The sequence below is a fragment of the Eublepharis macularius genome, chromosome 3 (assembly GCF_028583425.1).
Source record: "Eublepharis macularius isolate TG4126 chromosome 3, MPM_Emac_v1.0, whole genome shotgun sequence".
NCBI classification, from domain to species: Eukaryota; Metazoa; Chordata; class Lepidosauria; order Squamata; family Eublepharidae; genus Eublepharis; species Eublepharis macularius.
In genome coordinates, this window is record NC_072792.1 from 21,918,933 (window position 1) to 21,991,021 (window position 72,089).

A 72,089-nucleotide genomic window follows, 5' to 3' on the forward strand; every position below is an offset into this window, starting at 1 on the left:
GTGAGAAAGGCAGACTATAAATAACCTAAATATAACTGAATGTTGAGTTAATAACTATCAAGACATTACAAGACCTTTGAGGTCTGCTTCACTCTTTGCTCATGCTATCGCAGTGGGGAATTATGCTGGGGATATGAGGTCCCATTATTTTCCATGTGTGTTACCTGCCCTCAAGTCGCTTCTGACTTAGGGTGACCCTGAGCACGAAAGATCTGTAAAACGTCCTCTCCTTAACAGCCGATCTTGCAAACTGGTGCATGGGATTGTCAGCCCGATCCTAAGGAGAGTTAACTCCTGTCTACTGGTAATGGGCTTACAGTGCAATCCTAGAAAAGAGCAAGAGTTCAGCAGTGCCTATAAGACTAACAACATTTGTGGTAGGGTATGAACTTTGGCGGGTCACAGGCAGCTCGCTTCGGCTACAGATTGAATGTGAGTCCATCTGCCCTTATATCTTGGAGAGTGGAGTGATTTCAAATGGACTCACATTCTAGCTGTATCTGAAGAAGAGAGCTGTGACTCACGGAAGCTCAACTCCTACCACAAATTTTGTTCAACTTATAGGTACTACTGGACTCTTGCTCTTTTCTTCAAAGACTGAAGAAGTAGGCTGTGCTCCCGAAAGCTCATTCCCTACCACAAATTTTGTCCGTCTTACAGGTGCTACTGGGCTCTTGCTCTTTTCTTCTGCTAAAACGGCTGCCCATCTTAATCTATTTTAGGGCAATCCTAAAAAGAGTTCCTTCAGTCTAATCCCACTGAGTAACTCTTCTCAGCACCGTATGGAACAGCTCCCGCACAGCCCGGCGGAACTCTCCTCTCTGCCGGCGGTCCTGAAGGCCAGGCGGCAGCGCTGCTCTGCCCCGGGGGCTGCAGGGAGGGCGGCGCGGCGCGGCGCGGCGCGGCGCGGCGCGGCTCTTTCATCGCCGGGGCCGTTCGGGCCAGCTGTCGCCCCAGCAGGCGAGGCAGGGGCCGGCGCGGCTCTGGCGCGGGCGTTGCAGGCGGCGTCCGAAGGGGGCGCGCGCGGGCGGGGCAGCGGCTCCCGGGCAGCGCCGCGAGGGCGAACCGTGCCGCGCGCTTCTGCGCCCCTCGCAGCCCGCGAGCGCAGGGCGGGCGCGGGCGGGGCGTCGGAGGCGGGGCGGGGCGTCGGGCGGCGCCTCCCCCTGGCGCGGGCGGAGGCGGTGAAATAGGGGCGGGCGCGCGGGCGGGCGGCAGCGCCAGGCGGGGCGTCCGGGGCCAGGTAGAGGCGAGCCGGAGCCGCACGCGCGCGGGTGCCAGCGGCGGTGCGTCCCTTGGCGGTCATGGCCACCCGGGTGCTGAGCCTAAGCGCCCGCCTGGGGCCCGAGGAGCCCGTCTTCGCCCAGCTCAAGCCCGTGCTGGGGGCGCGGGAGGCGGCGGGCTTCCCCGAGGAGCTGAAGGCGCAGCCGGCGGGGGCAGGAGCGCGGCTGCCCGCCGAGGAGATGGTGCAGGTAAGCCTCGGGCTCGGGCGTGGCGCGGCTGGCCTGGAAGCGCGCCGGGCGGGGGGAGCTTGCCAGCCTCCAGGTGGGGGCTGGAGATCTCCCGGAATGGCGGCGGGTCTCCAGGCCGCAGCGCTCGGGGCCCCGGGAGGAGAGCCCCGCTTCGGCGCCTGCCCCAGCTCTCCGGGGATTCCCCATTTGGTGGCTGGCAGCCCTGGCAGGCCTGCGGGCACGGAGCGCTGGGCGAGCCCCTGGGTGGGGCCCCGATCCTGGCTCTCCGGGCTGCCTTGGGCGGGGCCGGGAATCCCATGCGCTGGGGCTGGGCCGTTCGCGCGCGGGGAGACTCCCGGAGCAGCCGGGCGGGGCGCGGCTGCGGGTCGTGCGAACGGGCGCCTCTGCGGAGTTTCGCTGCCTCTCTCTGGGGCCCGCAACTTTGGGGGCCGGCGGCGGCGGCGCGCCTTCCCCGGGTGCTGCCCGCGCCACGCGCCTCCGAAGCGGGCGGCTCCGCCTTGGCGCTGCCTCCGGCACTCCCGGACTTCACAGTTGCCCCATGCCATTCCTTCCTGCATCCCCGGGCCGGTGTGTCGGCCAGCCCGAGCCAGCTCCCCGCTCTTGACCAGCCCCGGGCCCTGCCGAGCCGCCCCGCTCCGCTCCTGCCCTCCCCAGGGCGAGCCGCGCGCCCCGGGCCGGAGCCCCCGAGCGCGACCCGCAGGCTCGCCTTGGCCGGAGCCGCTTCCCGGCAGCGAGCGGGTAAAGGGGTGGGCGGCCGGGCGGGCGTGTTGAAAGCTCCAGCTGCCGCCTGGTGCACTTGCTCAGCGGCCGAATTAGAGCCGCTGCCTGCCCTTCTCGCCCACGCGCCGTCATTTTAGACGGGCAGCGGGGAGAGGGCCGCCGGGGCTGTGGCTGCCCGGCCCAGCGAGCGGCCTCTGCAAGCGGATCCGCACGCAAACAGCTGGAAGGGCTCAAATCGGGACGCGCAAAACCGCAGCGCGAGTTCTGGGGTGGGCGCGACGGTTTTCCTGGGAAGCCTTTCCCGGAGCTGGGCTGTCCCCCGGGTGGGTCGTCGTCTTGTTGTTTTCCTAGCGAGCCCTTTCAATCTATATATAACTTTTAGGCAGCACCGGTGGCCTGGGCAGAGATGAAGGGGGCAAAAATCCCCTGGAGTGGACCTGAGCCGAGCAGTCTCCCCAAGCCAGGCAGGCGGCGCCATCCTAAACAGAGTTAGGCTTAGCCTGTTTAGGATTGCACCGAGAGACCTGCTTGAAGTGATCTTTTTAGGACCCCGCAAATCTTGCAGAGGAAAAAGGGGGAGATCACCTGGTAATGAAGGCGGTCTGGTTTCAGCGATACTCTCCCCCCCTCCCCAAGTGTAAGCGTTTCTGTCATCAAAGCCAGCTACGTTGGGGTTGTAAACAAGAGCTGGAAAAGTCGCCTGGCGTGTTGGGGCAGATTGAGATCAAAGACAGTGAGGGCTGCTTTTTCTTTTTTTGCCTTTCTGGTTGGCAATTGTGGCTTCAGAGACGCTCTGAAAATAAAACTATTCCCCCAAGGTTCTGGTTGTCAGCAGACCCACGGCTTGACAGGACTGGGAAGGCCTCTGGCCTGAATGGGCGCCTTACAGGGCAGGGGGGAACGTCCCGTTTGCTGCCCACTGGAGGGTGCATGAGAAATTTTTTACTGATGACTCTGCTTGTAATGGAGCGGGCCGCATCCACCCACTGATTCCTTTGCACCGCTAAAACTGGGCAAGCAATTCCCCTCCCTTCCAAACACACCATAGGTAATTAAAAATCTCTTCTAGGATAGGAATATATACAAAGGGACGTGTTCAGAGGCTGTGCGGGGTTGGAAAAACCCTCACTCCGGTTCAGGAGAGGTTCTGTCTTGCAGAACACCAAAGGGGCTGGGCAGCTCTAGAAAGGCTCCGGTGGGCAGAGGACAGTTGCTGTATAGATTTCAAGCGAGTGGTATGGTGATGGCAAATACCAGGGAGCTGCTGATTGGATATATTGCCCTTTTCCTGCCTGTTCTTATTCGTCAGTTGTTGTTTGAATGTCTTCGGATTTATTCAGGAGTTTAGGATTGCAGCTTTCCATCTCAATCACGAACACAATCCAGCAAAAGTTAGTTGTGTTTAACTGTGGCATGGGAACTGACTTAGTTTGTGGCCAGCTGGTAAACCTGTATCTGGCCTTCTAATGGCCGTGTGTTTCTCTGTGTGCATCTGTTTTCTGATTTCTGCTTTTCCGCGTGAATGGTATCGGGTTTTGTATGGAGGAACATTCAGTCATTTAAGCCCCCACTTACAGTGTGAGTAAGGCTTTGTTGGTTTTAGGATTGGATGCAAGCTTTAATAATCTCACATTAGACATGCACACAATAGGTTGTGGAAGGTGTGCGTGTGAATGTAATGGTTGACGCATGCCTTCCACTGCAGGTGCTGTAGAATTTTCCCCAGTGGAATCTGTTCCCTCTTGAAATTTCTCAAGCTCTGACAACTATATTGTTTAATGTACTAATTTTAATTAAGCAAATGAGCACAAGGTTTGTGGGCGTGAAAGATCTTGTTTTACTCCTGCCTTGCTAAACTTTTAATTGCAGTGATAATGACTTGATTTGGGAGATTGGATCTAAGCACTTTTATGTATAGCTGTGTTATTACAGTTGGTAGGCACAGGTTATTAAATATTTTAGTTTGACCTTAGGATGCATCTGCCAAAACCTTCTCTTGCCTGTTGATATTGATTTATAATGGAGGACTTTTCTTTTGACATAATTTAAATCTGTTCTTTTAAAAAAAGCAACCAGCAGTGATTGAAAAGACAACAGGTATGATCCAGCAAAGACTTTGATCCCACTGATTTCAGTGAGTGTTAAGCAGAAACTTAATTCTCCCTCTTTGAAATCAGTACAATAGAAGGACAAGACTGTGCCACAGTTTTCTTGCTACTATAAAAACCCAGTCCTAAGTAAACATGAAAAATGTCCACGTGATATTTTTGTCTTTCTTTTTTAATAAACATATTTAGGGGCAGAGCTGAGCCCCACTATGGGCTTTTCCACACGTCTTTACCTAGCGCAAAACTCACAGAACGAGGGCGTCTTCCTGGTGCAATTTCTGACATCATTGTGCCACAATTCTGGAATCGTGGCGTGATGATGTCTGAAATCACGCTAGGAAGACACCCTCGGTCCGTGAGTTTTGTGCTGGGTAAAGACATGTGGAAACAGCCTAAGCAATTGCAGAGGTTAATCCTGGAACAATAGATGGGAGGGCCTCTGAATAGTTTCAGAGAGCTTTTCTCCCACCGTTGACTGAATAGCTCCCCAAACATCAGAGGCTGGGAAGAAGGACTTCCAGAGGTTTTTAGATGATAGTTTAGGTGGGTAGCTGTGTTAATCTAGTAGAAGGGCAAGATCTGAGTCCAGTAACACCTTAAAGACCAACACGATTTCCCAGGGTGTAAGTTCTCAAGAGTCAATCTCCTAAATTTATACCCTAAAAAATCTTGTTGGCCTTTAGGGTGCTACTGGAGTCAAATCTTGCAGAACTTATTTTTCTCTTTGAATTCACTGATGGGGGTGGTAGGTTTATACTCTCTATAATGTTAGGATTTATAACATTTTTTCTTATAGATAAACTTGACTCACTTTTTTTTTTGCAAACTTTGTTTTTATTCAGACCCGATGTGAAATGGAGAAATATCTGACACCCCAACTTCCCCCGGTTCTCACCATCCCAGAACATAAAAAGTACCGACGGGATAGCGCCTCGGTGGTCGACCAGTTCTTCACTGACAGCGATGGGTTACCTTACAGCATCAACATGAATGTCTTCCTTCCCGACATCACTAACCTGAGAACGGGCCTGTACAAATCGCAGAGGCCGCCTGTCACCCACATCAAGACAGAGCCCGTCACTGCCTTCAGCCACCAGAGCGAAACTGTCCCTCCGGCCCCTAACCCTACACAGGCGCTTCCTGAGTTCACGAGCATCTTCAGCTCCCACCAGACACCCGATGTGAACAACATCTTCATCAAGCAGGAGATGCCCACTCCGGATCTTCACCTTTCTGTCTCCGCACCCCAGCAGGGCCAGCTGTATCAGCTCCTCAGTTCTCCGGATTTAGACATGCCAAACCCTACCACCCAAGCTGCGGTGATGGACTCCCTCAGCAATGTTTCCATGTCCTCCACCATGGCAGGCCTTAACACTCTGTCGTCGGCAATGCCCCAGACAACGATGAAGCCATTTCAAGGGATCCCTCAGTGCACGTACGCAATGCCAAACCAGTTCCTCCAGCAGCCAACCCCTTACTTCCCTCCTTCTCCCCCCAGCTCGGAGCCTGGCAGTCCAGACAGACAAGCCGAAATGCTACAGAATTTAACCCCTCCTCCGTCCTATGCTGCCACCATTGCCTCCAAGTTGGCAATTCACAATCCCAGCTTGCCTGCAAACCTCCCGATGAATTCGCCAGCCGTCCCGACAGTTAGATACAACAGGAGGAGTAATCCGGACTTGGAGAAGAGACGCATTCATTACTGTGATTATCCTGGTAAGTCGTAAAAAATACTCCCAAGCTGTCGCTCAGCCATACATGCCGCTTCCCTCCTTCAAACAGATTAAATATCAAATCTTGCTAATGATAGTAAAACTTTAAACACACACACACACACACACACACCTGTGGACGCTTTTAAAACTGGCATTTCTCTGCTAAAGACTATTTAGACCTCATCTCCAAACAATTGATACAGCGTAAGGTAGAGATCCGTGCAATCCTAAAGAAGTTTACCCGGAAGTAAGTACTGTTTTATTCAACAAGGCTTACTCCCGGAAGGATTGCAGCCTCAGTTACCAACATCAGACCAGGTCTGACTTTTCCGTCAGGGAAGGGCCACCACGGAGAGAGCCCTGTTTCTAGCCAACACATATGGGATTTTGAATGGCTCCGTGGACCAGCCTCAGAGGATCACACTGAGTGAGACGGTCCAGTAGACATGTGTGACCCAGACTGTAAAGGTCTTTATAGGTAAGAACCAGCACCTTGAACTTAATTTGGCAACTAATCAGCAACCGGTGAAGTGCTTGTAGCACTGGTGTTGTACGTGTATTGTGGCCGAGTGGTGACATCAGTGGGCAGCCACGTTGTGTACCAGTTGAAGCTTACAGGTTGTCTTCAAGGGCTGCTCTCTATGTAGAGTGTGCTGCCATAGCTGGGGTGCTTCTTTCTGAAAACTCTTTACCAAGGATCCCTAACTTTTTCTTTAGAAAAGTAGTTCCAAGACACTGCTTACAAAATGCCTCAAAACAGAACTCTGGACCACTGTGGATATGCGCTCTTGGTCGATTCATTTTGCCCTGCCTTAGAAGAAGCAGCAGATTAAAACCGTTCCACTTTAAGACTTCTGGTAGGAAATGGCACTGTTTGGATGTTCTCCCTGAGATGGAGGAATCCCTCAGTTCTTCAGTCTAACGTGTGACAGTTGTGGCATGCGGTTTGCTGTTCGTGTAAACCAGGCTTTTCACACGGTTTGATTCCAAGCATAACTCCCAACAGAGAAGTACTCGTGGTGACATAGCCGAGTGCTGGTGGTGGTGAACTTCTGCATGGGGAACGTTCTGACCCTTCTCCTTCTTTGCACCCTGGACCAAATATGTCTGTCTGAACATGGTACTGGTCTTCCGTAATGGTTTAATGAGCCTGCCTTTTCCTGCTCATGACAGTTAAATTGGTATTGCTCATCATGAGAGGAGGAGCTTGTGTCAGGGGCCCCGCCTTCTTTGTGCTGTCATGCTGTAGGTGGAGCGATTTGTCTGAAATCTTGGCCAAGGGCTTCTCTAGGCTGCACGGAATGTAGTCATTCTGATGTGGTGGTGGATAACTCCTGCTGTGGCTTCTGAAATTTACTTACTTGTACCCCACCTTTCTCCTTCATGGGAACCCAAAGTTGCTTGCAACAGCTGTTCTCTATTTTATCCTCACCACAACCCTGGGAAATAGGTTAAGCAGAGAGGGTAAGCTTTCATAGCACAGTTGGGATTCGAACCTGGGTCTCCCAGATCTGAGTCCAGTAGACCTGGACCTGAATCTTGCTCTTCTGCTACAGGCCAACATGGCTACCCACCTGAAAAGATCTTAGTTAGACACACTACCCCATGCTCCATACAAATTTAGCCTGCCTGTCACTTTGAGAGCCTCCCGAAACCCCAGGATTGCCGTTTGTCAGCTAGAAGCTGATCTGTTTACAATGCTATCCTAAGTAGAGTTACACGCTTCCAAATTCATTGAAGTCAGTAGGCTTAAAAGGTTATAACTCTGCTTAGGATGACACTATTAGGGAGCGAGTTGGTAAAGTCAGTTCTTGCCGCATGCTTTTTGTGTGTAGTTCCTTACTGAAATACATCTCTCCTTATATAACACTGTGCTACCTGGTCTATAAATTGCTGCTTGTTGAGTCGGTAAATAGAATACAGGTGTAGCTCAATTGCGGAAAAATCTGCAAAACGTGAAATGTTGAAACGGGAGGGGGAGCATACTGTTGTAAACCAATCATAGAAATATGTTCTAATTTTTTTTTTTTAGCTCTTGAATGGAAGTTCTTTTGTATGTGTGCAATGCTGTATATGGACATATGCAATATACCAGTCGTGGGAGTTGTCCTTTTGCTGTTAATTGGGAATAGAATTCTAATTTCACATACCAGAGTTTTGAGTAAACTTTCTTAAAATAAAGTGATGCTGTCAGTTAGAGCTACCGGCAAATATTTTAGTGGATTGTGTACAATCATACCTTAATGTTTCTGGACGTGAACACTCCCAGCTGATGTGCCTGTTCTCTATTTATGTCTTAGGTTGCACTAAAGTATATACGAAGTCTTCCCACTTAAAAGCACACCTGCGGACTCATACTGGTATGTGTTTACCATGTTTAATTTTGCAAGTTGCACATTCTCTAAATATAAACCATCCCTCTTTCTTTTTGCTGCTTTGCTTGGAAAGGTTTCACTTGGTTTGCTTCAAGCTGAGAGGTATAAATCAGCCAAACGGAGCAGTTAATAAAATGAAAACTGACACTTTTGAACTTCTTAAAATAAAGAAGTTTAATCTGAGCAGTAAATAAATACCGTCTTTGAAGGAGCAACCCTCCCTCTGCTTTTTAAAAAACACTTTATAACAGAATTGTGCTATTTGGTGGAGGGTGACCCTCCTTGGTCGGTTGGTTTCATGTACATAAAATGAAGCATGTTCTGGAATTTGGCTTAGCTAAATTTAAGACTTGGCTGTCATTGTCCCAGCAGTTTCGGGGTTTTTTCCAGAATAGTCCCTAAATTGCTGCTTCTTCAGCACTGAACATTAACCTAACATTAAATAGAAGGGAAGTCATTTTATTTAATGATGAGTTGTACTTTTAAAAAAAGTTTTCACGATCGCATTAGGGTGTGATCGTGTGCTTGAGCACCTCTGAACATGCACTTGCGAGATTGACCGGCATGTTTTGGGGCACATGTAGAGCAAGTCAGTCTTCTATGACAACATCAACTGTTGCTCTTACGCCGGGGGAGTAGATTTGCAAAGGAGTAGCTGTATTAGTCTGCCATAGCAAAAATCCAGTGGCACCTTAAATGACTAAAAACATTTATTTCACTATGAGCGTCTGTGGGGAAAACCCTATCTGATTGAAGTGGGTTCTGACTAACGAAAGCTCATAATAAAATTAATGTGATTAGACTTTGAGGTGCCACGGGAGAGTACACACACATGACCATTGGTCCATCAAGGTCAGTGTTGTTTACTTAGACTGGCGGAAGTTCTCCAGGGTTTCAGGTAGAGGTCCTTCACCTGGAGATCATCTACTGCTTGGTCCTTTAACTTGTGATTGAGCCTGGGACCTTCTGCATGCAAAGCAGAGGTTGTTTCATTGAGCCAGAATCCCTCTCAGCCTCAGTACATTCTTCCTTTGAACTGAAGCTTTAGCTCGGGTGGCTATCTGAATCTTTTGCACCACTGTTGGTCACATCCACGTGATAAAAATAGTTGCATAAGATACTTGGTTAAATAGTTCATTTTGTAAATTTAGATTAATGCTCCTCATTGAAATGCAGGATGTTTTAAAAGCCTGCTTGTTGCGGAAGAACTGCCGTGGAGCTTTAAAATCTTCCTGTTAAAAGAAGGATTTTGAATATGCCGAGTAAACTCTTTAAGCGCTGCTTATACATGCTGATCCTCCTATCAGAGCTCTTCTGGGTTTTATAACAGCGCTGGTGCTTACTTTTCTGTAATTTTTATACACAGCGGAACTGGGCTGTGCTGCTGAAAGGGCTTTTTAAAAATACAGTTTTTAATTGAGAAAAGATCTGAGATGCATTTCATCTGCAGAACAAGGCCTTGTATTCAGCACTTGCTCGTTGTTGAACGGCTGAGTATCTCCAGGCGAAAATGTAACTATGGAAATGCTGCTTTGATACATAAAGCCGTTATCTATAAAAGAGATGATGATGAAATTCTGAAAAGCAATTGTTAGGCTCTTAAATGTATGCAGTGAAAGCACAAAATATCCACCCAGACAAGCAGGCTGCCTGCTGCATCTCTGAATGATTCACTGCTCTGGTTTTGTCTCCTGCTACTTGAACTCTGCAGGATTTGGGTAATTGTGTTGTGTCTTTACATTAGGTTCATTTACAGTGCAATCCTAAGGAGAGTTACTCCAGTCTAAGCTCATTGAAGTCAATGGGCTTAGACTGGAGTAACTCTCCTTAGGATTGCACTGTTAGTGATTCCTGACAGAGAGAGAACCCAGCCGTAGAGGAAGGTGCCTGTTGCATCCTCGCTTGAGTTATTGCTCTGGGATTGAGTCTTTCCAGTTGGGAAGAAAGCCCAATATTATGACTCATGCAGAAACAATAGGGCAGACTCCTCTGAAGGCAAAACAGTTTTACTCTTAGGCGCTGGCAAAGCAACATAATTTGTGGCATTGGAGGGAAATGCACTGCCAATTTGAATTCTGAGAAAAAAGTGCCCCTATCGTTTGAATGTAAGGAACACGCCACAGTCTACTTACTAGAATGCTATATGCTACTAGTTCAAAAACTGCCAAGGAGATAACAAGAACGTATCTGACATTTTGTAAGTCATTGCTGTAGTAGCTGGAAACTCAAGGTTAAGTCTTGGGATTCTAACATTTTTTAAAAATTGTTTCTCGTCCGCATTTCCTTAACATTTAAATATCTTGTCACATACAGACAAGTAAGCTTGTCCTGAGATAGAGAGCGCACTGCTTTTAGTATGCTTTCTCTCTCGTGTGTCTTTTTTCCTAGTAAGGTGCTTTAAAAAACGCAGTGGGCCTATGAAAGTTGGTTTTGTTCCCAAAAACTAAACTCCACGTCAGATAAAATGTGGTAGTCTTTGTCCCAATGTACAGGTCACTTGTCCTGAAGAATTGTGCAGTTTTGTGTAGGATATGTTATGCTGTGGCATGCCTCCGTTTCTGAGAGTCTTTAGTTTTTGCACTGAGGCTGAGGTAACTTTGCATTTCAGTGATTTTGGATGGAAGTAAAAAAATGGGATGGAATATCGGTTCTTGGCTCCAGAGGGTTGTGGTGTGCAAACGTTCGTACAATTTTTTCAAAAGTGCCTATGTAGATTGTAAATGTTTTAATAACTGATCTGTCAGTCCACTGCTAATGACAAGCTCATGTTGATTGTTACCTGTCTTTAGGGTTCTTAAAATCTTCCCAGTGTTTTTTAATGTTCTTTTAATTCGTCTGCCTTCTGCTTTTGCTGGTTTTTATTTTCTTGCTTTATTTTCTTGATTTTACCATTTCTGTATTCCTTATAATTTATTGCCTTTGGCCGCTTCACAGATATTAAAATGGGGGGTCAGATAGAAATATTTGAAGTACATTAAAACCCATTTTGGTTTTATCCCACCATTCTGCTCAGCTTCCTCTGTCCCGTAGGTGAAATGGTAGGATACAATCCAGTGAATATCTGAGGCACATAAAGACTTTCAGTTCATTATAGACAGGAGTGACATGGGGGGCTGTGCTGAAAAGCAGGTTGAATTGAGAGGCTTAATTTGGTGCACTCCTTTTATTCTGTGTACCCATTTGACTTGTGGAACTTTTTTTTTTAAAAGGAAAACTGTAGTTTGAAAGCTTTAATAAACGCAGGTCGTGAAATGCAGGTTATTAAAGTTTTGTGTGATACTCTTTCCAATCCCCCTGGGGGCTTAGCAGGCCTGTTTATCAGGCTCAACCAGTTCTGTAGTATCTGTGGAGGACCACTGGTTGTTTTCTCTCTTCCTAACAATCCATCTTAAACTGGCTGAAATAATTTCTCTTATCCACCCTTCTCAGCAATCTGTCACTTTTAAAATAAAAAAGAGCCTGCAGCCTCAATCTGTCTGCTTTTTTAGAAGTCAAAACAGACCTTCTACCTCTCTTCCCTTTTGTATTAGAAGCACCCTGTGTGCCTTTCATAGTATTTATTTAGCAACCTGTCTCCACCTGAATGGCTTTCAGTGAGTTTAATGACATTCTTTTCAGAGCAAACTTTAAAGGCAGCAGCAGTGGTGAGAGATGGAATGTAGGCATCGGCCTGTTTCTACATTTGGATAGGAATGAGAATTTATCAACTGCAAGAAATAAAGATGTGGGCAAGGGACCAAAAACACTTTACAGCTTGCTTTGGAGGGGATGGCGAGAACGGTCTGAGTGAAAGTCCCATTAAGGGGCAAACAGTTAACTGTCTGGTACATTTTTACCAGATACTGCAAGGCACGCAGAGTGGCTGACATGGTTCGTCATCACCCATTTTTCCCCTTCACAAATAGCCTTCGAGGTGGGTCAGAGCTACAGGGCCAAGCTACAAGTGACGAGTGATACTTGAACGGCAAGTGTATTCCTCCCTGTTCACTTGCGCTCCACTCAATCCACTTGCCGTTCAAGTGTCATTTGTCACTTGTAGCTTGGCCCTCAGAGAGAGTGACTAGCCCAGTCTGATACACAAGCCCTGCTGGCTCATTGTCACGAAGGTGCCAACTCCTCCGTTTGGTTTCCGTAGCTATGCTTTTGACAACAGGTAGATCTGCTATTTCGTCCCCATGTCACGATAAGTTTCCCTTGATGATTTTCTGCAGATAGGACAAGGACAGGAGCAGGCAGGTTGTCGTTCCCACATTAGTTGGCAACCTGGGTTGGGAAAGATGAGCGAGGAGCAAGACAATGAGTCTGGTTACGCCATGAATGCCCTCAACCTGGATAGATGCTTCTCATGATGAGGCATCCATACAGGACAGATTTTCGTTTTATAACTCTCGTTACGCAATCCTCCTCCCTGGTGACAAAAATACCTATTGTGGGATACTGTGCCATAAACCTTCAGCAACTGACATTGCTGGCTGAACGCCCGACCTGAACTGGCTCATCAGAAACCAATAAAAGGAAGTTAATTGTGTTCTTTTATAAATAGTTAACTTTTCTGTCATGGTGTATGCCTAGAAGAAGTTTTAATACAACTTGAAGTCAAGGCTGCACCCATAGTAGTTTTTACAGGGTTTAGGCCAATGCCTAATTTTTGAAAAGAAAACGTCTGTCATGCTGTCCCAACTTGTGACACACCAAGCCAAAGCCTGCCAACTAAACCACCACCCAGTCCGCCCCTCCCTGTTTGCTGTAGTCCCTGTGAAGGAACAGAAAAGTTTTATTGAGTCTGTTGCGGGCAAGATACATAGCTGGCTTGCTCTATTTTGCTTAGTGGATCGCAAGCATGTGCAGGCCCGAAAGCCTTTCCCCTCAGATTTATGGCTCCAACGACACTGACAAGTATGACAGGGCAGCCTGCACATATTCAGATTTCCCCCCCCCCTCTTTTTATGTGTTGTGAGCTTACAGGTTTGAACCTAAACAGATTTAGCCCCATCTCAGGACACGGCTTTGCCTCTCCGCCCCCGCCCCCCCCCCACAAAAACACAAAAAGCTCAGTTCCAGTAAATAACATCTGTGTGATTCAAAAATTCAGGTCCGACAAAAGTTACTAACTGATGTGAAATGTAGTTCAGGCCTCCCTAAAAGAACCCCAATCAAGCATACCCCCCCTTTTTTTTGCCTCCCTCTTGCCAAAGACACAAACACAATGGTTGATCCTTACAGAGTGTTCATTTGCCCATGTTCAAAAAATGAAGGGAATCATTGTAGAACTGGAGGTTGGGGAGGTTTTCCCGACAACGTTGTGTAAAGTTGTGACTGTTATGATAGGTGTGGTGATGTACGTATAAGGGAAATGCTCAGATGTGTTGCAGTGGCGCATGCCATGTATGTGAATTAAAATCACGTTCCACTTGTCCAGTTCTGAATTTTCTCCCAGAGAGGCCCTGTTTGAAGACTTGCTTTCAGATTTAAAGTTGTAAGGATTGGGGTGTCGGTTTGGCAGTCTCTTTGGTTGTACGGCCTGTTCTCATGGCACACTAAGACCAGGAGATGGGGAAACACCCTTTAATAAAATGGTTCACTGCACAAGTTGAGGTTTTATGGTCCCTTTTATCAGGGAGTTAAATTCTCGACCGTCTCCCATGCCTCGTTGTCTCTTCTCTTGTTGGAAGTTCTAGACCAGCTTGTTGATTTTCTTTACAGAGAGCCTGAGTGGAGACATGTTCTTACGATCACATGCCTCTTTGCCATTAATAGGTCTGTAGTTAATGCTAGAAAGTATTTCATCTATCTATAGATATAGGCTTGTATTTGCTGTTGGGAATTGGGAGCCTTTTCAAGAGAAGAGGCACCGCTGTAACAAGATGCTTTCATTCTTCCTTGCTTCCCTTTGTTTTTATTTGGGCTGGGCAACTGATCTGAAACACGTTCATTGCCCTTCCTTCCCCCCGTTTAATATTTAGATTCTTTTATACCCAGTCATCTTTTAATTAAAAGTAAGAGAAATTGTATTCAAGAGCCAATGTTGGCTGGAAAAATTTGGACAGCCTGTAAAATCCCCATGGCTGTATTAATGTGTTTTTATTTATTCGGCTCTGCCTGGCTGAGATCACACGGGCAGCATGAGTGCATTGTATTGTGCTATCATCGCTCCGTAGCATTCATTTACAACTGGATCGGTTTGTCTGCACAGGATAATCTAGCTGTGGATGAATGCTGCCGCACACCAATCAGTTGGAATTGGAAAAGTAAATTTCTAAATATTGTTGCAGTAGAAAAGAGCGAGAGTCCAGTAGCACCTATAAGACCAACAAAATTTGTGGTAGGATACGAGCTTTCGTAAGTCACAGCTCACTTCTTTGGAATCTGAAGAAGTGAGCTGTGACTCACAAAAGTTCATTCCCTACCACACATGTTGTTAGTCTTATAGCTGCTACTGGACTCTTGCTCTTTTCTACTGCTACAGACAGACTAACACGACTACCCATCTTGATCTAAATATTGTTGAACGCCAACATGCTAGTTAAGTGTCTTCCTTGTTTTGCTTTGATTATCTCTACCCACTGTTGTTCAGTATTCTCCCCACCAACCCATTAAAGACTCTCTTCATTTTACTGTCCAGTGTAACTTTTGCTTTCTTTTATTCTTTTCCCTTTTATATTTCTGCACTGCTGGCTGGCTTTCTTATTGGCATGCTCTCTATCTTTCTGGGGTCCCCCCCCCGGTATGGTCCAAAGGCAGGAGATGGTCACCATATCCTTGCTTCTCCCTTCCCCAGATCATTTTAACATTTTCCGCAATCTAAACATGATTTTGACAACAAGGCACCTGCCAGGTGCACTGCAAGAAAGTTTGTGGTGTCTTTTTCTGTACCAAGCTCCTAGGGGTCTTTTCCAGGGTTGTGCACGCAAGCCCTGTTGACAAGTATCACACCTGTCTTTTGTAAATGTCTGAAAGGCAACAACGTCCTTGGAGTGCTGAAACAGTTCAGTGAAGAGGCTGATCTTGTGTTAAAATTCTTCAGTCAAGTTCACAGGAGTAGGAGTTGCCTCTGGCCTGTAGGAGAAGACAGCTCTCTCGTTTCAAGGCGAAGTCATAGTGTGCTTGTAAACTTCTCACTCATAAATCTGAGGGGTGGAATATCCACTTTTTAATCCAAGACATCCTCAGTCCCTTTTGAGAAGAATAACCACTGGCTGATGTTAAAACAGTATTAATCGTGTGAACACGGGTTTCTCTCTGTGTGTCTCTGTTATGAAGAAGTAATACCCCTTCACTATGAACACTCTAGTAGACACTAGAGATAGGCACGAACCAAAATTTATAACGAACCAGCAGTTCGTCAGATCCCATTTCTGACGCACCACCACGAACTTGAGGCTGGTTCATTTGGTTCGTTTTTTGGTTCGTCACTGCAGACAGCTTGGTGCCGATCAATCAGTTTCCTAGGCAATGGGATGGACTTCCTGCAGACCGTCTGCTGACCTGGAAGTGACCTTCTGCTGACCCGGAAGTGACAATTTTCTGACCTGGATGTGACTTTTCATGAACCAAACAAGCCGGTTTGCGAACTAGGGGCAGGTTCGTGAAAGTTCGTGGTTCGTGAAATTTGACGAACCACATGGTTTGTTTTTTTCCCCAGTTTGTGCCCATCTCTAGTAGACACTCCATCTACCAGACTACGTAGAGACTTGTTTTCTGTGAGAATATCCGTTCATTTCACAGACCTGCATTTGGACAACCTAATCTCAAACAGCAATAGAACATTTTATTCCTTGTTTTCTTTAGATGGAAAAAAATTCTAGCTTTCTGTTAGTTGGATTGTTAGCCATACTGATCTTATTGTTCAGGTGGGATTTCTGTTAAGTTGTTATTCCTCAGGGGTATTAAAAAAGTATTTCTTTCCTTGATATGTGAGAATGGAAAGTTCGCAGGTATACCACCACACAGAGAAAGGATTCAAAATACATCAAAAATTAAAATACCGTCACTGGCCCATAACCGAACAGACCTGGATTCAAAACAATGTTGAAAAGCTTCCTAGATGGCAATGCCAAATGGGTTTGTTGCCCTTTTCAATTACCTGTGTAAATCCATATCTTGCTTGGCAGGGAAATGGGAAACACAAGCCTTGTGCAACAGTTTTAGTTGTAATGTGCCTGGTTTTTTTTTTTTTTTTAGTTTTCCTTGAATTACTGCAAGCAAGTTAGATTGGAGATGGCCAAATGGTCATGCTTGGTCCGTAAGACATTTTTTAATCTGGCCTCCGGTCCCACAAAATTTTAATCAAGGTGAGTGGCACAGTTCCACTCTTAAGGAAAATAAAACGTTGTAAAGAGCTCTCCCACTGAAATGTTTTATCTATTTCATTTCATATGAAACCTTGTTTTTAAAAAAACACCATGTGCCCAGGAATAGTATTGCACATTGCTGCTTCAAAAACTTGGAAGTTTTTACCATTTGCAGCATTCTCTGTATGCCTCTAAGTTCTCACAAAGGGGGTGAGATGGATCAGTTGGTGTAGCCAGCTTGCACCACAGGTCCTTGGCCTGCAGTCTGGGGAGTAGAGCAGACCCCAAGAATTCAGCAGTGGACCCTGTGTGTTCTTCCACCCCATTTATATCCAGTGACTTATCTTAGAAACCAGTCTTGTTGATTTTGGAAAGGGAGTGCGATAGAAGGCTTATCAAGAACTGTTCATGTATATCATTCTCTCTTATTTGCCAACATTAATTCAACGCTGCCAGCTTCTGCTGAGGCCCTTTTAGTTTGTACAGCCCAACAACATTTTGTTTTTAATTAAATGCCTAATATGTCTCCTGAAAAGCTGTCACTTGCTCTCAGAGAGGGATTAAGCAAGCTTCACTTTCAGGATATTTGATGCCTGATAAGGAACACTGTTTGGAGCTGTAAACACAGTTCACTCTGAACGCATCTTTTACAAACAACAAATGTCTCCTTTGATTCACAGGAATTGCCAGAAATTAACACTTTCCATTATTTGCTTAGAGGATTCTTAACTGTGACTAATTTTAAAGCTTTTCTTGAACAACTGGGATCTTGTCCCGCTGGCTGAGTTATATTTTGAAGCAAACTATCCTTGGTTGTTTACTTGCACCTTCCGTCAAGGAGAGAGTTGAAACTTCTGAAGCAGAAAGCCCCAAATGTTGGGTAGCAGAAACACACTCTTTTCTTGACTAAAACCGAAGGTACCCATCGAGTCTCACAGCTGGAAAGATTTACTTTTGGAATAAACATCATGCCTCTATATTTCTGCACAAGCCACTCATTTGGGCACGCCCCCTGGTTGCAAGCCAGCCAGCCCAGCTCATGAACTCAGACAGAGATGCAACAAGAAGCATCTTCCAGGAGCAACTGTTTCTGCCTCGTTGCTGTTTCAGCATCAGTTGAATTATCCGCAAACACCTGATGCCCACAAATTAGCCACTACAACCCCCCCCCCCACCAAGCAAGGCCACATCAGCTGTATCTTGCACAGATGTGGTCCTTGGCCGTCTCTGTGGTTGGGTGCATTGGAATCACTAGAGTCTTGACTGTATTTATTTCTCACAGCATGTAGTTTTGGAAATGCTTATTTAGATAATACTGGATCTTAGTCTTATGTATTTTAGCGGCAATATTCTTGTCCTGTTAGACTCCATTACATTGGTGGTTCTCAAACTTTTAAATGTACTGTACTTTTGAGGGCCAGCTTGCACAGAACCACCATGCTATTCCCTCCTTCCCAGCATAAAATACAAGAATTTCACATCACCTTAACACTAAACCAGCATGTATTTTATTTTCCCGTTGTAACTGTGGCTGTGATTGTATTTATAACTATGTAGCGTTCGGGAACAGCCTGGCTGCAATTTCATGGCCGTTTCGCACATTCTGCAGAGGCAAACCCTCATTTGCCGTGGAACCTCCCAAAGCCTCTTCTCCCAACTCACCCTGTTCCTCTTGCCTCCTGCCCACATCTCTGAGAGGCCACTGATCCGCTTCTGGGTTCGTTTGAGGAGCGCTATGTTAAATGTATTCATAGTTCTCTGCAGGGCTTTTTTTCTGGGAGAAGAGGTGGTAGAACTCAGCGGGTTGCCCTCAGAGAAAGTGGTCACATGGCTGGTGGCCCCGCCCCTGATCTCCAGACAGAGGGGAGTTTAGATTGCCCTCTGTGCAGAGATCAGGGGGCGGGGCCACCAGCCATGTGACCATTATCAAGAGGTTCCGGAACTCTGTTCCACTGCGTTCCAGCTGAAAAAAAGCCCTGGTACTCTGATCAATAGTCTTCAAAAAGCATTCATTTTTGTTGAATGGTATTTTGATTCCACCTAGGGTTACCCTCTCCAGGGATGCAGCCTGGAGAGGGCAGGGTTTGGGGAGGGGAGGGATCAGCCATTTTCTCCAGGGAAACTGATCTCTGTTGCCTGGAGATCAGTTGTAATTCTGGGAGATCTCCAGCCACCACCTGGAGGCTGGCAAGACTTAAATCCACCCCCACCCCGGATTTAATCAAAGCAGCTCTTTAAGTTACTAGTGTGCCAGACATACTCCCAACATATAAACATGGTTGTGTGTGTGTTGGGGGGGGGGGGTAGCTTTAGCCTCCAAGTGCCATCATCGAAGCTTGAATTGTGAGAATGGCACAGCACAGCTGAGCAGCTGTGGAACCCATACTGTACACAAGGAAACCCTCTCCCTCGGTCCAGGACATATAAATATACATGCCAGATGGTGTGGATTTATTATAGAGCCTCTTTTAAAAATTTGACAGTCTCTTTTGTTTGCATGTCTGGGGAGGGGGGGAGAGGACTGTTTCTACTCTTTGGTTACACAGGGAAGAATTTGCACGCCAGTTAGGATTCTCCTGTAATCTGGGGCTTTCACTGTTCAATTCTTAATGGAATAGGGGTGGGGGACAGCATAAAATCCTTGAGGACTCTTGTGTTTGGGACGAGTATTTTTCTGAGGTAAACAGAGCAATAGTAGAGAGACTTGTAGAAGTAAAGACCTTCAAGTTTAGTCTGTGTAATGTTTTGACCGGTGTTACTTCACATGAAATGTTCATATGAAAAATGGGGAGGATAACGAACTACCCCAATGTGCAGTTGAGGAGGTGAAGAGTATGTAAAACTATTCATTGGTAAATGTAATAAAGCAGTTGATTCCAATACCGATCATGAGCAAAATGAGGTTACTCATATGTTGATCTTTTCAGGCTAATTTTTCTTCTGTTGTCACTAAGCACTGCTTTGCCAAACAGTCCTGATCTTAAATGTATTTGGCTCATTTTCTGTGTCCTGCAGATTGTAGTAACGTCTCCAGTATTTATGAGATTACTGTGGTGGGACAACATCATACTCAAGTCCTTCTGTTTTATAATCCAGTGAGGTAGTTTACGCAGAGAAATAACTTCTCTTCAGAAGGGCGAGATTTAGAGCAAGGATATGAATCCAGGGCTCCTCAGTCAGTGCTCTGTCTGCTATAAGATATGGCTTCTATGATAGCAAAATAAATGAGGTGGCCACATCAGCTTACAGGCAATACCTTGTGTAACTTCCTTATTTTAATAACAAGCTGTTTGTTTTCTTATGGTCTGATCCGCAAAAATTCCCTTGAAATTATTCCCATTGAACTCGGTGAGAGATATTCCTAGTACTTTTGATGAAGATGGCAACCTTTGTGATATGCTGGTTCATGGGCATGAACAAGGGCCTAAAAACAAGGGTTGCTGTCTTTTAAAGTAAATGGGTGTCCTTCTTTACTGCTGAATTAAGCAACGTCCTGTGGATATTGTTAGGAGGTTACTATGGGCCAAGCTATAAGTGACGAATTACTCTTGAATGGCAAGTGAACAGACTCAAGTGTATTCCTCCCTGTTCACTTGCGCTCCACTTGCACTCCACTTGATCATGTAGTGGAGCACAAGTGAACAGGGAGGAATACATGGGAGTCTGTTCACTTGCCATTCAAGTGCAATTTGTCACTTCTGGCTTGGCCCTGAGCATCCATTTATTTATTTGGAAGACTTATCTCCTGCCTTTCAGCTACCAGGGTGGCTGACAGCTTAAAACAGAGCTGTATAGAAGCACATTCTAAAATGATGAAGGGTGGTTGATAATATATTGTGTGTTAAAACAAAAATCTAAGCAAGGTAGTCAAAAGCAAGGAAGGACATGCAAAATTCTTCAGCAAGGTTTTGCTCCTGAACGTGGCTTGGATCTGCTGAAGATAATTTTCTCTGGAGAAAACAGCTGCTTCAGAGGGGGGGCACTGTGGCATCCCGACACTGCTAAGCTCCTCCCCAAACTTCACCCTTCCCAGATGCTGCCCCAAATATTCAGAAGTTTCCCATTGTACTTGGCACCCCTAAAGGGGAACCCATGAACAACATGGAGGGGGGTGCTTTGGGGGCTGTAATGGAAGAGGGGATGTGAGAAAGGCAATATCTCTGGACTGAAATCTGCCTGGGGAAATGCTTCAGTGGATCCAAGCCCATAACTATGGGGATTTCCTTAATAACTTAGTTGGCTGATTTTATTGTTTATTGTACAGACAGAGCTGTTCCGCCAGGCGTTTGGTGATTGAAGGGGGCGGTGCCATGTCGGCCTCCCACCTTTGGGGTGGGGAAGGTTCTCCCCACCACTGCACCTTGTTAATTTGTTTTATTATTTGTATATTGATTTTAGTTTTGTTTTTATTAATTTTAACTGTTCACCGCCCAGAGCCCCTGGGATGGGCGGTATATAAATTGAATAAATAAATAAATAAATAAAATTTATTTGCACCATTTATGTACTGCCTTCTATCCAGTCAGGGCCACAAAGGCGAGCAACAGTTAAAACAAGACATAATAGAAACATATCTTAAAACCAAAACCAAAACTAAGAGACATATATAAAAATGCATAAAACAATAAAAGCATATGGCAGGAAGGAAAGATTGTTGAGGGAATGCTCAGTGAAACAAAAAAAAGCTCTCGTCCACTTGTGAAAGACAGTGGCAGGAGGGGACCTCACCAATTTGGGCTCTGTATGAGACAGAGTGAGTGGGATAGGAGGAGGACTGTTGTTATTTGTCTTTTTATAATAGGGTTGCCAGATCCAGGTTGGGAAATTCCTGGAGATTTGGGGGGGGGGTGGAGCCTAGAAAGGGTGGGGTTTGGGGAGGGGAGGGGCCTCTGTGGGGTATAATGCCATAGAGTTCACTCTTCCGAGCAGCCATTTTCTCCAGAGGAACTGATCTCTTTGGCCTGGAGATCAGTTGCAATTCTGGGAGATCTCCAGCTACCACCTGGAGGCTGGCAACCCTATTTTGTAATGATGTGAGGAAGGAATGCCTTCTGCATCTCCAGATCCCTGATCCGGATGGTCGAGGCTAGGCCAATCTGCTCAGCCGGAGTCGGAACTAAGCAGGGTTGGCCGTGATTGGTACTTGGCTGGGAGGTCACCAGGGAACTTCAGGGTGGCTATGCAGAGGCCAGCACCACCTCTGAAACGTCTTGTCTTGAAAACCCTACAGGGCTGCCATAAATTTCTTGCAGCTTGATGTCCTTGCAGAGCTACATGTAAGTCAACATCCAGATTGATCCCCGACATAGTTTTGTAAACTATCCACTGTTTGCAAGCCGTTCTTGAATGTCGCCACAGTAGGGAAGCTGAGCTTGGTTGCGTGACTGCAGAGGGAGTTATTATTTTGGACGGCTTAGTAAACCCAGCCTGTGCATAAGAGCACCGTAATAATGTCTATTTGATCAAAAGCGGGTGGCTTTTTATTTTATTTTTTGGTTGTAGAACACACCCAAAAATAGACAGATCCTGCTCAGTGGGTTTGTAATCCTTAATTTAGACTGAAATAAAATGAAAAGCTAAAAACAGAAGGGCCCCAAAGCAATTAGGCACAGGGCAGCTGAAATAAGTCTTAAGGCGTTTTTTGAAAGAAGAGAATCAAGTGAATATTGTCTAATAAAGATATGAAGTAAAGAGAGAAAAATGGTGAAATAGAGGAAGAGAAGAAGGTTTTGAGGAGCAGCAAAGAATGCAAAGCCTAAAGAGACAGGGAGTTTGTAAAAGTGACTCGGTGCTTCTGGTCTTTTTCTCACCCTGGAGAATCATGTTCATACAACTTTGAAAACAGAAGTGGAGGAACGCTTCATCAAGTTCTGTCTTTATCTGAACACCCTAAAACATAATTTCGTCAGTCTGTTTGCGCAACTGTGTCTGTGCACAATTTTTAAAATTGCTTTAATGACTTGAATCTTCCTTTCTCATTCCCCTAGAAAACCAAACCCCACCCTATGAATTAAAATGTTGTCTCCTCCACTTTTTTAAAGGGGAGGGTTCCGAACCTGAGGAATCAGAAAAGCAATATTGAAAGTGGGCTCAGAGATGCATATGAGGTCTCTCAGGCAGGTGGAGTGAGCCTTTTGCTATTGCAGAGCTAGGGAAAACATCACACCACTATTTCGTTCTGTCTTATCCAAGCTATAAGACAGAGGACCCCAGTGTTTCTGAGACCCTGCATGGATACAAGAATCTAGTGCTGTGCTGTCAAGTACACCTCCAAAGGCCAATCATCATACTTTGCTATACAAAACCTGTTTTTGAAAGCGGAGAGAAAACAACAATTCGGATATTTATACAGAGTTCTTGTCCTAAGCACCCATTGTGCGCTCCATCCTTACAGCACCCCTATTAGGCAGACCAGGGGCTCTGGTGGCCCATATTCAAGATGTCAGAATGGTGTTGAAACTACAGTTACAGCGATTTGTCTGACACTGCCCAGCAACCTCTTGGCCAAGGTGAGAGTTCAGTCAAAAGCTTCAGGGTTTCATCTCCGTGACTAAGGATACTTTTGAGTTGTATTGATTAAAGATTTGGCTTCCCTTCTGCAAAACCTGCTTTTTCTCTTTCAGATTTATAGGTTTGTGGCTCTCCTCTCAGGAATTACCTACTGTAACTGTTGTTCACTGTATCCATTCCTTTTTACCGTTGCCATTCCATCCCCTTTAAAAATCAGATAGAAGTATCCTCAGAGCAGAGGGCCAGTTGTTTGGCTTACATTCCTCTTTAAAGCATTATTACATTGATGGCAACATATGGGGGGACACACTAACAGCAACATGGAGTTGCTGTGGAATCATACAATCTGGACTCATTTCGAAAAGGTCAAACTTCTAGTCTTCATGTTTTGGAAAAGAACATAAATGTGTGGTAACATTTTCATAAATGTTGCCAGTTTGCTGTAATGGTTAAGAGTGGCAGGACTCTACTCTGGATAGCCAGGTTTGATTCCCCACTCCTCTACTTGAAGCCAGCTGGGTGACCTTGGGTCAGTCACAGCTTCTGGGAGTTCTCTCAGCCCCACCCACCTCACAGGGTGATTGTCGTAAGGATAATAATAACATACTTTGTAAACCGTTCTGATTGTGGCTTTAAGTTGTCCTGAAGGGCAGTATATAAATCGAATGTTGTTGTTGTTACTATTAACTGGGGAAGGGAATTTCACTGAGGATTTTTGGAAGTGGGGGACTCCTTTTCCTACTGTTGTATATATGTCTACCTTCAAGTCCCTTCCCTGTATCGAATGCTTGAGTTCCAGCTTATCTCTTTGATTTGACGAAATGCAAAGAAACAACTACTACTCTTACCGCCCCACCCAAGTTGTTTCCCCAGAATAAAATACAGGGATGAAAAGTAGGTGGATGGCTTCCAACGTGGATCCTGAAGCCGGATATTCTGGTTGCCTTTTCTTTTCTTTTTTCTAATTGTAGACCTCTATCACCCATGACAACATTCATTGTTGATAAAACAACATCCAAAGCAGAAATTATGATATCATTTACAGGGCAAAGTATGTAACGTATTTTTAGTCTATCTCAGCATGGTTCAAGAGCTGAAACCGAGGACAGGCGGTGCCATGGCACCGGGGAGATATTTATGGACTAATGTTGGATATGGTGTAATGATGGAATACCTGGATGTGGGGCACCCTACTCGGTAGCATTTGTCTTAACATAACTCCTTTTGATGTCTCCTTATCTGTAGCACCTGTAGTTGCTTAATAAATAGATTTTCCCCTCAGCCCCCTTCCCTAAGTTCCTTTTTCTTATCTTACACAGTGCTGTCTTGTTCTAAAGTGATTCCAAACTAAATGTTGGTGTTCAACCAACAATTTTACATAAACGTATTCCTCGTGCTGTCCAAACGCTATCTCTGTCTTTTCTTTTCCTTCTCCCCCCTTTTTGCTTTGGAAAAATAAATCTACTTGCAAGAAGCGATGCAGATGAGCAGTTTCAAGAACTCAGAAATACATTTTGTGATCTCCTGAAGCCTAACAAAATATTTGAAATCTGTGAGATTGGAAGAAGATGATGCAGAAATCCAATTAAAGTTATAAAGCGCCTCCACCCCCGCCCTGTTGAAATATAACTTAAAAGGAAAGCGGTTCTGTTTTCCCAGAAGTGCTGTGTATAATATTTCTGGCTTTGGAAGAAAGGGCCGGAGTGTTCTTCTTTGGCCAGAGTTTGGTACCAGCTTCCTCCATGCTGTTTTAGCTGAACAGTGTTGACATTTTAACAAATCCTGTGGAAGCTGTTCTGAAGTGGAGGAGGTGTGCTGGTTTCTTTTTTTTCTTTCTTTGAAAAATCCTTTTACAGTGAAATATCTGTTTTAATACAGAAACAGTGTTCCAGAAGCAGAGTTCCAGTACAGTTGCATTTGATGACCGATGGCATTCTTGGGTTTCATGGTCTCTGTGTTCATTCTTAATTTCTGGAGTAGAATCAACTATTTTTTCTGAAACTTTGCAGCTTCTGTATTTTGCACAATCCTTAAGTAATGCAAGAGTCATTTAGCTGTGAAGCTCGTGCAAGTAGCGAAGAAAGGGTTCAGTGTCCCTTAGCTTTTTAAGCAAATAAATCTTGTTAACCTCGGATTCCTCTGCTGCTTAAAACTCAGCATAGCAAAGAAACTGAATAAGTTTTAAAATAACTTGAAACAGTTCCCACTTTGGAACTTGGGCCTTCCCCCCCCCTTTCAGCTAAAAGACAGAGAAATATGTAGAAATGTATGAGAGGTACTCCCTGAGTGTGGAGTTCTGCAACTAGAGTGTAGTCCTTCTAAGCATACTGATACCCTTCTAAGCCCATTGAAGTAAAGAGGTTTAGAAGGGTCTAATTCTGTTTACAATTACACGGATAAGATTTTTTTAAACTTTTTCCTTCTTCCCTCTACTCTACAGTCTTCCTCCGTGGTCTGTTTGCTTCCAAGAAATCACCTAAGTTGATCTGTGTTAAGTAGTCCCTTCCCCCCGCCCCAAAGATCTTCCTTACTAAATGGAAAAGTAATAATACAGGGATATTTAAAAGCAAAGAAACCACAGTTATGGATCTAAAACATTCTCTTTCCAAAATTCAGCTACGAGGAAGGAAGTGAGTGCGTGAACGTAATAAGGCAAGTGTTTCCTAGCCTTTTCCCATGGAGGAACCTCTAAATTAACGTTTCAAATCCTAAGGAACTCTTACCTATGAAAATGTTTTGCAGACCAGAAAAAGTTGACAGTGGGGAGCACAATTCAACTACTGCAAAGTTATTGTCAGGAACATGGATCGGTATATATACAAATGTATTTGTATATGTAGGTCCGCTTACATCGTAAGAAAAAAGTGAAGCATTTTTCCTGCCTATTTTGTATTATCTAATTTTTTACCCCAAATAACAAAGTATCAAATCAAAATAAAGTTTACAAATAAAGTTCACATCCGAAGTCAAAATAAAGCTGAAATCTTGTACAGTGACCATTAAAACAACACTGGTTCTTAGTAAACTTGAACAGGACCACCTTGTATACATCTATCACCAGTTATCTTCGTTGTCTCCCTTTCTTGTCTCTCATTACTGTGGAAATATAACATGTAAGCTTTGGAGGGCAAGGATTTATTTGTGTTTATTTATTTATTATTCTTATTGTTATTATTGTCTTTATTATTGTTATTCGGCAAAGCACCTTGTGTGCCATCTTGCATCTGTTCTTTCCCAAACATGCTTTCTTCTTGCACAGCTGCGTAAATGGCCATACACTATGGTTGTTTTGGACTCTTTGGGTGATGCTCCTTGTGGGTTAAGAGAAGCCAGGGGTCTGGAAGGGAATGGTTTGTAAGGCCAGTGGCTAACGAGGGCAGAGAATGAGATCTTGTCTTGATGGAAAGAGACTGCCTTGGGAAAAATTTTCCCTTTTGTTACTGTGGCCTAGTTTTTACAAACAGCAAAATTGTTATTTACTTAGTTATCCAGTCCTTCCTTCTAAGAGTTCAGGGTAGGGCTGCCAGTCCCCCAGTAGGGGTGGGGGATCCCCTGCCCCCAGCCTCTGCCCCCTGCAAAAAATCTCTCAGGCCAGCGTGCAGTGGGCGCACTCCCGCCAGGGCTGAAGATTACTTCTGGAAGGGATGTCATTGTGCCTGGCGGTGGGCATGCTCCCGTGCTTTACTGGGGCCCAGATTGGCCCCTGTGAAGTGCAGGAGCATGCCACTGCCAGGTGTGTGCAAAACTCGTGTGCAAGAAGGTCACTAAAGGTGAGTATCAGGTGTCCCCCCCCTTTCCCACCAGGAGAGTAAGGGAGGAGGGTAAGGGAACCTGGTAACTCTAGCTTAGAGCAATGTTTGTTCTGTCCCCCTCTCCATTTTATCTTCCCAGCAACTCTGTGAGGTAGGTGACTCTACTCTAGGTCATCTAGAATGGTTCATGACAGAAAGGGGCTTGAAACTTAGACCTCAGGAATTGCAGTCCAACACTTCCAACGACTACAGCGCACTGGCAGTAAACCTAATTCTGGGCAACAGCACTTTAAATTACAAATGAGAACTGACTGAACTCGTCATTCAGAGGAATGCTTTGTACTTCAAAAACTAGCATGTTGAGGAGAAATTAGGTTAGATCCCTTCTGCCTGACAGGGAGTTTTCAAGGAGGAGGGAATGGTTTTGTGTGAACGTTCAACCCATCCAGCGTTCTGAAATGGTACAGTTAGGATTGGTTTTAAACTGATCCCTCTAGCTGGCCCTTTAATATCAATTTGATCCCCTGCAATTATCAGATAATGTTACTTAGCACCATGCTACGAAGAAGTTCAGCTGCCCATTTCTGCATATGGACAGACTATTTCTTTTCCTGGTGGCAACCTAGATGCAGTCCAGAAACACTTTGACCTCCTTGTCTACAGTTTGATTCTAGGCCTTAAGAAGATAGTCAACTATTAAATAATAATTGATTTATATACCGCCCTTCAGGACGACTTAACACCCACTCAGAGCAGTTTACAAAGTATGTCATTATTATCCCTACACCAAACACCCTGTGAGGTGGGTGGGGCTGAGAGAGCTCAGAGAGAGCTGAGACTGACCCAAGGTCACCCAGCTGGCTTCAAGCTGAGGAGTGGGGAATCAAACCCGGCTCTAGATTAGAGTCCCGCGCTCTTATCCACTGCACCAAACTGGCGTTTTGACAGCTGTGGTCAAAAAGTTTGATTTTCATGATAGAAATGGTTTATCTCTTCATACAGACGGAAATTTGGCTGTCTCATTTTCAAGCCTAATTGACTTGGCTCCTTGTTAGGAATGACAGAGAATATTTCTCCCCATCCCAACTTTCTATGAATATGCTTCTCATCATTTCAACAAACATAGTTATGAATTTTATAGGTGTGCTTAAAAATATCCCACTTAGGGCACTAAATTAAATGACTGTATATTTAGCTATTGGTGACAACATGTTCCAAACCAACCGTTAAAGCTGTGTAATTAAATCTATATTGGGCACTTACATAAATCTGTGGTGAAAAATTTCAGAGGTGTTAAGTATCATATGTGCCAGTTGAAATGGTTGGGAATTGCAGGTGCTTGTCACCTCTGAATATTGGCTAGTTGCGCAACTCTATGTAGGCCACCGATTTGAAATCTTTGGGGCCCCTGTTCTTGCCGATAATCTGTGATGGAAGACAACTTACGCATCAACCACACTTGCCGTACACCTTTTAATCTATTATTGTATCATAAATGTCCCTCCAATTTTGGCAGGGAATTTGCCTTCCCAAGAATCTCTTTTAATATACCCAAAACGAATTGCTGGATCTTATATATGTGGAGAAAATGTTTTAAAATCTCAAAACCAAATAAGGAAAGCCCTTCTAAGTCATGAAGAATACGATTTCTATGCAACACATGTATACAACTTGGTTTCTAGCTACATAGATTCTATAGATCCAGAGGAGTTAGCCGTGTTAGTCTTTAAGACTAACCAACTTTACTGTAGCATAAGCTTTTGAGAACCACAGCTCTCTTGCATCTGACGAAGAGAGTTGTGGTTCTCGAAAGCTTATGCTGCAGTAGATTCTATAACATTTTCTGTCCTTTAGCAGTGGTGCTGGGATTTGATCCCAACCAATCTTAGCTGGATCAGGGCCTTTATGTTTGCTTCCTCTGTTTTGGCAGGTGCATCTTTAAGAGATGTTACCTGTTTCTGAATAATGGTTGTTGTGGGTTTTCCGGGCTGTACTGCCGTGGTCTTGGCATTGTAGTTCCTGACGTTTCACCAGCAGCTGTGACTGGCATCTTCAGAGGTGTAGCACCAAAAGACAGAGATCTCTCAGTGTCACATTGACACTGAGAGATTTCTGTGACACTGAGAGATCTCTGTCTTTTGGTGCTACACCTCTGAAGATGCCAGCTACAGCTGCTGGCGAAACGTCAGGAACTACAATGCCAAGACCACGGCAGTACAGCCCAGAAAACCCACAACAGCCATCGTTCTCCGGCCGTGAAAGCCTTCGACAATACATGTTTCGGAATAGTTCATCTCCTCCCTTATTGTTTGCTTTGTGTCCCTAGAACTTTCTCACTCTAATCTTGAATTGTTTACAGTAAACACATTTGAGTTGGAAGAACACCTGTTGAATAGGGCTTGAGTTTGAACGTTGAGGTTTTTAGAAAGTGTGGTACAATTTTGAGGGTCTTTGCATGCAGCAACCCTCTGAAGGAGGGGATGACGCGGAGCTTTTCATACAAATGCGGTGGCTGAAACATAAGTAGCCTGTACAGCATACAGCACCATGTTAGGAGGAAAGAAGACTCTGTGTTTTGATTGTCAGACAAATGCAGGAGTGAAGAGACTCTTGCGAGGAGGGAGAGGAGCACAGAAAAAAAAAATCAAATGAAGTATTTTTTTTCTCTTGTGGAACGAGTAAAATGATTCATAAGACCAGTGCACGCTCAAAATATGTATTGTTAGGATTTTTAAACTGTAAAACTGCATTAGAGAACTATTGTGTATGCTGTCGACATGCACATATTTTGAAGGATATGTTGTTTAAATTACAATTAATATCCCTGAATGTATGTGACGATAATACACTATTGAAGAGTTCAGTGTTGCAAGGATGAACTTTGTATCTGAACATGCTGCTGGTGTCCTGACTGTTGGAGACGGTTTCCAAATAATACACTCTTGTTTACTACACAAAGGGTTTTTTTCCTTTCTATTTTAAACTTTTGTGTTTTCCTGTCTCTTTGGGTATGGGTGCTGAGGTAGCCAACGGCATACCAGTTTGCAGCTCTCTCTCTCGGTATTATTGGGTATCTTCACAATTGTGCTTGTAGAAAACTGAAGCCTTTGTACTTGAACTTTTTCAATAAATACGCCACATCGTGCAATTTAATATGTTGTCATAAATGCATTTTATGTCATTTTAAAGCTGAAAAATGCATGTAGACATGATAAGAAAGTATTGCATTCCCCTCTCCCCAATTCTGCTCTTTCAAAAAAAAAAGTTTTTAAAACATGTTTTTGTCTTGAAGCAGAAAAGGCAGTAAGGCAAAAAGGGGCCCAGGGAACCGGACAGTTTTGGTAGATGTGGGATAGTCCCCTGTAAATACCGCATTTGTTTCCTTGACTGATGTATACTTCAGCATTTACTGATGTGCTCTTTACCCCAGATAAGTCAATAGTTTAGATGGGATTTGAACCCAGTTCCCTAGGGTCAACTCTCTTTTGGTTTACCACAATAGGTAGGGGGAAACAGAGTCTTAATTTGTTTAGTTCCTTTCTCTGCTCTCTGCGCATGAGTGTACGCGTGTGGTCATCAGATTACCTGGGACTTCCAAAGAGGCCAGTATTTTAATGAAGTTATATTCTGTCAGGTGCTCCAAGTTGGAGTCTGAAAAAAACAATGAATTCTAGCATCTGTCAGGTCCCATTGGGGATAACAGAGTTTTTGAAATAAAAATCTGGCAGCCTTCGAGGCGTACAAGATGTTTATGTGTCTGGATACCATTTTCTAAATACCAGATGCTGGGAACGAACCAGGGAGGGCTGTTCCTTTCACGCCTGGCTCATAACTCCCCCAGTTATAGTGGGGTCTGGACGGCCAGTTCCAGCTTACCAGCTCTTTATCTGGTACATCCTCTGCCTGTACCAGGGTAAACAGGGTCTTAACTGCTCATAGCTGCTTTGAGAAAGCGCAATGAGAAACTTCTCCCAAAAGACCAAGAGCCCGTTAGTAGGTTAGGAGCTACGTGGCTGTGCCATGTGGTTGCCAACTCTGTTTGAGAAATTCCGGGAGACTTGGGGACAGTGCCTTGGGAGGATTGAGTTTGGGGAGGGGAGGGAGTTCAGCCATAGAGTCCACCCTCTGAAGCTGACATTTCGTGGGGTGGGGTGGATCAATGTAGTTTGGAGATCTGTTGTAATTCCCGAAGAATTCCAAGCCACCTCTGGCTGCCCTACACATTGGCAATATTGGAAGCCCTAGGCTTCGTGTTGTCCTTGCACCCGTGGTGTTCCCACTCCTAGAGAATCCTTCCAAGTGGCCTGAAGCTTTGGATGCTATCAAAGTGATGCAAGAAGAAGCTGTGTTGCAGTAGCTCCCATATAGCAAAAGGAACAAAAGATACGCGTTATTCAGAACGAGGTGGTCAAATTCATCACTGTACTTGCTTCATATTCCCGGGTTGGGGCCTCTTCTTCCTGAACCTACTCCCATGTAAAAATCTCCCTCTGTCTAATAAAAACAGTATATAAGAGACAAAAGTGGTTTGTGTTAACCTCTCCCTAAAACCTACAAGCCAGCTACATGCAGGGAACCTTTTCTTTGGGGTTTGTGTGTTCCTTGTTAATTGGGTTTGGAATCCTTCTTGTGATGTTTCGATGGACTGACGAGTCTGTTTCTGTGCCCTTTGAATGTTTCTAGGAGAGAAGCCATACAAGTGCTCCTGGGAAGGATGTGACTGGAGATTTGCTCGCTCTGACGAGTTGACCCGCCACTACAGGAAGCACACCGGGGCCAAGCCCTTCCAGTGTGCCGTGTGCAATCGCAGCTTCTCTCGGTCTGACCACTTGGCTCTGCACATGAAGAGACATCAGAACTAGGCAGGACTTCTCCTCCGCAAGTCTCTTTGGTGGTATCTATGCAACGTCCTAGTGACTCGACTCGAAGTATATATTTTCAGTTAGAAATTTAGATAAGTCTTTGACTGTATATGAACTCTTCTCCATTTTAAAACAGGAAAAAAAAACACCCCCAAGAAACTGGAAATGTATATTTTGTGTATTTATAAGGAAACAGGGAAGACACTGTGTTGCCATTCTTGAAAGTGTCCTGCCATTTTAAGGCTGCGCAGACTTGCTTTTCACAAAGTTTTCATCTCGGGGACACCCACCATGTTGTATATTTTGCAGATAGGGACTGGTTAGTTCCATGAACACATACACATAAAACCCCTTGTCAGAATTGGTTGCGCAGACATTTGATTTTATATGGATACTTTGGAAAGCTGTTTCCAGAATTCTGCAATTCACATGTCTGTGGAAGGCAGGATCTTGCAGGTTTTGCAGCTTGTCTAGATGTCAAGGCCGCTGCATAATCTGTTCTGAGTCATTTGCTCTTGTCTGTGGGCACTAAAGTGACTGTGGGCACGGCTGCACCACAGACTTAAACTGATTCAATATTCATTTGGAAGGGGCTAGTGTTCTTTAACACATCAGACTACAGTTCTGTTATTCCTTGGGGGAAACCATGGCTTATCCAAGACTTGCCCTTGCTTGTGTCTGCAAAATGTGCTAATGGGAAGTGTCCCTAAATTTAAGTATTATGTCTCAGATGCTCTGGTATCTATATTTTTAGTGTCCTGACCAAAACACTGTTCCTCTTATACAAGCAGTGTTTAGGAAATATAACTTAATTTGAATTTACAGCCAAACGAATCTTAAGGACAAGCCACAATTTTCTGTAAGGATTTTACTGGATGTTTTTAATACTTGTGTTATATTTTATAATTTTTTCCCCTTTCTGTGGAGATGAAATATATAGAGACAAATTCATAAATAGCCATAGAACAAAATGTTCTGTATGTTGCATGTTTGTTATGACAAAGATTTTGTAAATATGCAAATCAGCTTTTAATGTTTTATTACAAGAGAATTTTTTTTTAGAAAATCGGCTGGAAAAGTAGCAGCAATTTTACTTTTGACAGCTTAATACGGCACATCTTCAAATTCAGTAATTTTAAATACCTCTCAAAATGGTACCGTCTTGGCTTCCTTTAGAGAGCTAGCCATTCAAACACTTTTCCTGTTCTTATTCACACAAACGTGATGCACTGAGTGTTCAAAACAGGATCAATTTTTTCCCCCTTAAGTATCTAAAAGGACAAAATATTTGCAACGTACAAACTGTAAAGCAGCTACCGGAAGCTTAACTAACAAGGATGGGTATGATACACGAAACGTTAAACCTCGTACTATAAGCTAAACTTAACATTGCTTTGAAAAGAAGGATTTAGGATGCAGTTTTTGAATATCAAAACACTAAAGTGGCTCAGCACAAGTAGGATCCAATTCCATATGGATATTGGCTTTGATCCGACTTTGAGAACGTGCAGCTGCCCAAGCCACATGTGTATGGCCTGTGCAAATAAGCTGCAGTGGCACCAAACAGCTGTTTTCTGGGAGTAACAGATGTTGGCACAGTTTTGCAGCTTACTCAGGAGAGCTGCATGCACGCATACGCAACTGCTGGATCAAGTTGGGGAGCCAGGCACGCAGCACCTGTTTGTGTGTCTCTGCGTATGCCGTTTCCCACCTCCTAGTGATGTGCATGCAGAAGCCTGTATCTGTGAATGTGTGTCTGTGTGTAGTATTACAGAGGGCAACTCCAAGAGGGAAGGTCCTCTGCTGTAGAATCAAGCTTCTTTTATCACAGTCATGGATGCCCGACACCGTTTGACAAATTTCTGCACATCACTCAAAAGGGTCAGTTCAAACATTACACAAAACCCTGGTTTGTTTTAAACAAACAAGTGAAACAAACCCTGGTTTGTTTCACTTGTGAAACCAGAAGATCATTCCAGTCCTGGTTTGCCTCAACAGATGCCCGATTTATTGTCTTCTCTCTGTAGTTTGGGAGGATATTGCCGAAGAGGAAGCCAGGATAATCTGCATTCATACATCATACAAAATGATAGTTAAGACTGAGTATCGTTGATAAACCAAATTCAGATCCTGGTTTCTGATCTTTGATGGACCGTAACCAACCATAGCAAGTGGAATGCTCTTGTTTTCAGATGATTACACTAACCATAGATATTTTTATCAAACTCTGGTTTTGCGTAATGTTTGAACTGAGCCATTTTCATGCCCATTCTTATCGAGTCTTCATCTGCCCCCTCTTCCAGTACCCTTTTCCTGAAACCGCTGGGAAGGCAGTACCATTTTGACCGTGTCCGCCTGTGTATATCTTAAACTATATTACAGCAGAAGCATCCAACTTTGTGGCCCCCTGTACAGCCTTACATAGACAACACTAAGGAAAGAGGGCCTCACCACAATGGCAAAGAAGTCAAAAAGAGCAAACCGCAAAATTGTGCCAGATTTTAAGGTTTAAGGATTAAGTAACAATGCCCAGTATTTCTTTTATGAGGGAGATAGAGTTCTGTTTTTACTCCTATTTCAGCAAAAATGGTTTCAAGTTCTGGTTACTTAAACCATAATAGCACAATTTTGGGCAATATTAATGTGTCAGAAATTTCTGTAGGCTACAGTAAAGTTCAGATGCAGAAGTGGAACAGTTGCCGGGAAGCAGGACAAAGTAGTTAGCGGGATATTTCCCTCTTTAAGGAATAAGCTACATGGCAGAGCAATGGAGGGAAAAAAACAAAGGGCACAATCCAGCCAAACATAATACCTTAAGCAGATGCACCCCTCTTCCCTGCTGGGTCCCAAAGATGCTTCTCTCACCCGCTGGAATCAGTAAGACATAAATGTCTTTGCCTGGATTGTACTCGTATTCTTTATCAGAGCCTGGTTTAAACACTCATATCTTTGTATGAATTCCTAGTCTGCCGTCTCACACTACATATGTCCATCAGAACTGATTTCCTTGAGAGAGGCTACTTGGCGATCTCTTACGGATATCACAGGAAAGCTGAAATGTTCTCGCAGAGTTTTTAGTTTTCTTTCCTCATTGTCAGATGTATACCTGTTCATTCCTTAAATATACCCTCTTTGCTCATACGAACTACCAATGGAGATTTTCGGCAACGCAGCACTCCCTTTTGGAAAACAGAGCTCTGGAAAGAGTGCTGACTTAAAATAAGAAAATGTGGCCAAGCTCTTCTGTTAAATATGCCTTGCTGAAATGTATTGAGAATATTTGTATCCAGTTTTCATAAACGTTCCACTAGGGCGCAGTTTGGGGTTCATTGCTAAGATTTATCATATATATCAGTCTGCGATGCCGGTCTAGTGCTGTCGGCATTGCCCGCTTGGCTTTAGTAACTCATGCCAGTCAGCAGCCAAGCCAGTGACACAATCGGCTGACATTTCAAGGACCTCCCCTTGGTGTCAGTTGGAGTTAAACCTCTTTACAGAAGGTCCAGATAAAGTCAGAGGATTACAGGCATGCATTCAAAGAGTCTTTTCTGCACTGATTTATCTATTGAAGAACCTCTGCTTATCAGCCATGGGATCTCCATGGAGAACTCACACAGCCAAATGAGCGTGGTGTGCCGGCCAGCCCTATTCAGCCCTCTTGTTGCCCAACGTAAACTGCAGTGGAATAACAGTTTCCAGAATGTGGCAAATTCCCAGCCTAACCTAAATTGCCCTTTATTGCCATGAGGGAATGTGGTCCATAATATTTGACCTAAAGGGTAGGTGAAGAGTTTACAACGAGATGCTGCATTTGTAGAATTTGGTTAGATGATCTCCACTAGTGAGCCCCAACGTGGTGCTCACAGGGCCCATGATACGCTCTGACTGGTTTCCCCATTGCTTCTTCCCCAAAGCAGTCACTCAGTCCTAGTTTTCCTCCATGTTGGAGCAAGAGATGCTTCGAGAAAGGCAGGGGGATCTTTGTCTTTTCGGGAGCATCTGTTGAGAAACAGCTGCCTCCCTCAAAGGAAGACACTTGGTTTGGACCCTCCCAATATTTTGTGATTGGCCCCAGTACTTCATGGCAGCCATTTTGTGGAATCGCCCATTCCCTGTACTCAAAATTCCAAAAGTGCTTAGCAAGATGGGGAGCCCCAGATACACGCCGTAAGTAATGAAGTCATGCAAGTTTAGGCCATGATCCAGGAAGTTGCAAGATAAACTGCTTGTGCGGTTGGGGAATCTCCTTTCCTGGTTAACCAAGTCATTTTAGAAACTGATCAGAACAACAGTGCCGGGCCTTTTCACTTGTGACTTCATCCCAAGACTGTACCCAAGCCGAGACTGGAAAAGGGTCTCTCCTGAGCTCACCTCAGAGGCTGAGTGGTGACTGGACAAGCTTCTTGTTTCTATTGCTACCCAAAGAGCTAATGCTGACAAAAAGTAACAGGCCTGGCAAGTGCTTACAGTGTCTCTGTGTACTGCAGCCATTGTCTTGGATCCAGCGATGCGCGAACAGAAACACAAACTGCCTTGTTGCAGTTCCGGTTGTGCAAGACCTTGTGCACTTTCTTAGGTATTACAGTGTCCAGAAATTGGTTACACAAGACCTTGCAAAAGCGGAAACGCAAGTGAGGTTACGATACATTTGACTTTGTGGTTGCCCCTTATGGTGTCATTGAGCGATTCCGCACACGTTGGATAATGCACTTCCAATCATCTTTATAGATCATTTGGAACGGATCTTTTTGTGTGCAGAACAAAAAATCCACCTTAAACGATTGATAAAGCGCATTGAAAGTGCATTAACCAACGTGTGCGGAATCAGCCTTTGTCTTGTGTTTCAGCTTGCGCGAGAGGTCCAGCGCAAGTCTCGGATCCTACCCATTGAGCTGTATTTTCATGCTGTCAACCAAAGGGTAGCACTACAGTAACTAACTGACATGCCAAAAATGGTCTCAAAGCAGAACTTTGTTCAGACTATTGTTTGTGTCTTTTATTTATTTTTTTGTGGTAAATGGTAGACATTTTTTAGAAAAACAATTTTTTTCCATAAACTTGATAAATTAAAGTTGTTATGGCTTTTTTTAAAGGAAAAAAAAAAGCATTGCTCTTAACTGTAAATAGATGATGGGAAGAAAAAAAAAAGATGTACATATTTTTTTTGTAAGGCTTCAAATGTTTAATCATGGGGGAAAAAATAAACCCCAAGCATATATCGGGTGCTGTTTTGCTGCTCTCCCTTACCCCTCTTTTTTCTTCCCCGGTCCTTATTTTTTTATGGTGGTATATCCTATGCAAATGATCAAGCAGACAGCTGTATCTTTGTTGAATGAGAAAGAAATGGTTTATATATATTAAAGTCTTTTATATATATAAAAGACTTTTTTTTTCTTTTGGAAAATAAAACAAAAGTGCCTAAATGCGTGTTATGTGTTCTCTGTGTTGAAATACGTTTGACTTCTTAGCAGGCCCTTAACCAGCCATGAAGTAACATGGAATCTTTGCCACCTGGTTGTGGGGTTTTTTTTAAACCATTGGTTGTGTTTTTGTGGGATCCCTCAATTGTAGTGATATGTTTTTTAGTTTTAATATATAATATTTTTTAATATAAATAGGGTTGCCAGGTGCCCTAACCTGCATAGCCCAAGTGAGCCTGATCTAGTCAGATCTCAGAAGCTAAGCAGGGTTGGTCTTGGTTAGTAATTGGATGGGAGGCCTCCAGCGAAGACCAGGGTTGTAGAGGCAGGCAATGGCAAACCCCCTCTGATAGTCTCTTGCCATGAAAACCCCACCAGGGGTTGCTATAAGTCAGCTGTGACTTGAGGGTGCTCTCCACCACTGGGGTTGCCAGGTCTCCTTACCCTCCCAGTGGGAGGGGGACCTGGCACTTACCTTTTTGCCACTCTCATCATATTCTTTGTGGGTGCCCCTGCCCAAATTGTCCAGCTGCGAGGCGCAGGAGTGCTCGTGGAGCGGTATGATGATGTCACTCCCAGGAAGTGACATTGTTGCGCCCATGCAGTCCGTTCCCACATCCCCCCCCCACTGATCAGGTAAATGATGGTGGAGGGTGGAAGTGGGGGATCCCTTGCCCCTACTGGGGGAATGGACTCCTTAGTTGTAAACTGCTTCAGGCCTCGTTCGAGGGAGAGGCAGCATAAAGTCTAATAAATAAATAAAATCAGCACAGTGCAGAAAGTAATATGATATTCTGTTGTAATCATATGACATCAGAATCACATTACAGGAAGAATGAGACGCCCGGCCAGTGATCTCCCTTTACCATCCTGGTGGAGAGGCAGGAGGCACGCACCCATGCTCTCTACGCATGCATGTTAGAAGCAGCTGCACCTCCAAAATAACAAAAAAGTGCTTCTAAAGAGGCTTGTCACCTAACAGGTTGAAGACCACTGGCCTAAAGCACACCAGTCCCAATGTTCAGAAATATTCCTGATGGGTCTGAAGAATGATTGGTCTTTGCTCATGTCTTTCTTAATGCAATTCTACTTATTTGCTTACTGCATTTATACCCCACCTTCCCCACAATGGAGTCCCAATGCCACTGACATCACTTTCATCTCCTCCGTTTTTCTCCGTGCAACAGCCCTGCAAAGTAGGTTAGGCTGACTGTGTGTGAATGGCCCAAAGTCACCCAGCAAGCAGAGCGGGGATTCAAACCTGGGTCTCCAGGATCCTAGTCAAACACTACTGTATCACACTGGTTGTCATCTGCTAGTGTGTTAGTAATTCTGTGATGCTTGCGTGCCTCTCCTCCTCAGGAAGAGAAGCAGAGATTAATTAACCCAAGCTGCCTTATCATAAACACTAATCCGTTATGCCCAATGTGCTGTCTGAAACTTAGCAATTCCGGACAATGAAGGTGCAAAAGTTGGTGGGGTTGACAAAGCATATCCAGAACTTTCCATTTTAGAATGCACTACTCTGTTCCACTGGCTCAACACATCATCTTGCACATGTATGCACCCTAGTTACGCAACAGACTTGCATTGGTTCAGGTTGGGAGTAATGGAGCAAATGTGTTTCAGGCATGGTTTCCAGTTCACGCAGTGTTTTCCTCCCTCATTCATCTCATCAAGGGTACATGATGCCAAGGGGATTTCCATGTTCCCTAAAGCACTGTGGTGTCATGAGACCATCACTATTCTTATGCATGGTACTCCTTCCCACAGTTGCTTTAAAAAATGTGATGGTAAGAGGCATGATGCATTTGGCCGTTTTCAGGAATGCTCTAAATGGTTCCGTTAATTTTTTTTTTTTTGGTAATACATTCCTTGACTCGCAATAAAGCATAGCTTGTAAACTTCTGTCATAGTTGGCAATTTTTAGTAGGTTTTATCATCTAGAACTGGAGATTACCAAATGTTTTCAGTAAGCTTCCTTAACCCATCAGGAAAATAACCCGAGGAGCTGCCTACACTTCAGCCAAGACAAGACAACAGCATCGAAGTTTGTGAAAAGATACTGGGTGGAATTCAAAGACCATTTTAGCTATGGGGGTGGCCCTGCCCAGTGGGTTTTTTTTTTACTTTTGCCTTCGAGCAAGTGTCCTTTGTGGGTCCAAACCAGTACAGATTATAAATCCCCCAGAGTGCCCCATTTCCAGACAAAAGTAACAAGCCACACCACACAAAGACACCATGCATATAAAGAAAGCAACAGGTTTCTTAGCAGATGCCCGTTTGTGGGAGTTTCTTAAAAAGGAGTAGATCTAAGTTGTGCCATATTAACGCGATGCTCTGTATACCGGTTGCTGTGGGACGATGGGGGGAATCTTTGGCCTCCCAGGTCTTGCATGTAGGCCTTCCAGGGGCATCTGGCCGAGTTACTGAGTGCTGTAAAGTGCTGGTTTTCCTGGATCCAGCATGCCTGCTCTTACCTTATGGAGAATGCCTGCATGTTCATCAGAGTACAAAAAAATAACAACCTGGGAGGTATATGTGTGTCATTTCAGGACAAACAGAATATGCAATGTATAACTGGCTTATACAGATGTCCACAAGTTGGCTATCCACCACCAAGTTAAAACCCTATGCAAACAGGGTAAATTCCTATCCCACTTGCAATTTTTGACAGCGTGCAGAAAGACATGAACCTACCACTTTTTTTTCTTGCACATTAGTAAACAAGTTCTCCAAAGTACAGTTCCCCACATACCGTTCTGTGTGCAGAAAATCCACTGATTTTGCCATTAGAATGTGTGTGTGTGGTTTTTGTTAATCCAGGAGTTTCCCCCCAGAAAACATTGATCCAAGCAAGTGTTCTAGGGTGATACAGTGCTTCCTGATGACCTGCTCCTGGAATTCCAAAGAACCCCTATCTCACCACAGATATATGTTCTTGGGGTAGAAAAATAACCCAGTCCCAAAATGAGTATTAAAGCAATTATTTTTTCCTCTTGTGAAAGCATGTTTCATGCTCTGGATGTTTGGATACTGTAAAATGCAGTATCTTCTGCCACCACGACATCTTTTTTTAAAAAAAAACTGAATTAAATTGTGTGTCATTTTTCTATTCATGGGAATTTGGCTTGGGGTAGAAGTACACCCTGCAATGTAAAGAGTACGTTTTTGCAGAGCATCAACAAATACGTTAGAACATAACAATATATGAAAATAACAAAGTATGCAACATGAACCATGACGAAGCACCCTGTGGTCATGTCAGAATCATAAGGGACAGTTCTGTAAAACGAACAGTGTCAAAATTCAGTGATATAAGCAACATAAATCGTAACCAGCACTCTGTTGTCCCCCACCACCCTCTAGCTGAAGATTGGGTATATTCTGCAAACAAAAGAGAAGTCTAATGGCACCTTAAAAACTTAAAACATTTGTTGCTGTATGAGCTTTCATTAGACAAAGATCTCTTCTTTAGATACAAAAGGGGAAATAGGAAAAAGGGGGAAACAGTAGGAGAAGTGAGTTCTGTCTCACAAAAGCTCGTAACTGGAATAAATGTTAGGTTGCTGTTTGTTTTCCTGCGATAGACTAACATGGCTACCCCACTTGTATTCAGCAGGGTCAATTCACTCCATAACAGATGCTTTCATTTATTCAGTTTGGTCAAATGGAACAACAGAAGGAACTGCAATTTGGGAAGACCATTGAAGAGGAAATATAATCCTCCCCCCACAATACAAAACAGAAAGCACAATGGGGGACAAAATAAATGTTTATAGAGGGCTGCAAATTGACATGAGCATGACCCTACTTGCTTATGAAGAATCTGGGCTTGGTGTGAAATGCTGGATTAGTTGAACATGCCGTACAGTTCCACGGCTTCAGATCTGTCTTTGTGGAGTCAGTGCAGAATGGCAAGGAACATGAGATGAATTTTAAGTTTTCTCATTGAGGATTTAATGAAGTTCTGACTCATGAGGGTAAAAATACAAGGACTGCTATTATTGTACTCCCTCTAATGTGCTTGGCCTTCTAGAAGCTTTCAACGTCATCTGGTTGAATTTCTTATTCCTGACTAACGACTCATAATAGGGGGACTCCTCTACCACTCCTACCCCCCTGAGAATGAACAGGGGTGCAATCCAGCCACAGTTAAACCCCAGTGATTTCGACAGCCGAGGCTTAAACACTAATTGATACCAAAGTGGCACGACTATAATAGAACAGATTATTTTCCAGACTATTAGCACGGAAGCAATCGACTTTTCTGGGATGACTTTTCTAATCCATCAGTTCTTCAATCCCAGGCAGGTATGCTGAGACTGCTAAAGAAGAGGCAACTCAGATCTACTTGTCTTTTAAAGAAATTCACACAAATGGTAAATGCCCCTAGGGAAAAAACTTACTTCATCTTTGAAATATTAACAGCAGCAATCAAATGAAATGTGAGCCGTTTTGAGAGTACATACCATGCCTCCGGACATTTCAGCTAATTTCTGTGATATAAAAGGGCTTTTCAACGCTCTCAAAGAAGCAAATGCATACCAAAAAAAAAAAAGAGAGAAAACTGATTATTAAATTGTGTTCATGGGTATGATCTGCAAATAAATTAGTCATAGCGCTTGCAAATGTTGTCTAAGTTGAAGAGGGTTATATCGGTATTGTTTAGGGATCTGCCCTAACCACTGTGAGGTCTGTAACCTTTTTGACATCGCTTTACTATAAGGCAGTTAAGGGTAACCCTTGCAACAGTCATTTGAGCAAGTATCCCACTCAGACTTTTTGAACATTTCCAAGTAACCTGGCCTTGGTTACACTTCTGCCGCAGTATCAACTAGAGATGTAAAAATCCAGTGCAGTGTTTCCACAGGTTCAAGGACTTCTGTCTGCTGATTATGGCTATCTTGATTCACCTTTCCTAAATGACCCTGGAGACTCTGCTCTTTGGAGACAAGGTGCTCCTCAGAAAAGGATGGGGGGGGGGATTTGGGGCTGCTGCGGAACAGAGGAGCCGAGAAAGTTGTGCTCTGTGGGTGGAAGCCCTTCTACTGCAGAAACATTGCACTGGCGGGAAAGGGTTTCCTTCCCTTTCATTCTGGAAAAAATGGGTTGGGAAAACCTGATATATTAGCAATCAGATCCAAACATGCTCGACTTCTTTAATGACTTGAAACTTGTTACACATAACTCAGATGACAATATTAAACAGAAATCAATGAGTGTAGAAAGAATCATAGAATCATAGAGTTGGAAGGGGCCATACAGACCATCTAGTCCAACCCCCTGCCCAGTGCAGAATCAGCCTAAAGCATCTCTGACAAATATTCATGCAGCCTCTTCTTGAAAACTGCCAGTGAGGGGGAGCTCACCACCTCCCTAAGCAGCTGATTCCACTTTTGAACTACTCTGACCGTGAAATTTTTTCCCCTAATATCCAGCCGGTACCTTTGTGCATGTAATTTAAGCCCATTGCTTCGGGTCCTACCCTCTGCTGCCAACTGGAACAGCTTCTTGTCCTCCTCCAAATGACAGCCTTTCAAATATTTAAAGAGAGCAATCATGTCCCCCCTCAATCTCCTCTTCTCCAAACTAAACATTCCCAAGCCCCTCAGCCTTTCCTCGTAGGGCTCTGTCTTCAGACCCCTGATCATCCTCGTCGCTCTCCTCTGCACCCTCTCGATTTTGTCCACATCCCTTTTTGTAGTGAGGCCTCCAGAACTGCACACAATACTCCAGGTGCAGCCTGACCAAGGCAGTATAGAGAGGGGCTATGACCTCCTGCGATTTCGATGCTATGGCCCCTTTGATACAACCCAAGGAACCACTCTGCTTATGATTGCACTGTTGCTTAAGTAGGATTATACTGTTCTGTGTATTTATGAAATATAAATGAGTTACTCTTAGTCAGATAATAGTGACAAACATACCATCTGTTAAATATGGAGAGCCAAGCCCCACCCAAAGACATACTAACTATATATCTCAGTTTGTGCTATCTGGAAAAAATGTTGTGTAATAAAGAAAGGAAGTTTTTATTTCTAGAGTTGGAAATCGTCTCCTCTTCACACAACCGTATTATTCAGAAACAATACACAAACCTACAGCCCTTTTTTTCCTCAGAAGTGACCCTGGGGGTATGGTACACAATACAGACAGCAATAATTCCTCTTTCAAACTCCTTCTACAGAGGAAGAGGGAGGGAATCTGAAGACTGCCTCCAGTCTGACATTTATTTATTTAAAATATTTATACCCTGCTTTATCTCTGCAAAATCAAGGTGGTTAATGAAAGAGCAAAAGATGTATGATTCCAACAAATTAAAATCACAATTAAACACAAAAGTATGGTTGCCACCATGGCGAAAGACTTCCCACTAGCAGCCCTAAGAAAAAAAAATTAAAAATCACCATCATCGCATGCGGTCACTTCTAGGGAAACCCCAGAAGTGGTGTCATGTCACTCTAGGATTCACCAGCAAGTCCATTAGCAATGTGATGTCATTTCCAGTTTTCAATGGAAGTGATGTCACACCACACATGATGCTGGCACCCCTCATGTTCCTGCACCCCATCTTCAGATAATTGCTAGCACCCTAGTAAAAATCAAGTTCACAGAGTTAACAGCCCAAACTGTTTACTCTTCGCCAAATGCTCTCTGGAAGAGAAGTCTTGCATGCTTTCCCGAATGCTACAAGTGAAGGCAACCACACTAGGGTAGCCAACTCCAGGCTGAGAAATTCCTGGTGATTTGGGGGCAGAGCCTGTGGAGGGCAGGGTTTGTTGGGGAGGGACTTGGTTGTGGTATAATGCCATAGAGTCCACCCTCCAAATCCATTTTCTCCAGGGGAGCTGACCTCTGTTATCTGTGGATCAGTTGTAATTCTGGGAGTTCTCCAGCCCCCATCTGGAGGTTGACAAAGTTACACCACACCCACAATGGTAGGCCATTCCAGAGGAATGGACCTACCACAAAGAATGCCTGTGACTGGACTGTTGCCAAACAGGACCTCCTAAGTGACCCCAGAGTAGGGCTGCCTGGTCTCCTGCTATGGCCAGAAACCTCCTCAGGAGAAAAAATAAATTTAAAAATTGCCATTGTGCCAACAGCTTGATGTCACTTCCGGGCAAAACCCAGAATTGACACCACTCCATTATAGGAATTGCTGGAAACTCTATCACTTTTACATAGAGTTTCCAGCTATTCCTAGAGAGGTGTGATGGCAGTTCCAGGTTTCTCTGGAAGCTACTTCATTCCATTGCCAGCAATGCCCCCCATGTTGCCACCTCCTGGACTGCTGCCAGTTGTAATGCCATATCTGACAATACTACCCAAGACAGGAGTCTCACTGCTGCATTCCGCACCAATTAAAGTTTCCAAGATGACTACTTATCCATTCACAAAGCCTGGTTCAGAAGCAACCCTAGGCTCTTAATTGATCTTCCAGAGACAGCTGAACCCCATTTAAGGCTGGCAGATTGATCCAGGCTAAACACTGTTGCCTTTCTGACCAGTATAAGCACTGTCTTGTCTGGATTAAGTTTCAGTTTCATACCAAAATTCCTTAATTGTGCTACACATCAGAAGGGGAGGGGAATCAACAATATATCCTTGAAAATACTACAAGATTGCCAGGGTCCTCTTTCCTTAAAAATGGGGTGTGGGGCGTGCCAGGCAAGTGGGGGTGGTGTTTCTTCCTGTGTGTGTGCGGGCAAAACTCTCTTGTAGCTTCTGGCGATATCCCTTCCAGTTCAAACCAGAAGCAACAGGGTCTCAGTGGGGCCAATTTTGTAAAGATTCTTTCTGTTATGTTTTGGCTGATTCCCACTGAATCTGCCCTGCTGAGATCTCAGAGCTTCTGGTTTGAACCAGAAGTGATGTCACTGGGAGCATGCACACTCAATTCACTGTCTACTCTGGCCAGTACCCCTACACCTCTCCCCGCCCCCGCCAGCCAGATGAGTGGTGGTGGGGAATGGCAACTGGGGGCGAGGAATTCCTTGCCCCCAGCAGGCAGCTGGCAAACCTAAAGTACTACCATCTCCTCTTTCTAATTCAGAATAAGTTTCAAAAAGCCGATTTGTTATTTTTTTCCCCCATGGCCTTCCGAGGTCTGAAGGTTTGCAAGCTTCTCTGCTCTTATGCATGTTTGTTTGTTCCTTGATTTGGTTTATCGATTTCCAAACATAGTCCAGTTTCTTTCACGTGCTGCAGAAGATGAAGAAATCTGAAGTAGGCAAGAGGATTTGAGAGTTGCATGTGTCTACAGAAAAGAACTGTAATTGCCTAATCCTATAGATGGTCTTTTGTAGTCATAAGCATTTTGAGGGGGTAAAGGGCAGCTAAAGAGATATTTTAAAATCTTGCCTTAAAAAGCATTTTGCTTATCATGCTAAAGAAAAAAAATACTTCACCAGAGGTTCTTCTAATTTTCCCCAAGTTTGAAAAAAATTCCTTGGCAAAGTAGAAAATAATCATTTCTCCCCTCTCTATTTTTTTCCTGGTTTTCTCTCCCTCATGCCTTTACATTGTAATCAGTTCTGATTATTTAGGTGGGTAGCTATGTTGGTTTGCAGTAGATTTTCAGACTTTCAAAATTTTCAGAGTGTAAGCTTTTGAGAGTCAGTGCTCCCTTCTTGAGACATGAGTAGAAATGGAGACCAATTCTGATTCTGTACATTGTGAACAGCATGGCCTTCTTGGTAGTGACTAAGACATCAGCAACTACCTGCCCTATGTGGGAACTCAGAGATGGAGCCAGAAAATATGGCAGGGATTGTGGCTGCCAGGCCTCCTGCGAAAGCTGGAGGCCTCTCACCAGCAGCTGTCTGCATCCTGTATGCTGTTACATCGCTTCTGGGGAAAACCTAGATGATATATAGCTGTAGGAATCACCAGAAACTCCGGCGTTTCCTAGAGTTACCCTACTTCACTTCTGAGTTCTCTCCAAAAGTAATGTAGCAATGCACAGGACATATTCTGTATGTGGTGGTGGAGAGTGCCCTCAAGTCATAGTTGACTTATGCGACCCCTGATGGGGTTTTCACAGCAAGAGGCTAACAGGTGGTTTGCCATTGCCTGCCTCTGCAACCCTGGTCTTCACTGGAGGTCTCCCATCCAAGGCTGACCCTGCTTAGCTTCTGAGATCTGACAAGATCAGGTTCACCTTGGCTATTCAGGTCAGGGCCATCCCCATGTCCCCGCCCCCAAATCTCCCACGAGATACAGTCTGGACCCCTAGCAGGGAGCAAGCCCACTGGAAAGACTCAAAAGTGGTCTTAGTGATTCTAGGGCCCTGGGCAAAAGTCCAGGATAGGGCCCAAGAATCACTGCCAGTGACCCTCCAATCAAGCCTCCTCGTTCCCAACCACGGGATGGAAGGGAGAGAATAGTCACTACTCAAGACAGTTGCCTGGCCTTCCGACGGGGTGGGCATGAGCAAATGCTGCCACGAATGACCAATTTCTCCCTTTGCTCTATCGTTGGGGAGGGGGCACAGCCATGGGCCATTTTTTCCTCCTGGTCCATCCCTGAACACAGTGCAGGGGTGGGGCAAAAACCAGCTGGAGAGCAGTTTATTGTCCCAGCTCCTGCCCTGAAGCCACTGCAGAGATGGCAGAGTGCAGGCAACAGCAGCTCTGCAGCAGCAGGGTAGTTGGGGGTCCTCCAGCACTGATAGGGTCAGATACGCTGGGAACAAGTTGGGATCCAGCATCCCTACCAGAACCTCAGGGGGTCACATTGGGTCTAGTAGGTGGCTATTTGGGTCTGGGATGTTTTGATGGCCTAAGCCACGCACCAGGGTCGTATTATCCATAAGGCTGAGTAGGCCGAAGCCTAGGGACCCGCAGGGACTACGGGCCCGTCAATTTTTTTTGCTGAGGCACACCACCACATAAATTACAATTAATTGATTCTCTTTTACAACCACTTTGAATAAGATAATTAACTGCTTCCTTATTGAAGTGAAACAAATTGTCTCTTATATTAAAACAATTATCTATAAATTATATATATTTTTAATAAAGAATAAAAATGTTATTCACTTCAAAATATTACAATATTGAATAATTATGCCCCCAAAATGTGCTTTCCTGAAGAGTTCTACTCACGCAATAAAACTATTAAAAAATGGTGACTAGAATTCTTTAGGAGACCCTCGAAATGGATATAGGGCAATGTACTGCAGTCTGGAACCCACCATACCAGGGGCAGGCTGTCAGCTGTAGTGGGGTGAAAGATTGAAGTGCCTGAGGGGGCCTGGAATACCGGAAAGCCTAGGGGGCCAGCCATGGGTTAATATGGCCCCTACCACACGTTACCTTGTCTCATGCAGCTGGGCTCAGTGGTAATGCCATCACTAGAGCTCACCTTTAGGCTTGCCATAATACAGGTGGGGTCTGGAGATCATCTGGAATTATAATTAGAGATGGGCACAAACCAGAAAAAACTGAACCATGCGGTTTGTAGTTTGTCAAATTTTACGAACCATGAGCTTTCACAAACCTGCCCCTGGTTCACGAACCAGTTCATTTGGTTCGTGAAAACGTCACATCCAGATCAGAAAATCATTACTTCCGGGCCAGCAGAAGGTCGCTTCCAGGTCAGCAGAAGGTCTGCAGGAAGTCCATCCCCTGTTGCCTAGGAAATTGTTTGATTGGCACCAGGCTGTCTGCAGTCAGGAACCAAAAAAATGAACCAAATGAACCAGCCTAAAAGTTCGTGGTGGTTTGTCAGAAATGGGATCTGACAAACCACGGTTTGCGAACCACGAACTGGCTTGGTTCGTGCTTAATTTTGGTTCGTATTTTGGTTCGTGCCCATCTCTAATTATAACTAATCTGCATATTATGAAGATCAGTTCCTCTGGATAAAATGCCTGTTTGGGATGGCATTATACCCTTCCGTGGTTCATCCTCTCCCTAAACTTGTCCTCCCCAAACCCTATCTTCGAATTTCCACAAATTTCCCAACCCAGCATTGGCAACCCTAGCCAGGGTAGATATTATACTATCAGGGTGGCAAGACCCCATTAATATAGAGTTGCCATTCCCCTTCCCGGGGCGGGGGATCCCCTGCTCCCATTTCTCCCCCTGCCTCCATTTACCTGGCCGGTACGGGTGTGCTCTCCTGCACCCCACAGCAGCATGCTCCTGTGACCTGCAGCAGGCCTGTTGCAGGGTGAATCAGGACCCACGGGGGTGCAATTCAGCCCTTTGGCGAGCACTGGAGCATTCCCAGGCCACCCTTTGAGCCACATGATGATGTCACTTCCTGGAAGTGACATCATCACTCCAGCCAGGAGCACACATGTGAGAAGAACTTAAGGGGAAGGAGAGAAGGTAAGAGCCAGCACCCCAATCTCCCGCTGGGAGGGTGAAGGGATCAGCCAACCCTACATTAATACTCTGCCTGCCCCATTTTCACCAGCTATAGTTTCTGGGATCTTCTGCTGGCAAAACAGCTGTTCTACCAACAAACCACAATCCTTCTTCCAAATACCACCCCTGAACAAATTTAAAATAAGTTCAATATTATTTTTATTTTTAAAAAACTACCCCACAGAGTAACTTTATTCTAAATAAATACATGTACATTGAAGAGGGTGTAAGAAATTGGACTCCTGCCAAGAATGGCAAAAGAGCCCTTTTAATTATGGCTGCTGAGACGCAGGATGGCTTGAAGAACAGGTTAGAATGGGAGGAGGGCGCTGCATCATGTAGCCGCCATGCAAAAACACAGGGAGAATGTCCTTTTTAAAAGAGACACAGAAAAGGAGCAGCCTCTTTGAAGCCCACGATTTTATGAGTTCTTCGTCCTTGGGAGCTCAACAGTAAAGATGACTAGAGCCGCTTCGGGCTTTGCAAAATTACTACCAACGAAAGCTAGAGAAGCCTTATCATGAAGTTGGAGTAGCCATTAAAACTTCAAAGGCAATGTGTGACTTGAGATTTACCTGTCACTGAAGAGTATTTATTATAGGAAGATTTGGGTGCTTTTAAAAGTTAACTGGGTGGTATTAATGTGAAGTCTTGGTTATGGTAAAGCTCTCCTCCCCAGCCCAGCAGAATGACAACTCTGCTCACATCCTTGGATTTCCATCCAATGGAAGCCAACAGAGCACAAAATATAAACCGTGAAGAAACGACTGTTGTGGTGTATGTGACACTAAGAAGAGGCTAAAAGAAATGAGAATCTTAATAAACACATACAGCAGAATAAATGATCATCTTTTAAATAATAGTCATTTATTTACTTTCTTATTATCTTTCTACCCAGTTCAGGAGAAGCTTTCAACTAGTTTTTTAAAAAATTCCCACAGTTCACAGTCAAATATAGGCCTAGTCAAAATATTATACTTACCTCATGAATTTTTATTTTCATATGACATATTCGTTCATTTGTAAAAGTTAGCACACGCCATTGTGCCTCGAGTTGTTAGTTTGCTACCTCAGAAATCTACCTTGTGAATGCGGTCATGGTTGGAGGACTGGTTTTGGCCTGCAATATTTTGAGCATTTGTATTATGCTGACAGAATGGAGCATGGCTTTCAGTGGTATCATGTGTGTCTGCCCAGCCATTGAGTCTTGATTCCAAACCATCTGAAAGAATGGACACCCCACCATGCAAAATCAACACGCATGGCAAGAACTCATGCATGTGAAACATGCCACTAGGATTGCCAAGTGTCCGGTATTCACCTGGACAGTCCGGCATTTGGGGGGACTGTCCAGGGAAAATGTTCCCAAAATACCAGGCACCTGATCCTTCCTCTCCCCTCTGATCCATCACCTGTCCATTCAGCCTCCTGCAGCTGCTCAGCGCCACTGCTGGCCTAGCGGTGTGTCCAGCCAGCCCACGCACCAGGCCTCCTGTGCAGCACTGGCAGCAGCGGCCACCCTGCCCGAAAGCCTGGAACGGGGGTTGACCCAATGACATCACTTCTGTTAGTGACATCATCATGCCAGATGGGAGCCCCGTCCTCCTTCTCCACGTAATTGCCATCTCATGGCATCTATGCATAGAGGCAGCATCCACTTGTATGTTCACTCCAAATGGGATAGGAGGAAGAGTACGTGTGGGCACTGACTCCATGCATAGGTGCTGTTTTCACGAGCTGGCAGTTATGCAGAGGTAAGTGCTTGGTGGGGAGATGCATCCAGGTGAGTTCATCGATCGATCAAGGTAAGCATTGTCTCCTCTGATTGGCATTGGCTCTCTAGGGTCTCATTCTTGCACATCACTTACTACTTGATCCTTGAGAGATTTCATCAGGACTTCAACAACTTTCACCCTACTATCAACCTGAGCCTGGACCACTCTCCACAACAGGTACACTTCCTGGACACCACTGTACAACTACATAATGGACAGATAAATACCACCTTATACTGGAAACCCACCAACAGATACTCATATCTACATGCCTCCAGCTACCACCCTAAACATACCACTCTGTTAATTGTCTACAGCCAAGCCTTACATTACAATTGTATCTGCTCCAATGTTCTGGATCAGGACTTCCACTTAAGAGATTTACAATTTGCGTTTTTGGGGCTACAGCACCCACCAAATGAGGTGAGGAAACAAATCAACAGGGCCAGACTAGTACCCAGAAACAGCTTGCTCCAGGACAAACCGAAAGGAACTAACAACAGAACACCACTGGTTGTCACCTATAGTTCCCAGCTCAAACCCATCCAATGTATCCTGGAAAATGATGCCTCTCTCTCACAAGCCCTGGGTGGAAGACCTCTCCTTGCCTACAGACAGCCCCCCAATCTTAAACGACTTCTCACTAACAACCATGAATTGGCTAGCAGAGTTGCCAACACAGATACCAGACCCTGCAACAGACCCAGACGCCAACATTGCCCTCATATCTACCCAGGAAATATGATTACAGGACCCAATGGCGTCAACTACACTATCGCTGGCAATTACAGCTGCTCATCCTCCAACATCAAATATGCCCTCATGTGCCAACAATGTCCATCTGCTCTGTTTGTCACTGATGACAAACCAGCCAACCTCTGCGCAAAAGAATAAATGGACACAAATTTGACATTAAAAATGGCAACATCCAGAAACCAGTGGGAAAACACTTCAATCTACCAGGACATTCCATCAAGAACTTAAAGGTCACCATAGTTCAACAGAACCTTTCAAAAACAAAATCCAACGGGAAGCTGCTGAATTGGAATTCATATGTAAATTTGACTCAGTCAGACTTGGATTGAATAGCGACTATGAATGGTTATCTCATTATCAGAAGTAAATGATTTCATTAACAGAAGCAAACTGATCTAATTTTCAGAAGCAAACTGATTTGCATCTACTCCCCCCTCCCCTCACCACCCATATATATCTGGCTGTTTCTTCTTACCCTCCATGCATCTGATGAAGAGAACTGTGGTTCTCGAAAGCTTATGCTACTGTAAAGTTGGTTAGTCTTAAAGGTGCTACTGGACTCTTCTATTTTGCTACTGCAGACTGACATGGCGAACTCCTCTGGATACTTGATCCTGTTTTACTAGAGATGTTGGATTCACCAGGGGACCTTCTGCATGCAAAACAGATGTTCAACCAGTGACCCCTCTGCGACCAGAAATGTGGTAAGTGTAATGTTTGGATTAGACCACAGAGTCAGTGTGTTAGAATGCTGCACTAGCCATGGGGAAGCATAGGGATGCAATCCCCACTTGCACAAAGCTCACCGGGTAACCATGTGTCAGTCACTGACTCGGCCTAACCTACCTCACAGAGTCACCGTGAGGATAAAACAGAGGAAGTGAGCGCCATGTGTGCTGCCCTGATGATCCTCAGAGGAAGGCTGGGAGAAAAATGATGCGGCACAGAGGCAAGATACGATAGCAAGAGCTTCCTTGCTGAATCAGACCAAAACATTGTTAAGTCCAGCATTTGGCATGTAAGACAGGTAACTCAAAGAAGGCAGAGGACACACTGCACACCAGTGCAGAAGACACAGGCGAGAGGTACATTAAAACGCTCGGTATGAAATTCTCTTGCGCAGTTAAAAGATATGTAAAATTCCCAACAAGTTTTCAGTCTCCAGTAGATATTGGCCGTTTTCACACTGCTTACCGGGCATGGAACATCACACCAAGCTCCCTGAACAACAGCGTCTTCCTGGCACGATTTCGCGAGAGAATGGCCAGAAAGACGTTGTCGTTCCGGGAGCATAGCGCAGTGTTCCGTGGCCGGTAAGCAGTGTGAAAACGGCCATAGCTTCCTTTGGTGAAACAGAGGAGCTATGTTACAGGCACTGATGAATCAGAAGAAGAATCAGAGGAGAACCCTGAAATGGGTGGGGAACCTCTCCCTGAACTGGGAAGCATTTTTCTGGAGTGACCTCCTCTGAAAATGATGAATTAAGGAAACCTCAAAGACCCCACTCCCATTATCACTTATTCCCCTGTCTCAAAATGACATCTTCGGATAACCCTTCCCCAGGGCTGTTAATGTGAGGCCACCATCTCACCAAGTGTGTCTTCTAAGAGATCACTTCTTTCTTCATACCAACATATACATCAGAAATTTGAAAACCCAATTACTAAGCCCAAATTATGTGTCTTTTAGTGTCTAAGAGTTATTAGCATCTAGCAGTGGAATAAAAATATTTTTAAAACATCAACATTTTTACTTTCCTGAAATAAATAGGATAAAATTTTAAACGTTTTATCTTCCTTAAAATCTCTTAAACTACCCCTTTCAGCATTTTGCCATGCTCAAAGTCACAATAGCTTGGGGGGAAGGCGGTACTTTTTAAAGAATCTTGTATGCAGACAAGAGTAATAAGGTCCTTTTAGCTAGGGGAGTCTTACAAGGGCAGATCAGGACAGATCAGATCATGACGTTTTGAGTATTACTATTTTGGGGGGCACCAGCCACCTCAGATTTTTTTAAATAAGATATTTTCCATTCTAAAAACAAACTGCCATTATTTAAATAGTAAAGAGTCCAGTAGCACCTTTAAGACTAACCAACTTTATTGTAGCACTAGTAACAAAGACTGTTGTGGGAAAAATATCACGGGATCTAGAAAGCGGAGGGTGGGCAGGCTGGGCTTTGTGAAGGGAGGACAGGCATTGCTGGGTGAAGGGGGGCGGCCATTGCCTCTTACTCCAAGCCTCATCCTGACCGGGTGAAAACGAGGGGTGGGTGGGCGTTGCCGCCTGTTCTGCTCCTGATCCCTGACAGGTGAAGAGGGGTTGGACATTGCCTCCTGCTCCGTGCCTGATCCCAACCAGGTGAAGGTGGGGGATGGACATTGACACCTGCTCTGCACCTGATTCCAGCCAGGTGAAGGGGGAGTGGGCATCGCCCTCTGCTCCACACCTGATCCCAACCGGGTGATGGCAGGGGGTGAGCATTACCACTTCCTCTGCTCCTGATCCATAACCACTAACAAAAGGGCTCCTCCAGGAACCACAAAGCTACCAACTGTCAGGGGGAACCCCACCAGAGGTATAACAAAATTAATTACACATCCACAAGGCACATATATGTAGAACTTATTTGAATTTTTTAAAATATTTTAATAATTCTAGGAAGTACAAGGTGCTTAAAGTGCTCTATACATATAATAAATATAATAAATATCAATACATTAAGCCCTGTGGTGCAGAGTGGTAAACTGCAGTACTACAGCCCAAGCTCTGCTCATGACCTGAGTTCGATCCTGGTGGAAGCGAAGTTCAGATAACCGACTCAAGGTTGACTCATCCTTCCATCCTTCTGAGGTCAGTAAAATGAGTACCCAGTTTCCTGAGGGTAAAGTGTAGATGACTGGGGAAGGCAATGGCAAACCACTTCGTAACAAAAAGTCTGCCAAGAAAAAGTCATGCGATGTCCCCCCATGGGTCAGTAATGACTCAGTGCTTGCACAGGGGACTACCTTTACCTTTAATTCAGAACGTTGCCTGCCAGCCAATCAGAAGCTGCAGTTCCCCTCCCATGGCTCAGCTTCAACGCGAGGCAGAGCTTCCCATGCTTGCCCAACCAGGAGTTCTTACGGTTCTCGTTTACGCATGGCGGGAGAATAAAACACTGGTGAGGATGGGGAGGCAAATGTTTGGACTGGAGCTTTTCTGGAAGTTTGTTTGTATGTGAGCTTTTCTGGAAGACTCACTTCGGAGCCCCGTGGTGCAGAGTGGTAAGCTGCAGTACTGCAGCCCAATCTCTGCTCACGAGTCTGAGTTCAATCCTGGTGGAAGCTGGGTTCAGGTAGCTGGCTCAAGGTTGACTCAGTCTTCCATCCTTCTAAGGTCGGTAAAATGAGTACCCAGTTTCCTGGGGGTAAAATGTAGATGACTGGGGAAGGCAATGGCAAACCGCCCTGTAAAAAGTTTGCCAAGAAAACGTTGTGATGCGATGTCCCCTCATGGGTCAGTAATGACTCGGTGCTTGCACAGGGGACTACCTTTACCTTTACCTAAATATCAATACAAATATGAAGTTCTACCCAATGTCCTTCCTATCCTACTATATAAAAGGCTTAGCGTATTCAAGACAACTCACTTCCTACCCTGGTGCACCTCCAGAGGGCGCTGCTATGGAGGGAAGCCCAGAAGAGGCAGCCCGACCTCCAGAGAGCGCGCCATGCTGGGAAGCCCAGGCCAGGATCAGGCGTGGAGCAGGTGGCAATGCCCGCCCCCCACCTTCACCCAGCTGATTGCCATTGTAATGGTCTTTGACGGCAAATAAATTCATTCATTCACCCAGCTGGGATCAGGAGCGGAGCAGGTGGCAATGCCCACCCCCCATCTTCACCCACCTTTTCCAAAAAAGAAAGAGGTCTTCAAGGAGGACCCAATTAGCTGCCTGCATCATCGGCGGATGCTTGACTTACAATATCTTTACATTTTGTGATTGATCCCAGCATCCCATGGCAGCTATTTTTTTTAATTCTCTCCATGGTGGCCATTTTGTGGTTGTACCCATCCTCAAGTTTCCAAAGCTCCTACAAGCATAAAAATGGCAGCTTTATGGGAGTCTCAGGTACGGGTGTCCCACATAATTCATTAACCTTTAACAGAAGGTGCCAGGGACTGAAGCTGGGGCTTTCTGAATGCAAAGTATATATTTGAATACGAAGTATGTACTTTGCTACTGAGGTATACTCTGCCATGATCGTGAGAATGTCTGCATAATTCTTGTTTGAATCCATGCTTTCTAAAGTCTTTCTAGGTTTAGGGTAGCAATGAGGTTAGAGAGGAAAATGAAAATGTAGGCTTTGGGGCAGGTGGCTTTCGGCCTGAAATTTTACCCAGTACCTACAACCATTACAAGTTTCCATCAAACACTCTTAAGATCATTAACAAGATCACCCGGCTTGCAAAGTATGGGTAAAAGGGCTTCCTAAATAAGGTATACTGAAAAGCAGAGCTGTTGAACCACTTTGTAGAGATCCAAGGAAATTAAGCAGCAAAAGCACTTGAGGCTGAAACTTCATCTAAGGGACTGTATTCTTATCTCAGCCAGGTCTGATAAAGAATAACTAATCTCAATCGGAGCATTTCTCCATACCTAGCAACCCATTCAACAGATTCTTATTATGCCTATAAATCACTGGCTGATAAGACTTAGCTGCTTGGAAGGTCTAACTGAAAAAAAAAAGAATCAATAGAAGTTACTATTATGAGCTCAATTTACAATGGAAATCAGTGAGGCCTGCACAGAAATAAATCAAACAGTAGGGATGAATAGGCTGTAATTTTTCTGATTAACAAACGTTTTACTTGTCATACGGTCTTAAGAGCTGTTCTTAGCTTTTTAAAAGACTAAAATAGGTTTCTGAAAGTATATATTTACACTGGAGGGTTAAACACACACACATACACCTGCAGCTATTACCATTGGAAGGCCTACATGCACACAAAATAGGATATTGTCTCGAAATATCTTTTGTGTTGGGCTTTTGTCCACAAAATCGCCAGTAAAAATCTGGCAGAAACCTCAAAAGGTTGTTTTAGAAATTGCATGTCACATGTCCAATTGTACACCCCCGTTTTCCTGCTCAAATCACAAATATAAAAGCAACATTTTGCTTCTTGAAACAGGTAGGATTGTGCCAAAAAAAGAGAACCCTGTGTTATGCCTGCAGTCTAACTTCGGGACAGAGCAGACATTCAGCAGAAAAAAGGTGTAACACATTTTCTTGGATTGAGCTGCGGGCCTGCATGTCTGAAGGCTCTCCATTAAAATACACCCTTGCACTTAGAAAGCCAGCATGCCAGGGACCAGATTGCCTTTCGCATTTCTCTTCTCATGCTATTTGTTAATTTCACAAAAGGTTCTTTAGTAATTTTAAAAAAATGCAACCTCCTCCCCCAGCATCTCATAATGGTACAATCCAGAAAAAGCTCCATCATTTAATTCACTTTATTAAGTGTATAAAATTTGCCCCTTCTTGGAAGTAAATCCCATTACAGCTTGCATTGAACAGGACTGGATGTTTGCTAACATGCAAGGATTTCAGAGACAAATATATATATATATCAAAAAACTACCGAGGTTCACTGCATTATTCTTCAGAAAAAACGTTAACAGAAATATTTCCGGCAAGCTCCTCTTCAATACTTGAATGAATGACTAATTCACAAGAGCATGCTAAGAGGAGTGCTATATCTTAAAATGGTACAATTGCTCTAGAATTATGGGCGAATGTCAACATGTTGGCGCATTAATGTTTGCACTATCAGTGAAAGGTTTCCTCCAGTCTTAACTCTTAAAGGAGAATAAACCCGCTGTTTGGATTTCTGGGAACTTGGAAGCTTGCTTTCTTCTTCCAAATATGATGGTGTCCTTCTGACCATGGGAAGATCTTGAAAATTATGTTGCTCCTTTTGCTTTATAGGCATCCTAGCACACACTGATTGACAGACAGGATAGATACAGCAGACCTTCAGAATTGGTTGTTTCCTTCAATCTTGACCTTTAAAGGAAAAAATAAATAGCTGACCTTGTGGAACTTGAATGCTTTCTCTTTTCAGACACCACCCACCTGCTTTATTGTATGTTATTTCCTCCTGCTTTAAAAATTGGGAACAAGACATTCTACACAGTGGCGGCACGGAAGATGGGCCTAACAGAATAAAGCCCTAACAGAAAACATAGGCCAGGTGCTTCAATGTGTGGAAAGCATCCTGCAACCAGCGAGCCACAACTGTAGAGGCATTAGGCCTAGTGCTTATCATTAGAGATGGGCATGAACAGAAAAAAAACAACGAACATGATGTTTGTTGTTCGTTGCCATCCACGAACAGGGACTCATGAACAACCAGGAACATGGTCCCATTCACGAACATGTTCATGGTTGGCTGTTCATGGGGGCCAGCAGGCTCTCCTCCAGCCATCATCAAAGTCAATATCCCTACTGTACCACTCCCAGATACCTGACTTGAGCAGGCACCAGGAAAGGTACCAATAATAAATAATAGCCTGGCCCCAGAGCCTGGCAGCAGCCCTGGAACTTGAAGGGGTAGATCCCTACTGCACCACTCCCAGAAACCTGACCTGAGCAGGCAGCAGGAAAGGTACCAATAATAAATAATAGCTTGGCCCCAGAGCCTGGCAGCAGCCCTGGAACTTGAAGGGGTAGATCCCTACCGCACCACTCCCAGAAACCTTACCTGAGCAGGCAGCAGGAAAGGTACCAATAATAAATAATAGCTTGGCCCAGAGCCTGGCAGCAGCCCTGGAACTTGAAGGGGTAGATCCCTATCCCACCACACACAAAGAAAATTCAAGCTCCAATGCACTCTCTCTATCAAAATGCCAACAGCAACTCTCTCCCTCTCCACTGTCTGCAAAGTCAGAGCTGGGAGCCCCCCTCCCCCCTTGTCTTTGCTCCCTTATTGTAACAAATTTGGAAGGAAGACTTGAAAGGAAGACTTGCCTATCAAGCTAAATTGGGCTTAGATTGGGGTTTCCAGGGCAACAGCAGTTCAGACAGAGTTCAGACAATCCCTGCCTAAGTTGCCAAGGGAATTGATTGCAGGTGCCAGACTGTCTGGCTTGTCGAACAGCAAGGAACAGCAACGAAGGAGGTTTGCAACAACCACCTGTTCGTTTAGAACGGGATGTTCGCGAACAGCAGATTGGGCTGTTTGTGGCTTTTTTTTGTTCATATTGCTGTTCGTGCCCATCTCTACTTATCATCCACCTTACCTCAGAAGGTGAGGAATACACAATAGCACAAGTGTGCCAGATGTTAACTGAAGGGGCAGATTTGTATGGGTTTAAATCAGTGGTCTTCAACTGGGCTTCCTATTTGCCTGGTCCTGGCAGGGATTTCCTCATCCTCAGCCCCAATTCAGGAGAAAAAATTGCCTCCATAGCAGCAGTTTAGGAAGTTCCTTTCATCTTTACCTTTTATCTTAGCACCCCGTTCCCAACTTAGAAACGTCATGGTTTTTAGTTAGTAATAAAAATCATTAATGGAACAATGTTGACTAGAAACAAATATACCTTCTTTAGCATGTAACTAAAGTAAAAACCATTGCATATGGTTGCCAAAGTTAAAGCTTTCCTTTCAGTTTTCTTCAGTGAGACGGCCATATGCATGCCAAGGGAGCCCAGCCAGAAGCATGTGTTTGAGATTGTAAAGAGATTTTATTGTGCTTACTTACTCATGATTAATACTGTACTTTAGGAAAGGCTTCCACAACCTCACCTGTTCAAACGCGCCTTTGTATCCTGATACATTCAGTTCTTGTCAGATTTGGAATCAATATTGAGAAGTACACATTTACAACAGGCCACAGGCCATTTCTATGTACTGTCACTAGGGCAAAGAGCCTTCACATTTCTGTGAGAATTTTATGTGTTTATTCAACACAAAAGAAGATCAAGAAACAGCGCTACCGCTTTATTCATGTGCCTGCACGTGTAATGTTGAGACTTTTCTTTGCTGGACTGGGGCTCTGACAAGAAGTGCTATATTTCCTCAGGAATGGCTAACCAGTGGTCTATCCCTCCCATTTATTTAGCCTGCCCACCACCCTGGCCCCTAAAATGTAAAAGAGAAATAAGAAATAAAAGAATTCAGGCTTGATCTCATCTAGAACCCACTTGATTGTCTTTTTGGCTGTCCATGGCAGGGCTGTTTTTCTGAGAAAAGAGGTGGTGGAACTCAGTGGTGGAACTCAGGACCACACAATGATGTCAATTTGGGTCAGCTGGAAAAGTTTAAATTGCCCTAGACGAAAATGGTCACATGGCCAGTGGCCCCACCCCCTGATCTCCAGACAGAGGGGAGTTGAGATTGCCCTCCGCGCCGCCGAGCGGCGCGGAGGGCATTCTAAACTCTCCTCTGTCTGGCGATCAGGGGGCGGGGCCACCAGCCATGTGACCATTTTTAAGAGGTGCCAGAACTCCATTCTACCTCGTTCCCGCTGAAAAAAAGCCCTGAGTCTCTCTACATGTGTTTCATATATGTTTCGGCATAGAAGCACTGCCAGTTTGGCTTGTGGAGGGGATTGTTCATTTAGAACATTTATTTAGAAAATTTTTATCCTGCCCTGACTGTCTTCATGGGCCTCAGGACGGGGCACACTGCTGTCTTCCCTCCTCCATTTTATCCTCATAATAACCTTGTGAAGTATACTAGGTTAAGAGGCAGTGAGGCACCGAGCGGGTTTCTCTATTTCACATGAATGATCCAGTTTAAAACATTTTATAAGTGTTTTCAGTTAGCTTTATACCTTGCTCAAGCCTAACAAGGACAGCAGTTTTAGTTAAAATTGCAATGCCATATTCTATTTCCTAATTTTATTGTTGGATTTGGGTATTAATTTCTAGGTTTTGCTAAAAATGCACGACAAAACTAATTCCATTGGCTTCAAAGGACAGCTGGAATCCTCCCATTATCAATTGTACTGTCCCAGTAGCATTTGGGTCGATTCTCAGTTCATGTGGGGCCTGCCAAAGCTTAATGAGATGCGATCAGAGCACTCTTGAATGAGGTAGGCCACTTTTTCGACCTATCAGCATGTTGGCGTGCCATCAGACACAAGGAGAGGGAGAGGAAGGTTGTACCTGGTCAGACACACTGGGGAAAGAATTGGCTCTAAGTGCCAAACAAAAAGTTCCGAAGGGCTGGAAACTGGTGAAAGACTTGCATTGCTGGGGGGAGGGGGCTGACACCAGCAATGTGCTGATTTCACTCCCTGTGCACCTGGAAGTGATGTCAACATGTTGCTGGTGGTGACTCTCTAGCATTTTGCAAAAACTCTATGGTTTTATCATAGAGTCTTTGCGGGATACTAGAGCATCTCTTGTCACTTCCAGTTTAAACCTGAAATGATGTGGGGGTGCTAGCATCCTATCGGTGCACCAGGCCTTTTCTCCTCCCCAGTTCCTCCTGCTAATACCCGAGGCACTGCCGGGCATGAAAATGAATGGAATCTATATGACCAGGGGGCTACCTATGCCTGCCCTTGAATATGCCCCAGAATTTTTTTCCAACACATGGGGGTTCCTCAGCAGATGTGGAAAGATTCCTTAGTACATAAAACTCTGTGGAAAGAGTTCCCTGAAAGCACATGTTCCCCAGGCTAGATGTAAAAGAAGTTTTCTTCTGTGTCTCTCCCCCAACCTCTTCTCCAGTCTTTTACAAACACCCGGAAACAAACATCACTTGTTTCAAACATTTGCTAGGAAAGTGCATGCATTCTGCTAACCAACAGGCGACTGCTGTGTAATTTCAGACGCTGATTAGACTACAAACAAGAAAATGGTGATTCTTCGGCTATAATCCCCCTAATGCCTGCCTAGACCTTTTGCTTCCTCTCTGTTCTGTTTACTAACACAGGCTCAGAATCAACAGAAACATGACCCTTCATTAACTTGTCTTAGATGGGGCTGCCATAAAAATAGCTAATGGGCATCTCACCAGAGTAGAAAGAGCAAAGCCTCCTAAAAGATATTGACACAAAGTCAGAGCTTCTGGATATCCAGATATCAATTTAGAGGCATTTGGGAGAGGGGAGGGGAGAATGGCCCTTTCATGAGCCCTCAACCCTGGGGGTGGGTGGGAGGGCTGTTATGGTGCATAGGAAATTGTATCTTTTGTATGGGAGTCTGATGAAAGGAAAACACAGGGACAAAGAGCGAGGACTGGAAGCAAAGCATTAATTTCATTCATCGGTTGTCTGTTTGGAGACATCGCAGCAGATTTGTAACATGATCTCATCATGAGCATAATGATGATATATTTAGTAGTAGTAGAAGTCCCATTAACTATTGATAAATTATATACTGTTGTCTATGCTTCATAGCACAGAAATAAAGGAGTGAGGAGGGACAATGGGGTTTTAGAGGGGGAGGTGGTATGCAAAGGCCTTACCATGAGATTTTATCCTTTAAATTGTTATTTTTGGGGAAATGGTCTATTATTTCTGTGCAGTCAAATACTGGCAAGCATTTTCTTATGCACATGAAGGTCTAATAACTGGCTGTTTATTTTCCTGTTTCCTAGGGCCTCTTCCCAGTTCTCAGCCTGGTTTACAGAGTACTCCCATCCCTAGGTTTTTCCTTCTAAATTAATAATTTCCACTTCCCTCATTGATGTTGGCAGCTTTGATCCCTGAGCATTTTGAATATTTGTGAACACTCCGTGCCATCCCAGAAACTCCACCAACAGATGTTAGACACGTCATTGCTATGTGCAATACCATATTAGATGGTTTGGTCATTGCTGTTATACCCAGAGCTAAAAAATAACGGACTACAAACGCTAAGTATTTTGATTGTACTTAAGAGTGATTAAGAGTCCAATAATCCTTACAATAATCCCGTACGGTTGGTCAGTATGCTTTCTTCCCTAGTGCAGATGGGGTGGGGCGGAAATTGGTAGACAGTAGTTTAACGTCATTAAGCAACCTGTCTGCCCCTCCCACTGAATAACCGGAGGGATTAGTCTTTGCAAGATCATGGCACCACGGGATTATTATTTGTCTGGCCACTTTCTTGCATCATAAGAAGGACAAATCTGGTGAACAAGATGGTCCAGAATTGGGCTTCCTGGTTCCCAAAGGCAAGGACTCACAGCTGGACATCTCTGAATGTGAGAGTTGCATGTAGAGTTCACCAGCCAGGGAGGGACTCTTTCAACAGGACTGGAGTCTGGCCTGGAAGCCATCGCATAATCATTCCATGGCTTAGATCCAAGCTACAAGTAATGCCTGTCACAGGTTGGACACTTGTCAGCTTCCCTCAAGTTTTGATGGGAAATGTAGGCATCCTGGTCTTACAGCTTGGCTCTCCATTTCATTGAAGTTTACAGACCCCCCCCCACACACACTCAGCGGAGGGGAAGGGGGGGTGCCCGGTGAGAGTCCAATGCCTCCACTCCCCTCCTGACCGCATGTTCTCCCTCCCATAGACTGCTGCTCTGTAAACTTCAATTAAATGGAGAGCCAGGCTGCAAGACCAGAACGCCTACATTTCCCATCAAAACTTGAGGGAAGCTGACAAGTGTCCAACCTGTGTCAGGCGTCACTTGTAGCTTGGCTCTTAGAAGGTCTTTTGGTCAGGGGTAAGCCTTCAGTAAACCTGCCTCTATATATCTCAAAATAGGAAATAGGATCTACAACTCCATGGGCCATACACTATGTGCTCTGAGAGACCACATACTTTCCACACAGGAGGTACCAAAGTACCAAAGAGTTTATTGTCTATAGCCATAGGCCGTCACAAATTCTCCCAACATCAACTAATAAACAGTTAAATCCAGTATCACAGTTTGAAAAGGTTAATTAAAATTAATTAAAACAGTACAGTATACCACACTATCCCAGGAATCACAAAACAGCCTCATTCAATACCACCTTAGATCTTATCTTTTTGGCTGCGAGTGCAAACTGGGAGACTCTATAGGACGCATGATTATCAGTGTCAGATAACAAAAACACAATCTTCTTGATTTCAGAGTATGTGTTTGTCACTGATAGGATTCTGGCCAAAAATTTAGCTCTGGGTACACTATATAATGGACAATAAAGTAGGTAGTGGGAAAGGTTCTCCACTGTAGGCAAATGCAGGTGTGATGTTCCATAGGGATGCGAGAATAACACCCTGCCAAGAGAGCTGTTTGCATCATCTGAAAGCGCAGAGCAGTGAAAGAGACTCTGAGGTTATAATGAGAAATACTGGCTAGGTGGGGAGATCTTAAGTGACCAAATTTGATTAGTTTATACCAAGGAGCTGCCTTAGATTTTAATATTGATAGCTGATCCATCACTGCATCTGACTTGTAAATCCACTCCTTAAGTGGGACGTTGTTGGTTGAGACCCGTAACAGGTCATCCGGGATGGTATACCTTCGGCAAATGGTGGATAGAAAGCCAGGGCGTGTGGGGTCTCACGCGGGAGGGGTCAGGTGTAATTTAGCAGTTCCAAAAGACAAAAGGTACTAGGAAAGACAATCATGTGCCTGAGACATAGAAACCCACTGCCACTAAGAACAGAGAATTCTGAACCGGAGGGACCCATCGTCCGATTCAGTATAAGGCTCGTGGCACCTCTGGTCTGTCTTACTACAAAGCAGTTTCATATTCCTCTACTTCATCGACAGACTCGAGCAGGCTGAGGACCATCATCTTGTATCAGCCTAATATTATTAAACCATTTTTCAGTTTAATTATTAATAGTAAGGAAAGAGTAAGGAAAGTCCCTCTTTCTGTTCACAATGATACATGCCCACGGAGTATCCTACGTTCCATAAAGCACAGTGTGAAACAAACCAAGTATTATTAGATCAGGTTCTAATTTATTGTCTACATTTTAACAACAAAGATTGCACAAAGCTTCTAATAATAGAATTAAAAATTGTAGACAATGGCATGAATTCAGTCAGTGTGGCTTTGAATAATTAAAAACTGCTGGATATGCTTCAACACAAATCTTCCTAAGCAGCATTATTGCTAACAGTTCTATGTATCCACAATTTTTCTAGTTTCAGAACAGGATGAATGTTTAATCTTGAGTGTATTTCCACCGGCTGTTTATTTCTATGCTCTGTTTAACAGAGTGAATAGGGTTTAAGATCTTTCCGTACTGAAGACAGGAATTTGATCCACTTAATGTCCAAGAAGAAGGTTCTGCCCAAACTTCAGAAGAGCAACACTGGAGTGGGAAGGGGACACACACAGAGGAATAGATCCAGAGGAGTTAGCCGTGTTAGTCTGTAGTAGCAAAATCAAAAAGAGTCCAGTAGCACCTTTAAGACTAACCAATTTTATTGTAGCATAAGCTTTCAAGAACCACAGTTCTCTTCGTCAGATGCATGGAGGGCAGAAAGAAACTGGTCAAATATAGAGGAGGGGAGGGGAGGAGGAGAGGAGGGATGTAAACAACTCCTTTGATATGGAGATGCAAACAGCTCCTTTTGATGTGGGGATCAGTTTGCTTGTGTAAAGGTTCAAAGGAGTTTGCCGTGTTAGTCTGTAGTAGCAAAATCAAAAAGAGTCCAGCAGCACCACCAAGACCACACAATTCCACTGCAGCACAAGCCTTCGATAACCACAGCCCTCCTCTCCTCCTCCCCTCCCCTCTCCTCCTCTATATCTGACCAGTTTCTTTCTGCCCTCCATGCATCTGACGAAGAGAACTTGATTCTCGAAAGCTTATGCTACAATAAAATTGGTTAGTCTTAAAGGTGCTACTGGACTCTTTTTGATTTTGACACAGAGGAATGGAGAGAAAGAAAGTAAATGGAAAGGGAATCCCACAGAAGAACAAACAGGTTCTGTTTTGACACATAAGTCAGGAAAAGCATGATGGAGTGTACCTCTGAACTGGAAAAAGGAGACAAGGGCAATATTACGTTAATAGCTTCATGGAGAGAAGTAGTCCCATTGTCTTCAGAAGTGGCAAGAAAGGAAATAATGGGCTGTAAAAGACTAGTGACAGACCATCAGTACCATCCTTAGCAAAGTTACCCTCCCTGCCAAATCAGTTGAAACCAATGGCTATAGGAGGGTATAATTTCACATAGGATGGTACTGCATATTATCTAGTTTAGTGATTCCCATTGGGGCATCCATAGGCACTTTCTTCTTCTTTCAAGTTGCCCTTCTCTACAACCAACCAACCAACCAACCAACCAACCAACCAACCAACCAACCAACCAACCAACCAACATCCAGAGGGCCTTCAGAAGATCTAAAGAGGCATCACCAGTGGGTCTGCAGACAGCCCCATTTGGAAATAGGTGCCCTCTCCATAAGAGGATGCTGGTCTTGGAATCTCCTGACATTTTGTGATCATCTCCTCCATATGGTAGCCTACCGCATTGTAAGGTATCATTTAGTACAGATTGGATTGGAGATAGGATCAAGTAAAGCCCATATTTGGAAAACAGAAGTTACATTAAAAGATTAAAAAGGTGGCTCTGGATACTTTTGATCTTTCTAATTTTGACTTGTCATGTTGAAAGACATTCAGAACCACGGAAGAGCTGGCCCTTTCCCTTTCTCCACTGATGAATATAAATAAAAATTGTGTAAGTGGCCACTCTTCTCATTACCAGAGTCTGATCTGTATTAATAATTGACTTGAAATATTTCTTTGATATCACTTCATGATGTATATATTTATCCTAGTTGTAGGCCCCCACACATACAATAATCACAAAGGCAGGTAATAATCGGTCTTAATCTTCTCTGGGTGAGCTCCGTCTTGATCTCTGTCATTTGCATAAGCAAGTCATTGAGTTTTTCCTAGAATAAGGAGTGGTTTCACTGGAAGTAGCCGATATGTCCCAAGACCTGTTATTCTCCTAACTAGGCTAGCTTCTTTAATGGCATCATGTCTTGTGTCTATTGTTTCAAAGACTCCTACGATCACCAGGGCCGGATTAGGGGGGGCAGAGGGGGTAGTCTGCCCCCGGTGCCGCCAGGGAGGGGGCGCTGGGAGCAGCTGCCAGCTGCCAGGAGCGTGCGGGCAGCCTTCCAGCCCCCCGTGCTGCCTTTCGCCTGCCCCACAGGACAGGGGGCGGCCAGCTTGCCACATGCCCCCTGTCCTGCGGGGCACACAAAAGGCAGCGCGGGGGGCTGCAAGGCTGCCCGCACCATTTGCCTCCCCGCAGGACAGGGGGTGGCCGGCTGCCCCCTGTCCTGCGGGGAGGTGAATGGCGTGGGCAGCTTCCCAGCCCCGCACGCTGCCTCCGTGGGTGCACCACGTGGGCAGCATGCTCCACCCTACGCGATGACGTCACAGAAGTGACGTAATCATGCAGTGCCGGGAGCGCATGCACGCACAGTGCATGTGTGCGAGGGGTTGGACTAGGGTTGCCCTGGGTGCTGGCAACCCTAGTGCTGGCAACCCTGGGCGCTGGCAACCCTAGATCCAGCCCTGACGATCACAACAAAAAGATCTTCATCGTCATTATTTTTAAAAAGATGAATGCGGGCAACTATGATGTCTTCCACACAGGGACAGGACTTTGTGGTTTCCCCGTTGCTGGTGCAGCTGCAGATTTCTGCGTGACAGGTTTCCCACAGTTTTCCTGCCCCAGTCCCTGGAAGTGGCCATACCCCTCGCCTGGGCTTTTGCAATTAAAAACAAATTGAGACAAGAATATCATTATATTGCTATACTGTTGTAACAAATTGAACAGCTGATTCTCTGAATCCCCAGCTGTCATGAAAAAAAAGGTCTCTAGTCCCTTTCCTTGCAAAGATAAGCCTTTCCCCCCTGTATCTCTGCAAGGGAAGGGGCTACAGACTTTAAAAAAAAATGAAAGCTGGGAATTCAGAGAGCCTGTTGCACCCATCTTTACAACGATATACCAATATAACAATATTATAGTACTGATTTAAAAAAAAAATATAAGATCCCTTGGTGGTGGAGGGAGTACATGGCTGCCATGGGGACAAAGTCATAGAAAATGGCTGCCCTATGAGCAAGAAAGTCCAATTTTCCCCCCACACAGAGCAGCCATGCCAGATTTACTGGGATCTTTCTCAAAACCTCAGAACAAAACAGGTTTGAGAAAGATTGGAAAAATCCCAGGAAGTGCACAAATGCACCACAACATCATGGGTAAGCAGGAAAAAAACCCACTTCCCCAAAGAATTAAACTTGGGGCAGATAACCTGTGTGGAAGACACTTAAGAATGGGGAAATGGTACACAGTGAACTAAATAAAATACACTTTAGACAGAATGATTCAGTTCTCCAAAATAATAAGGACCATACCCACGCATTTACATAGCCCTTCAACATAAACATTCTCTAGTCAGTGTTGATGAGAGTAGGCCTGAATTTTGCTAGAGTGACTCATTATGTATTTTCCCATGGCAACCTTCCCATAGCAACTCTGCAATTGGTTATGGGCTGGAAGAATGGCAGGTGGAGATTATGACAGCGGGATCCAGTGTCCCATCTTAAGCTGTGGAAAGTTCGCCAGCCTAAAAGCTGGCCTTCAACTGAAACGACTATTCCGCTGGTATTGTAAAAACCTCTGTCTGGAAAAACACCTGAGATTTGTCCCACCTAAGTTGTTGTATAATGGAGACTGTTCTTTTAAACTGTTGTTTCTAATTGTATTCTACTTTTGGGTGTGACTTGAATTGTAATCCACCTTGTGTCCTGCTTAGTAGGGAAAAGGCAGGGTAGAAGCATTTTAAAATAAATAAAATGAGTAAGTTGGAAGAAGGCTTTTTAGGTTGGAGGAAAGATCCAAACTTTGCTAACCAATATTACCAGCAGGGCTTTTTTTCAGCTGGAACGTGGGGGAATGGAGTTCCAGAACCTCTTGAAAAAGGTCACATGGCTGGTGGCCCCGCCCCCTGATCTCCAGACAGAGGGGAGTTTAGATTGCCCTCCACATCACTGAGAGCGGGACCACAAGTGATGCCTGACACAGGTTGGACACTTGCCAGCTTCCCTCAAGTTTTGATGGGAAATGTAGGCAGCTTGGCGGAATGTTGGACAAGTGACTGTTGAAAAGTCCATTGGACAGCAGTCAGAGAGTCAAGCTGCAAGACCAGGATGCCTACATTTCCCATCAAAACTTGAGGGAAGCTGACTAGTGTCCAACCTGTGTCAGGCGTCACTTGTGGTCCCACTCTCAGAAGCACGGAGGGCAATCTAAACTCCCCTCTGTCTGGAGATCAGGGGGTGGGGCCACCAGCCATGTGACCATTTTCTCCGAGGGCAACCCACTGAGTTCCACCACCTCTTTTCCCAGAAAAAAGCCCTGATTACCAGTATTGCTAATTCTAACCCTATACATGTTTTGAAATCCAGGGGCTCCATGTGAGGTAGGAGGCCTTTTGTGCACAATCCGTGGGAACTAGGGACGCTAAGCTGGTGGCATCCCCAGGAATTTTAGGGGCAGAGCTAAGGATGGAAATGACATTGCACGATGCATGATGCCATCTTCGGTCAACCCAGATGTGATGTAAGCATGTTGGATGACAGTCTGGCTACCCCCCAAAACTCCATGGTACTTAACACAGTTTTCAGAGATGGCCAGATCACTGACCAATGTGCTTATGTCACATCTAGGGTTTTGGCCGGACATCATTTCTGCCTCTGGACCTTTCTCCCACTGGTCTGGTAAGCAAGAGCAGGAAGGTGGGCTCTCACCAGCAGAAGCACTCATGCCATAATAACCAGGCTCTTCAGGAAAAAGAGAGTTACAGAAGGAGTAACCAATACTAGATAGAGAAACCCACTGTGGGGGGAGGGGGCTTCTTTAGCTAATATTGGATAATCAGGTTCTTGACAACCCTAGTGATAACATGGTCAATGCAGCACTCATTTTGGTGACAAGTGTTTCAAAGAAGAAGACGTATCAGTTCACGTGCCTAAGAATGTGGGGTGGAGAGGGTGTGGTTCTTCCTCTGATCACGGATCGCCATCAGTCTGTAAAAGCTAAATTACATGCAACCCCATGCAAAGTAGATCACTGTGGCTGGATCACACTTTTTGAGGAACTGTGGAAGCTGATAAAAGGAAGTGTGTGCTGTAGAGGAGAGCTGAGCCTCCAACATTAGGCTGAGATCCAGGAACACCTGCAAGCGTTGAAGCTGCTCCTTCTAGGGGAGTCAACCCTTTTCCAGAACAGGCTGACTCCACAGTCCTTGAATGGCTTCTTCATTGTGCAACAGAACCTCAGTCTTGTCTGGATTGGCCCTTATCCACCTCTTTACTTTCTCTGGGCACCTGTTTAGTCCACCTAACTCAAACTTTTAAGGAGAAATAAAGCTGGGTGTCATCTGCATAGTGGTGGTGCCTGACTCCAAATCCTTGGATGGCCTCTCTTAGAGGTTTCATGTAGATGTTAAACAGCATGAGGGATGAGATAGAAGCATGTGGGACCATATAGAATGAGTGCCACAGAACGGAGCAGCAGTCTTCCAGCAATGCCTTCTTGAATTGGCCAGTCAAGTAAGATTGGAACCAGCAAGCCACGGGATCCCACTGTTCCCAATCCTACTAGCTTCTCCAACATGGTCAATGGCACTGAAAACCTCCAAGAGGTCCAGAGGAATCAACAGGAAAACATTCATCCTGTCACTTTCCCGGTGAAGATAATCAGTCCGAGTTACTAAGGCTATCTCTGTCCCAAACACAGTCCTGAACCTGTATTGAAAGGGGCCCATATAATCTGCTTCAAGCTATGCATCCCCCTCCACTCAAGCACCTTGCCCAGGTATGGAATGTTGGCCATGAGGTGGTAGCTGTTTAGATCCTTCAGGTGCTGAGATGCCTCCTTCAGTAGGATTTTAATGACCACTATTTTTCAAAGTGGTCAGAACTATGCCCTCCCACAGAGAGGCACTTATTACCCCCTGGATCCACTTAACCAACCCAGCGCAACACAACACTATTAGCTATGAAGGTCAAGGGGGATGTCTAGATGGGGTAGACCTCATTCTTCTAAGCAGCTTGTCTGCATTATCAGGAATCTCTAAGTGAAAGTTATCCATGCCGTTAGGACCAGACTGTGCTGCAATATCATCCTGAAACTGAATCATACCAGCTGTGGTTATCTCAACTCAAGTGGATGTACACAATTTTACCCACCATCTGCATGGCAAAGGAGTCACAGAGGGCTGTCAACATCTGCTAGGAAGAAGAGTCCTTCGCAACCTGTAAAAGAGACACAGGACCGCAACGAACAGATGAAATAGTAGCAGAGAAGTAAGATCAGAGAAGCAGCAGAGAAGGTAAAGGGCTCTCAGCTCTGTATAGTTGCATTCATTCCAAGTATTCTGCCCTTGGTGCTCTAGCCATATACCCAACTGTTTCATCCTCCAAAGCTCCTCAGTAATCCAAGGGGTATTGTGGATTCCATGGCAGAGGAGCGCGTGCTTGAGAGCCATGATATCCACAGCCCAAGTCATCTTTGCATTGAACAGACCGACCAGGGCCAGGACAGGAGTGCCAAACTTGCTGATCAGAAAATCCTCGAGAGACATCCGGAAGTCCCTAGGATTCCTCAGCCTTCTGGGATGGAACATACTAGCCGCCCCCCAACAATTGTGGAGGTTCCATGTGCACACGAGTCTTAACTGATGGAATTCACATCCATATGTAGCAATGCTTTAAGAATCAGCCGCTGGAGCACTCCTGTGGCCTGCATAACGATGTCACTCTTGGAAGTGACATGATCATGCAGCACCAGGAGCATGCGCACGCTTTGTACATGTGCAAGGGCCTCCAAAAGGTGAGTGCCGTGTTCCCCACCACTCCCACCAGGTGGGTAATGGAACTCGGCAACCCTACCAGCTGCACAGGCACTGAATATCTCCAAGTCAAGACAAGAGGGTGAATTCCATAAGAAACGTGGGCAGCAAAATGTGCTTTGAGCTGCCACCTTCACCTATCTCTCCATCAGAAGAGCAGGATCTAACAACACTCCTGAACTTTTAACGGAGCCAGCCAAAGATAATTGTGTTGCCTCAAAAGTCGGGAGCCGTGTACCCTCCAAGACCCTAGCCTTTCCAATCAGTATCACCACCTTGTCTGGATCCAATTTCAGCTTTTATGACTTTCAAAGTGTGCCAAACTAGCAGTGCGGACAAAGCTCTAGGTGTTGTATGAATTACTGCCAGAGCAGACCTCCCTTGCGCTTTAATTAGTTCTGATATGTGCCTGTAAGGTACCACTGTTTTTTCAGAGTTTGTTAGCAATTAAAATATCAAAATAGACACAGCACTGTAACCTCACCAAGCTCCATATTACACAACTAAAAATAAATACCTACGCCCATTAAAAAAAAAAACTAGAAAAACTGGCTACTAAGCTACCTATATAGCTCCATTTGTTCATTAGAAATTCTGTCTTTATCATGATTGGCATGAAGATCAGAGATGGTTTTTTTTTTTTTTAAAGAATCATAAATAAAATGAAACGTGGCTATATCTCTGAAAATAAGCTTGGCAGGTGATAATTTCAGGAGAAAAAATAGCTTGAATGGAAATTATATATATATAAATATATATAAATCAGAACGCAAATTCATAAGATGCGATGAAAAAGCTGGCCCCAAAGTTATTAGTATTACTCACTTGAGGCGGCTTAATGGGTCTCTGCGTGTGAGTAAGTGTTGTACAGCTGGCTTAAGTACAAATGGGTCTCAATTGCCTTTGAGCGCATAACTGAATGTTTGCCTGTTTGTTGAACTTGGTTCATAAAGGGCCAGCCATTCAGCTATCATAATTTAATTAACGTTGGCAGTAGGAAAAAGATGCCCCCCGCCCCGTAAATCTACATTTTAATTCAGGTGAAAAACCTTTCAGGAATTAGGTTCTGCTCTCCCTCACAGCATCGCCCCAGGCTGACCTTGCTAGGATATTCTTAGGGTGTGCTTGTACTTAAACTTTT

General features: G+C 44.6%; 1 protein-coding gene across 1 annotated transcript; it reads left to right on the top strand.

Moving 5' to 3' along the window:
* Window positions 1-1,228: 1,228 nt before the first annotated feature.
* On the top strand, window positions 1,229-37,225 carry KLF5 (KLF transcription factor 5). The gene is made up of 4 exons (XM_054973521.1): window positions 1,229-1,469; window positions 5,140-6,013; window positions 8,313-8,372; window positions 31,624-37,225. Exons 1-4 carry the CDS (start codon window positions 1,302-1,304, stop codon window positions 31,800-31,802), a joined length of 1,281 nt encoding a protein of 426 aa, XP_054829496.1. The 5' UTR covers window positions 1,229-1,301; the 3' UTR covers window positions 31,803-37,225.
* The last annotated feature ends 34,864 nt before the right edge of the window (window positions 37,226-72,089 follow it).

What these genes read in the sequence shown, in the direction of transcription:
- KLF5 (XM_054973521.1), top strand. Translation starts at nt 1,302, where the DNA reads ATGGCCACCCGGGTGCTGAGCCTAAGCGCCCGCCTGGGGCCCGAGGAG. An exon ending in TCATTACTGTGATTATCCTG is followed by an intron (nt 6,014 to 8,312) that starts GTAAGTCGTAAA and finishes TTTATGTCTTAG; the next exon opens with GTTGCACTAAAGTATATACG. An exon ending in ACACCTGCGGACTCATACTG is followed by an intron (nt 8,373 to 31,623) that starts GTATGTGTTTAC and finishes GAATGTTTCTAG; the next exon opens with GAGAGAAGCCATACAAGTGC.